The sequence below is a fragment of the Peromyscus leucopus genome, chromosome 10 (assembly GCF_004664715.2).
Source record: "Peromyscus leucopus breed LL Stock chromosome 10, UCI_PerLeu_2.1, whole genome shotgun sequence".
Classification (NCBI taxonomy): domain Eukaryota; kingdom Metazoa; phylum Chordata; class Mammalia; order Rodentia; family Cricetidae; genus Peromyscus; species Peromyscus leucopus.
Window position 1 is genome coordinate 73,685,008 of NC_051071.1, and position 72,089 is coordinate 73,757,096.

The window sequence follows — 72,089 nt, forward strand, 5'->3', positions numbered from 1 at the left end:
GCTGAATAGTACTCCATTGTGTATATGTACCACATTTTTTTCATCCATTCTTCCGTTGATGGGCATCTAGGTTGTTTCCAGGTTCTGGCTATTACAAATAGTGCTGCTATGAACATAGCTGAGCATGTATCTTTATGGTATGTATCAGCATTCTTTGGGTATATGCCCAAGAGTGGGATGGCTGGCGGTTTCTCAGAAAATTAGGAATAGAATTACCTGACTCTTAACCCTCAAAGGCTCTGTAACAACCAAGAGAACCTGTCCAGTGTGGTGACAGCATCCCACACAAACTGTATGAACAGATCATTCCTCATACTCAAGTTACAGAATGACATCCAGAAAGCTAACAGTTACCCCAACCTAATAAAAGAGCTGTGCTTCAGCTGGTATTGGAATCATACCAGTCAAGGCCACTGAGTCATCCATAAGTATCATCATTTATTATAACTGAAGGTGTTATAAATGCATTGCAATAACACTCCTGTAATTATACCCATATAGTTATCTAAACATCCTAGGATTAATCATTTAGAAGAAGCCTTGTATTATAAAATCAATCTGCTGATTACTTTTTTATCATTGTGACCAAGTGCCTAAGGAGAAACAAATTATAGGAGGAAGGAATTATATGCTGGTTCACGCTTTGAGAGCGTATGGTCCAATATGACGAGTTCACGGTGAGGAAACCTTAAGCAAGTATTTCCTCCCCATCTTGGGGGAATAGAAGTTAACCATCCCTGAAAATACCATCAAAGCTGTATCCAAATATTTATATCAATAATGCTTTAGGCATTTTTCTTAATCAAATCAAGTTAATCATTAAAATTAGCCACCAAACTATCCTATGTATAAGATTGTTATAAACAATTGACCAGGCTTACATACAAATCACAACACTGGGATATGACAAAGCATATCACCTAGTTCATTTCTCAATATCATCATTCTGGAAATAATAAGACAAATATAAAGAAAAAATTACATTTTGTTAATATACGACTTTAGTAATAGGGGATAAAAGCCCCACAAGATGTCACTTTTGATGATGCATCTATTTTTTAGTTTTATTGAAAGTAGATGTTTTTCATACAATATATTTGAATTACACACTGTCCTCCCCCAACTCCTCCCAGTTCCTCTACACCTTTCTTCACAATTTGAATGCACACACGAAAAAATTGTTTCTCATTAGGAAAAAAACCCACAGGTATCTAAGGGATAAAAAATAAAACAAGATAAAGCAAAACTGATTGGAGGACAAATGAATTTAAACAGAAGGAAAAGTACTGAAGAGAAAGCACAAGAAAAGCATATAGACTCAGAGACACACATGTTTTCACACTCAGGAGTCATATAAAAACACAAAACTGGAAGCCATAGTATATATACACAAAGGACCTGTAAGGTAAAAATGCTCTAACACAATATTATGCGACCAAGAAACCTCAATGATGCCAGTGAGTTCATTTTCTCTTGGCCATCTACTGCTGGGCGTGCAGCCCACCCTTCAGAGGCATTTATTTCCCCAGTGAGACTCCCCTGTAGAAAACTAAATTTTCATTTGCAAGTGGCTATTTATTGGCAATAGCTTCTGGGTTAGGATGGGGGCTTGTGTGCACCTCTCCTTTCAGCTCTAGGACCTCATCTGTGCACCCCAGGCAGGGAATGTGCATGCTGCCACAGTCTCTGTGAGGTCACATGCACCTCAGTCCTGCTGTGTTTAGGAAGCCTTGTTTCCTTAGCATCCTCTATCCCCACAGGCTTTTACACTCTTCCCTTTGCCTCTTCTACAAGGGTTCCTGAGTCCTGAGAAGAGGGATTGGATGGAGATATCCATTTAGAGCTGAGTGTTTCAGTGGCTTTCACTCTCTAGATAATGTCTGACTGTGGGCCTCTGTATTTGTTCCCATCTTCTGCCAGAGGAGGCTTCTCTGATGATGGTTGAATTACGCATTGATCCACGAGTATCGTAGAATATTGTTGGAAGTCATTACTATGTTCTCTTAGTAGAACACCCATTATTTGGGGATTTCGTTTAGATCACCTTCTTATATGTATATATTTTGTGAAATTTCTACTATATTAGATTTCCAAACAGTTCCTCGAATGGTCTTTAATTTTGTCCCTCCCTGTATTTCCACCTCACCCCCCTCTCTACTCCCCTCCCCATATGTCCATTTGATTCTCCTATTCCAGTCACCTGTTCCCCCTATACATCCATACTATTTGTTCTATTTATCCTTTAGAGAGATCTATTCATATCACCTAGTCTCTTTATACCTCAACTCTGTGACTACATGACTGGATGGTACTTTATTAACTTCATATTTTGTAATGCCTTTATTATATTTAGATATATTCTTTGTAGTTCTAGATTTTCTAGGACTTTTATCCTGAAGAAATATCAAGTCAATGTGTCTTTCTACATCTAATGATACGATCCCATGGTTTCTGCCCTTGTATGGTGTTGTGGTGTGGGGTTGTTTTCTTTTTAAAATTCATTTTGTAAGTGTTTTATTGAAAATTTTTGCTCCCACATTCATCAGATAGATCAGTCTATAATTTCCTTTTTTGATAGATTTTTGTCTTGTTTTGGTATCAGGATAATACTAGCCTTTAAAAATTTAGAAAAGAATTTATAGACTCAGTCCAGGCAGGTCCAGTCCCCTCCTCCCAGATTGAGCCAAGCGTCCCTGTATAAGTCCCAGGTTTCAAACAGCTATCTCATGCAGCGAGCCCAGGACCTGGTACCACTGCCTAGATGCCTTCCAAACAGATCAAGCCAATCAACTGTCTCACCTCCGGGGTGGCCTTGATCTGGAGGTGGTGGGAATGGGGGGTGGGCTGGGGGAAGGGGAGGGGGGCAGGAAGGGGGAGAACAAGGGAATCTGTTGCTGTTATGTAGAACTGAATAGTATTGTAAAATAAAAGAAAAAAGAAAAAAAAAGAAATAAAAAAATAAAAAGAAATTAAAGAAAACAAAAAAAGAAAAGAATTTATAAATATTCCTTACTTTTCTATTTCCTCCTCCTCTTCCTCTTTTTGGTTTCTTAAGACAGGGTTTCTCTCAATAGCCCTGGTTGTCCTAGAATTCACTCTGTAGCCCAGGCTGGCCTCACAGTGATCTGCCTGCTTCTGCCTACTGAGTGCTGGGATTAAAGGCATGTACCACCACCTCCATACAAGGGTATAGCTTCTAACTTGACTAGGAAACACAGTCAAAGCAAACTCCCTTTTCCTCTGGCTCCACCCATTGTTCAGCAATGTTCTGAGTCTTAGATAAGGAGTTAGTTGTTTTGTAGATATACCTATTGGAACTGGGCTCCATAACTCTGCATTTTGATTGATTGTGGTTTTTCTAATGCCCTAGGCTTTTTAAACTAAAAGTACCCTTTTGAAAATTTTACTGATAAATGATGTGTGTACATCATTTTCATCTAGCCTGCTTCCCATCCTGTTCCTCCTATAACCTTCCAACTCTTTCTAAAATTTATGACTTCTTATACCTTAAATATTGTTAAATATATATTTATTTATATATGTACAAATATGTATATATAAATACAACCTGCTGAGTTAATTTCATTTTGCTCATGTGTGCTTGTATTTATGGATGATCACTTGGCTTCACAGTAATATTGTAGTTAATTTTAATATTGTTTTCAGGTCCAGCCTTGCTAATTTTTATTTTTAAAAGTCTATTTACAATCACTGTCATTACACTACCTAAATTTTTAGGTCATTTGTGGAATTATATTAAACTCTTTAGATTTTTCATTATAATTAAGTGTATAGTAATTTAAAATGCATAATAAATTTATATTTTCTTATTATCACCAAAGTGGGGTATATGTCAAGGAGGCAAAGTTGGATAAATGTATGCAGATTAATAAATTTAGTTCATTTTAGCAACAGAATGAAGAGTAAAGACCTATGGTCATATCAAAAATAATTCATAGACATTTTCATAAACTCCATGTAAAAAATTTCAGAAAAGTAAATATAGAAGAAGTACACATTCATGTGTTTGAGACTATATATGACAAATGTACATTCTACATCATACTGAATGAATAAAGCTAAACATGTTTCCTCGAAGAGCATGAATAAGGCAAGGATCTCCCTGTTCACCACTCTTATTCCATATAAAATGGACAAAGTCATGTGCTGAACAATAAGGTACTGAAAGTAATAAAGGGCATCCAACTGGGAAGAGAGACATTTAAATTATTCTTATGTAGTAGTATATAGATTCCAGGTAATGAAACAAAGCTACAATCTTTAATTAGTAACATTATATCATTTTGACAGACTAGGTTACATAAACATTTTTAAAGTCAGATATTTTTAGCTCCATGTTTCAAACCATAATCCTCACCTCTACTTAATTTGTGCCTCTGGGGAGGCAAAACACAATGGCTTCAGAATCATGCATTTGAGACAACATACCTCATGGTATACAAAATAGAGTAGGGTGTCAATATGGAAGATATAATAAATAAATAAACCCTAAAGACCAGTATCATTTACTTACTCCTTTCCCCAGCCTAAAGTTTCCAGAATCCCTCCAAAGAGCATCACCATCTGGGAACAAGTGATTCCACATGAACCTGGTATAGACACCTCATATTTAGCTTGTAATGATTAATTAGCAATGCTATTATTTATCTATATGTCAGAAAATACAGGTATTGTCTCAATAGGAACTTGTGTTTTAACAGATTCTACTCATATCCTCAAACAATGTAGTTGGTTAGTAAATAAAGTTTGGAAATTGGCTATCAGCATATTGAAATTTAAATGTCTGTATTTCTTCAAATAAAATACTCCAAATAAAACACTCTAAAGTGATGAAAAACTAAAAGTGTGACACCCCAACCTGTGTAACTACAAGAACTTATGGGGGAAGTGTTTCAAGGCATTGATCTGGTTTCTTAGTTAGGTTTTCTATTGCTGTTTTTAAATACCACGACCGAAAAGGAAGTTGGGGAGAAAGGGATTATTTGTCTTTCACTTCCATATATATCACTGTTCATCATCGAAAGTAGTCAGGACACGAATTCAAACAGGGCAGGAACCTGGAGGTAGGAGCTGACTCAGAGGCCATGAACAGGTGCTGCTTACTGGCTTTCTTCCCATGATTTGCTCAGCGGCTGTGTTCCATTGAACCCAGGACCACCAGCACAGGGGTTGCTCCACTTACAATGGACTGGGCCCTCTCCATCAATCACTAATTAAGAAAATGACCTACAGACTTGTCTATAGGTCAATTTTAAGGAAGCATTTCCTTAATTGAGGTTCCCTCCTCTCAGATGACTCTAGCTTGTGTCAATTTTACATAAAACTAGCCAGCACACCTGGAAGGTGTATTTATGAGTATGAATCTGACAAATAGCAGAGAAAGCAAGAGTGTATAATTTAAAACTTCCTCCAAAAAAAAAAAAAAGGTTTTGTACAAGAAAAAGAACAGGAGCACAGAGGAAAGCTGCAGAATGCAAGATCTGCAGCTGAGAGCCAGAAAGCAATTGATTTGCAGTCTGTAAGCATCTGTGGTTATTTAAGTGAGCCAAGGTCATCTGGTATGACCTCAAGGAATTAAATCAGGCTGGTTGGAAGGGCCACAGCACAACCGAGACTGTGATACTTTATTGAGAGAAATCAGACTTTTTATACTTTTAATAGGAACATAGAATAGTGGTAATTGCCAGAATCAGTACAATTGTGGTTGCCAGGATACATTGAAGTTTGCAAGGCATAGAGGGTATGTAAGATTAATGTCTAAGGCCAATTGTCCTGTCAAGTCTTCATGTTTCATTTATTACTAAAGGAACATACAGAGAAACACAAAGTGGCCTGAACACTTCACAGCCTGAAGGAGTACATTGATCTCTCAGGAGCTGGAAAGCACATTGTGCCCCAGAGATCATGGAATCTTACCTGAACAACTTATGGAGCATGCCTCTCAAGGATAAAAGCAGTCATCAGTTTCACCCAGTTACAAACCCTGTGATCTATAACAGAGACCTGTCTATAAGTTAGATTGGTTCAATAGTGGCACAAATGTTATGGGACTAACCAACCACTCTTTAAATGGATATAAAGCCTACTCCATGAGATGGATCCAATACCTGGCACTAATAAAGTGACCAAGAATCTGAAATTAGATAGGTCATGGGACTAGTAGAAATCTTACTACTTTTATTCTAATAAAGGAATGTAGCAACAAAATGACTCCTAATGACTTAGAGCTATACCTGTAGATTAATGCCTCTCTCAACTTGTATCAGAAAAGCTTATTCTAGCAGTAGATGGTAAGTAACACAGAGACTCACAACTGGACACTGTGCAGAGAGTGAGAGACTTTGGAGCACTGAGTCCAAAAAGGTGATATCTTTATCAAACCCCTCCCCATAAGGTTCAGGGACCAATAAGGAAAAGGAGGAGGAAAGACTATAAGAGTCAAAGTGACTCCAAGGAGACAGTGTTTTGCATGCACAACAGGACAGTGTGAGCTCACAGAGAATGTGACAGCATGCATGAGACTTGCTCACGTTCAGACCAAAAAATTCCAAGAACCAAGTGGAAATGGAAACAATCCCACCCCTACCCAAGAAGCTATTGTGATTGATATCTGCTGGTAGAGGAAAAGTAAGTCCTTCAACCGTTTCACTGGGTATATCAACTACACTACAGGTCAGGCCCCATACACAGGAGTAGTCGGCCAATAGAAGCATCTGCATTTTGTTTTGGTTTTTCATGTGCTTTTTGAATTTTGCTTCATTGATTTTCTTTCTTTCCTTCTTCCTTTCTTCTTTCATTCATATCTTTTGATTTTAATTTTTGTTCTTTTTCCTTTTTTTATTTTTGAGAGAGAAAAAAATGAATTTGGTTGAGGTGTGAGATTTTGAGGATCTGGGAGGAATTGAGGAAGGGAAAACGTAATCAAAATATGTTGCATGAAAAAATTCTTTTAAATAAAAAAATAGATTTTCAAAAAAACATAAAAAAATTCATACTCTAACTGCTGAAGAAATAGAAAAGTTCATTTTTTATTAGAAAAGTATCTTCTCATAACACACTAAATTCCTGTGGTCATTCTTAAATAATATGATAGGCTTGTGACATTGATCCTTACATACATCAATTACATACTGCTAGTCATCACTTCATAGCTATAGAACATGTTTGGAATTAACAGTTTCCATATCTGAGGACAGTAAGCAGATGATAAGACTGCCTACAAGATAATAACAGAAAAGGGTGAACATATGCAATAAACCTAAACATTTATCATGATGTTTCATCAGAAATAGAAGAACAGGATATTAGAAAATAGTATAAAAGCAGATGAATGCATGCTCCTTGTGGCTAGAACTAATACAACTGTTACTCAGAACATCCTCAAACCTAGAAAGACCTAGTTCTTTTTTTTCCTGTTCCCTCTTTTCTTCTTTTCTGACATACAAAGTTTTCGACAAGTAAACAAGCAACATTTAGTGATGATAAATGCCAGAGTTGCAACACAGACCAGCAGGAACCCAATCACATCCATCGAGTGGTACTGAAACCAGTTGAGGTCATGCGTTGCCACACGAAGGTGCTTGGCTCCTTTGTGGCGCATGACAAACTCAATCCAGAAGACGGCTCGGTCTAGGGGCTTCATGGGCTGTTCATGGTGAATTCTTGATAGCCTCATGGCATTTTCTTTATAACTAAAAGTTAAACACACACAAACTGTTTTATTGATTGCTTATGAAACATCCTATACATTATGTAAGTTGTCAGTCATATGTAAGTTGAGGAAATGCTTAATACTTTCTTGAACTTCATTGATTTCAGAGGTTGTCAGAAGTTTAAAGAAAAAGTTGTGTAAGCAATCTGTTCTTAAGAAGATGTGGTCATATATAGACATAGAAAAAGTGTAGGATCCAGTATTAAATTTTTAGTCTTACCTTTCTGAAAGAATTGTAATGCCATAGGAACTATAGTGTCTAAGACTATTTCCAGATAAAGACAGGGGGCATCCACATGTATGTGTGGCCAATAGAATCTAGGTTGTTCATGTTATAGATACAGGGAACAGGCAGACAATAATTTTAGAATTCTGAGATCTTTCGTTCCCTCATGCACATTTAAATACCTCTGATCCAAAAGACAATGTCTCTCTGTCAGCAATGTGTGACTGGATACAAAAACCACTGTCATTTAAGAATGACATATACAAGTACAAGGATTTGGATGTTGTGTAGGAAACAAAAATAGCTTCCTAAAATCATATATCTAAGTCTATTTGGCACGAAAATATTTAAGAGTTCAGTTTTAATCATTTCTGAAACAACCCATTGCAGGGATCTATATATTTAAAAGGTTTCCCGATACTGAGTCAGAATTATTCTGTCTCATGTTGGTTCTATTTGGTTTCATTTCATTGGTAGCAATGTGGTTTGCGGATAGTTGCTTCAGGACTGCTGGACTTCACTAGAGTTGGGGAAGAGGTCATGTGATCACCAGGCTCATGGAATGCAGTGGGTGCACTGGCCACAGCAGGGGACTACTTGTATGTCTTCTTCTTTGTTCATTGTGAAAAAGAAAACAGAACAAACAAAACAAAAAAATGCCTTGTGTTTTTTATTTCACTGAACCACAAATAAAGTCAAAATATAGTTTCACAGGGTCATGCAGCTGAATTTTAGGCTAACTAGACTGGTGATAAAATACTAATATTTGCAAATTCGTTTTTTCCAACAAGATTTTCTGCTTAGAGGTTAAATTTCAAATTTACATATGTTTGGTAGAAAATATTGTGACTAAATTTTTTTTTACATCCCATTTTTATAAGCAGGGCAGGAAAATAAAGGACCTAGTTCACTAATTTAATTCACATTTTAGTCACTAAATGTTTAGGCGCAAATCTGTTAAAATATCCTGAATAATTAACATATAACTACCATTAACTACCTATAACTACCATTTATATGTAAAGTAGAGTGTACCCTCTTCTTCTCCTTTTTAAATTTTTGTGTGGGGAAGTGAACACGAGTGGGTGGCACCTGCACACGTAGAGGTCAGAGGACAATCACTAGGTGTCAGTCTTCAAATTCTACCTTGTCTAAGACAGGGACTGTGGTGTACTACTGTGCACACCAACTCAGCTGGTCTGCTGTGGGGGATTCTCCTGCCTCTCAAATGAGAAATTTGGCTCAAGAAGCCCAGGGATTACAGACAAAAGCTAGAACACTGGGGATCTGAACTCAGTCCTCCCACTTCACAGCAAGAGCTTACACAGACAGAGCTCCCTGGCCCGCTTCCTGTCGAAATTCTTAGTTGTTTTATAGAATCAGATAATGGAATAAAAACACTCTTGCCTGTGTTCCCAGGCAATCTTAGAAATACTATTTGGCTTAGTGTTAATATGAAGTTATTTTAAGTTAAATATCATTTTAGCATATATATATATATATATATATACATAAATACACACACATATATACATATATATGTATATATATGAGATTTCTAAAAGTATTTATATGCTCTCTATATATGAACATTCTAAAAGTATTTATAATTATTTTAAGTTAAATACTATTTTAATATATATGTATATACTATATATATATGATTTTTCTAAAGGTACATATTATATATACATATATGTATATATGTGATCTTTCTAAATATACACATATATATGAACTTTCTGGGAGTATTTATGATTCTTTTTTGCATCACTAGTTTTAAAATTAATACCAAAATGTAATAAATATTCTGTGTATTAGTGTTTAAAAGAATCATAAAATGTACCCACTCTGGTAGTTAATAAAAATGAATCAAATTATCACCAACTAAAAACTAAGAGTCTAATGTATCACACATCTATGTTAACATTTACACAAATTAGTAGCTTGTCCTAAGAAATATTGGTATTTTTTTTAAAGTTTTTAAAATTCATTTTATATACCAACCACAGATTCCCCTCTCATCCTGCCTCCCACCCTCCACCTCTCCCCTCACCCCTCATCCCCTTATCCAAAAGGTTAAGTTCTCCCATGGAGGGACAACTAAGCCTGGTACATTCAGTTGAGGCAGGACCAAGCCCCTCCCTGCTTTATCAGGGGTGAGCAAGGTGTCCAACCATAGGTAATGGGATCCAAAACGCCAGCTCATGTACCAGGGATAGATCTTGATCACACTGCCCTTCTTAACCCTAAGGTTATATCCTGAAATATATTTCATGAATTGCCTAAATATTATGACATACTTACTCAGAAATAATTATTACATAATTGTAATGTTCAATAACACTATATATTGTTATTTTTGAAAAACATAATATTGAGAATATTATTTGTTCTATCTTATATTTAATGATTGTGTCTAAGTGCTTTTATATTTATTTCTTAAATGAAAACTACAAGTGAATTTGTATATTCATAATATATTTTGCAAATGTATTGATTGGTACAATCTTCAAAGCAATAATTACCCCAGTCTCAGGAGCTAACTTTAGTAGATAAATGAGAAAAGCATTTTTTTCTTTTGTATATGTTTTATGTTATCCTGTTGGAAAATAAGACAATAATACGATATGAAACATAGGAAATTTTACAGAATGATGGCAGGGCTCACCAGTGGCTGGCAGGCCTCAACAAACCGTCATACTTACGAAGGCTCATTAATGACGGCTCTCAAGGCCTTGAGTAAATCTGTACTTGTCAGGGTGTTGAAATTTACTTTTAGGGCTGCTCCTTTGGCCTGCATGTGAGCGATGTTGTCCGGCTGATCAGCGAATATGGGGACTCCCACCATAGGGATGCCGTGGTAAATGGCTTCATAGAGCCCATTTGTTCCACCGTGCGTGATGAAAGCTCTGGTTTTAGGATGTCCTGTTTGAGGGACAGAGTGACAGGTTGCTATGGATTTCAAACCATCATATTGGCACAAAAGTGCATAGTGTGAGTCACTGAAGAAGGAAACACAACCTACAAAGACTGGGGACATGAGACCTTTCTTCCCTAAAAGTAACCCCTTCTTCGATGACTGAGAAGGTATCACTGGAGTCATGAGATCTGATGGAGTCCTGAAGACTAATGAGAATCTTATCTGAGGATACTCTTTTGTAACCCAAGGCAGAACAAAAACAAAAACATCCCCTAACTTCATGCTAGTTATTTAATTATGCTTGTCTCTAAAGTGAAAGTACGATGTGAAAATTTAAATTATTCAATGTTATCAACTGATTTGATGGTTTTCTGACTGCATCACCCCAAGGTCTTACCAAGTAGATCATTCTGGGGAATCCAACTAAAAAGCCGTGTATTGGATCCTAATGTGGCTGGTTTCTTGCCCGAGTATCTCCACAAAACCTGTTAAAGACAATGCTGTGACTTTGCAGGCTGAAAACACACAATGAGGATATGGTATGGCCACGATGTTATTTAGGACAAAGGTAGCCTATTTATTAGGTGATCCTTTAGAAGGGAGTATATTTCTGGCAGCTTGTAAAAATTAAGAGATGGAGTAGACCTGTTCATAACAGCTTCTATGAATAGTCTAGTATGGAACAAGAATTTAAATGAAAAACTACTTTACTAAATCAGAATATTGGGTTCAACACTACTATAAATGTGAATGCCACACACATTTATTTCACATGATCTATTGATCCTAATCTTCATGTTCAAAATGTGATGTTTGCTTTTTCCAAAAATATAACTAGGTTTAGTGTTTGTGGTAAATTTCTCTACTATAAATATTTGATGACTTTTTTTTCCTCTTCTCATCCCCTTCCTTACTTGACTCTGCCTCTCAGCTTCTCTTTTTGTTTCTCCTTCTGTCCTTTCCTCTTTGTTTCTCTCTCTCTCTCTCTCTCTCTCTCTCTCTCTCTCTCTCTCTCTCTCTCTCTCTCTCTCTCTCTGTGTGTGTGTGTATGTGTGCCACTTTCTCTGTTCCTAGACTAGATTGAGTTGTTTGGCTAAAAATTTAACATTTTGTTACATAGTTCTTCCTGCAGAGAGAATGAGAAAATTTCATGTAACTAAAAGGTAGACTGTAGACATAAACACAAGCTTTTAGAAGCGTAGTTAGCATGCTTCATACAATTTTATATACTTTGTCTAGCATATAAATATAAAGCTATATAGAGAATGCAAATGTAGGATTCTATCTATTAAGTGTATAAATTTATTAAGTACAAATTGAAAAATTAATACTCTTTTCTATTACAAATTAGAAATTAAAATTCTTTGACTGTACTTTGAAAGTACAGACTCTTCGATTTAAGAAGAATTAGTAACTTAAGGTGTCTACTTGTAGATGAAGTACACTTTGGTAAAGTCCTAATAAAACCTATAGTCTTTTTTATGCCTGGTTTCCATCTGCTCTGTGTGTAACCTTTCCCATCTTGGGGGACACTTTGCTAAATCATGAACTGGAGTTTTTGCCAGCATCCAATGCAGGCCATGGGATTTCAAATGGTCTTGGATCTTCCTCATTGAGGTTTTGTGCCTAATTTTATTGTTACTTACTATACTGTGTTCACTTGCTGTCCCTGGGAGACCTGCTCTTATTTTGAAGAGAAATGCAGGAGGAATAGATCTGGGCAAGAGCAGAGTTTTGGAGTGGAAATGGGAACATTGGAGGGAAGGGAAATTGCAGTGGAATGTAAAGTATGAGAGAGGAATAAAAGGAAAAAAGAAGGTGAAAAACTACAAAAGCATGTTTTCCCATAGTCGTGCTGTCAGTAGGCAAATGATCAAGTGTATCTGCAAATACCACTCATATGTTCGATCAATATTTACAGAAAGCTAGGGTCAGTTGTGGTCCTTGAGTGACCAGACTGAGCTTCCATCTTCAAAGAAACCTGCCAGCTGTGCTCTCCAGTCAGTCCTGACCTGCTCTGCTCCCCAGGATCAAGTGCATGCACCAACCTTCTGAGGAATCTGGGCAAGTGCCGAGGCAATGAGATTGGCCTTTTCTTCTGTCAGGTTTTTGACCATCGAACCCAGAGAAAACACCACAACACCATGTTCCCCCGAGCTCTGGACAAATTCTTCCATTTCCTGAAAGTATAACATTCTTTCCATTAAAAAACCCACCACGCCCCACCACAGGGGTTCATACCCTTCACCCCAGTACTCTAGAGGTAGAGGAAGACAGATCTCTGTGAGTTCAAGGACAGCCCAGTTTACATAGTGAGTTCCAGGTCACTCTGGACTACATAGTAAGACCTGTCTCAAAAGCAGACAGAATTATAAGGGGAAAAGGACAGAAATTAGTAAAACTGTCAGAGAAATTCTTAGACCAATTCTGTCATATAACTTGTAAGACTCATAGTCTTTTAAAGAGGAAACACCTCTGAAACATACATAAAATAAATGCAGTAAAAGCATGATCCTAAATCAAAACAGAAGGGAATAGCAGCTCTTGACAGCTTATCTCCCACTAAGTGGAATTGTTGCTTTCAAAATTTAACACTCCTAAAACCATTGAGCTGTTTGCAAAACTGGGGCATTATACCACGGAAGCAAGGCTAGGATTTTAGTATTATTATGTCTGTTACATAAAAAAAAAATTGTTAGATTGATCCACCTTCTTTCTTTACTGTTAGACAAACAATCAAGGCTACGTTTATTCATATATTGTCTTCACTACTTCATAAAACCAAGAAGAAATCTGTTTTGGTGGGATTTTTATAGTTACACCCTTAAGAAGAACATAGTGAGTAATTTACTGCTATAATCATAGTGACATTTGTGGACAATGCTTATTGTCTCCCTGATGGATTATATCCCACCTAATTCTGACAATAATTATACCAATTGGAGCCTTACAGTCAAAGTAAAAGGATACTTTACAAATAAGCTTCTCTAAACGTTCACATTTTAAAAAATTTGCTCCGCAAAGAATGAAACTGAGCTCTTCACAGGATAACATGTAAATGCTAATGTTTAGACATAAATCCTGTGTTCTTTGTGGCCAAAAAAAAAAATTTACAATGAATGGATGGAAGTAGACTGCTATTTTCAGCTCACATTAAGATTTTTAAGAATTTTCACTATATTTTTGTTAAGTAGTTTTTGTTTTAGAGACAGTCTTATTATGCATCACAGCCTGGACTAAAACTCAAGATTCCCCTTCCTGCAACTCTCAAGTGATGAGATTAATGTGGGTCTTGAGTGGTACACTAATTTCATTGTTTTAACTTATTCCCAAATGTATATTTATATTACAACACACACACACACACACACACACACACACACACACACACAAGCATGCTGTGGGATGGTCTGTATGTCAAATTGCTCTGACTGGTCAATAAATAAAACACTGATTGGCCACTGGCCAGACAGGAAGTATAGGTGGGACTAACAGAGAAGAAAATTGAGAGAACAGGAAGGCAGAGGGAGACACTGCCAGCCGCTGTCATGACAAGCAGCATGTGAAGACGCCTATAAACCACGAGCCACGTGGCAAGGTATAGATTTATAGAAATGGATGAATTTAAGATGTAAGAACTAGATAGCTAGAAGCCTGAGCCATTAGGCCAAACAGTTTAAATAATATAAGTGTCTGTGTGTTTATTTTATAAGTGGGCTGTCAGACAGCTGGATTTGGCGACCCGGAGAGAGAAATTCTCCAGCTACACAAGCACACACATAGAAATACACCATTGACAGACAGACATACACACATACTCATACATAGGCACTTACATAGAAACACACATTGACAGACAAACACACACACACACACATAAACGCATGCGCGCGCGCACCACCTGAATGACATTAAACTCTTACTTGAGTGAGCTTCATCTGCTGTGGGATGGTCTGTATGTCAAATTGCTCTGATTGGTCAATAAATAAAACACTGATTGGCCAGTGACCAGGCAGGAAGTAGGTGGGACAAGGAGAGAGAAGAATTCCAGGAAGCGGAAGGCTGAGGCAGAGAGAAACTGCTAGCTGCCACCATGACAAGCCACATGTGAAGACACCGGTAAGCAACAAGCCACGTGGCAAGGTATAGATTTATAGAAATGGATTAATTTAAGGTATAAGAACAGTTAACAAGAAGCCTGCCACGACCATACAGTTTGTAAATAATATAAGTCTCTGTGTTTACTTGTTTGGGTCTAAGCGGCGGTGGGACTGGCGGGTGACAAAGATTTGTCCTGACTGTGGGCAAGGCAGGAAAACTCTAGCTACACTCATCTTATTATTATTCTGTATTTCCAAAAAGATGAGAACCATGACTGACATTTACTTGGTCAAAGTCTATTTTGTTAGACAACCTGAACTTGGAATGAAGGAACCCCTCCCTCCTATGAAATATGTCTAAGCAGTTTTGTGGAGTTTTGTATATGCAGGAACTCTAAGAAGTTAAATCTAACAGTGTGGTATGGAGTTTACCTAGCAAGCAATTTTTTATTTTTTAACTATTGATTCATTGAATTTTATACAGCAATATTCAGTTAAGCTGACAGCTACAACATAAGAAAAGCATATTCAGAACACTAAAATGAAAGTTTACCATTAAATACACCCTGTATAGCCTAAACAGGAATACAGACCTCCTCAGGAAACACCATTTAATTTGTAGTCTTCTGAAAGTTCTGTGCTTGAGGGCTTACAAATCAAATTACTTCACGTTTGTCTCCCCCTCTCTACTGATACAGTTTTCCTAATGTGTTTACCTATGATCTTCTATTATTTCTCAGTGATTTTTGTTTCAACATTTCTGACATTCACTTTTTATTTATAAGATTTAAGATGTGATATGTAATTTTCTTTTTACTTCAAAAACTCTTGACTTCATATTCATAAAGGCCCTACATACCACTTGAATCTAACTTTTTTATTACTTTTACTTGATGCTGATTAATCTCAATTTACACAAATTGGCCATTTTTTTAGATTTTTCAAAAGCTTTCTTCAGTTGAAATAATAAATCTTTGGTTCTTTACCATATGTAATTGAAAGGCAAGCCTATCACTGTCAACTCTGGCTAATTTTTCCTACCAATGATTACTACATAACTAAATGTCAGCACACCAATTAATGCCTAAGATTAATTAATTAATTAATCAGGTCTGAGATGCCCTGGTTCTGAGATGGCCTTTAATGTATACCTTCTCTGACTCATTAAATCCTAAAATATTTGCCAAGATTTTTCATGAAGACATCTTTCTCTATTAAGCTGTTGTGCAAAAATCTGGTTCACAGCTCTGTCAGGCACATGAAGACGACCAAAGGAAGTCTCCTTAATGATCTCTGGGGCTCTTTTTTCATTACTCACTGCAGTATACACAATACAGACATACAGACAATTTTAATACATCATTCAAATTTTATTCTTAATCCTAAATTCTTTAGTAAAGTTTGAAAAATCCAGCAAGTTTCCTCAAAGAGTAACCGTGGTGAGGGAAGTCAATTACCCTGGTACGGGGAAATTACTTCATCACAGACTTACCTTAGGTAATGGCTTGGCAGGTTTACAGTGCAACCCTCCCACAAACTCAAAATTTGGTAAATATGGACGAGGGTATTCAAAATCCCAATATGTCCGGATTAGCCAAATGTCAGCTTTACCAATGGTCTCACAGAACGTGGTGGGTCTTCCTTGAAAACATACAGAAAGTTGAGTGAGTGGACTTCAGCAGTGAGGTTTGCTGAGAAAACAAAACAAAACAAAACAAAACTGCACCATAGGGAGGCAGAAGAGTTGGTGCAGAGGTCAACAGCTCTTGCTGCTTTTGCAGAGAACCTGCGTTAGGTTCCCAGCACCTAAATGGCAGCTCATAAGCATCTGTATCTTTAGTTGCAAATGATCTGATGTCATCTTATGGTTTCTACAGGCATCAGACACACAAGTGACACACAGACATGCATGCAGTCAAACACTAATACACAGAAAGAATATAGTATACAAATGTCCCACATTTCCACATAAATTATTAAGAAAAAAACTTCCAATCCTCTAGTTTGCTTATCATGACTATATGTTTAAAGGAAGGGAGGAAGGGCTGTGTGAAGAGAAGAAGTGAGGAGCTGGGAGTAACTGTAATTTCATAATAATAAATCAGTGATGATATAAATACAGCTGCAATGACTGATAAATTTCACAATCATTTGTTCTCTAAAATTTCATGACTGAAGATCGGTTACCTCCATTTTAAACCTTCTCTCACCTCTCAGTGGTAAAAAATGATTGATAAATACACACTCAGTACAATCTTCACTTTGAGATGAGACATACAGATGTAGGTATCCACAATATCACACATTTAACCTTATTGTTAAGTGATTTTTTTTTTTAAAGAAACAATAGTCTCTACGAATTTGAAAGGACATGGCTTTTTAATGAGATGGCTTTTAATTCAAAGACACCTTAGAGGTAACTTGTGTTTATGGCTAGATGGCTGACTGATTGACACAGACAAGTGGACATCTTAGTAGGTGTCAGTCACTGGTCTTTCAGATGAAAAGGATATTTACCAAGTTGATATTCATACGCAACTTTTCTAAGCTATCCAGATAATAAGTCCTGTCTGATGGTAAGTGAGAAAAATTAATGCATACAAATCTTCACCAATTTTGTACAGAAAGTAATGCTTATGTTCTCAGCTCATCTTTTAATTGCTTCAGCCTAGCTTACCTGTAATCTTGTGCCACTTTGTGGATGAGGGCAAAGAAAAAGATGCCAAACAATGACAGATTCAGTTCTTTGATAGTTGGATAACTAAGAAGCACAGCTTGCTTTTTTAATGTATTTATGGGCCTTTCCATTAGAGAGAAATAAACTCTTTGTTACTGTATGGCACTATAATTTTGCCTCCTTTAGGTTATATTGTAGAGTCAGTTGTTTCACATTGAGAATTTACAGTAACTCAAACCAGAGTAATGTCAGTGGATAATGTAAATTTGTAACCCAAATTTGACAAGTATTTTGAGGTTAAACCCACAGGAATTCTTTTTGGATTGCTTGTGTGATGAGAAAAAAAATAAGAGTCAGAGGTATGATTAATCTGGTTAAAATACAAATAACTAGAAACCAAGAGAATAGAACCATTACCAGCAAACAAATTGTAAACACAAGTTTAGCATTAGAGTCAGTGATTGGAAGACGAGAGAGTGGCAGAAAGATATGAAATGAGCATATGGCCTGCCAAGCATGCCAACTGTGGATGTTTGGAGTTGAAACTCAGGCACCGTCTGTGTGTTCATCACAGGAGTAATAGTTCCACATTGTTGCTTCTATAGAAAGATCTAGCTCTACCAAGACATCTGCCACTCTCCATCATTATCTTTACTATATTGTTATTATTTATGCTCTGGTGTTTTTCTGCATTATAATCTTATGATAACATTTTTGTTTCTATTTGCTTTCTGCTTGTTTATTCTCTCAGGGCTTTAGTTATAACCAGTGTACCCAAGGTCCAAATTAGTGTATTCATAGTTCTAGCACTTCTATTTCTTTCTTTTTTTGTTTTTCTTTTTTTCTTTTTTTTTTTTTTTTGAGGTAGAACTGAGACCAAGACTCTATTTATCTTAAATACAAATTGCCTAACATACCATTTTCTTGGTACATTGTAAGGCATTATTTGCTAGGTGTTAAAATACTATGAAAAGAGTGTAGCACAAATTTAAAATCATATATTATACTATGTATTTAAATTTATTTCATTTAATATCACAAAAGGGAGACTTATTAGAAATGTATGTTATGGAATAAACTGTTTCCTTTCAGTTCCTATATGTTGAACCTGAATGTATTTCTACAAGGCTTTTCAAGGTGAATCAGGTTAAAATAAGGAAGTCAATACACCATTACACTATGGCTGCCGTCTTTCTGAAAGAGGGCAGCACATCAGGAACGTTTCATTGTAAAGAAATGAGCTTACGACTTGTCAAGACCAGGAAATAAGCTCCTGTTGGCACTTGATATTCACTTTCTAGCTTTCAGAGCAGGAAGCATTATTTTTAGAAGATATCTGGTTAACTAGTCAAAGCAGCATAACAAACTAGTGCAATCAAAGAGATGAATTAGGCAATGTTAGAAAATCTAGCATGACATTGATTAGCAGTTCATATTTCCTCATTATATCATGTAGAGTGGACGTGGATTCAGATGAAAACTACATATAAAATTGTAATACCCAGTCAATCATGAATTTTTGAGGGCTTGTGCGAGCCAAGGCTTCCCCTGAAGTCCTGATTTAAGGAGAAGGAACACAGCTCTGCTCCTTCTCAAATCCAGGAATGTTTGCTTGGCAGAACCAGTAATGGCCTAGGGCCAGGGCTTTTGGAGAGCTGTGGCTCTATACTTAGAGAAACAAACACTTGCCACTATTATGGGGTTATAGTTAGCAGTATCTAGTCTGATGTGTGCGTGTGCTTGATCTATGATGGTCTTGATATATCCCATACTCCTCCTGTGAAACATTGTTTGGTTAGTTTCCCACTGGTTTCATCTCATTTCTCCTCTGTAAATAGTGTATAAGATGCTGTACTTTGTAATAAGTTTGCTTGGAATAAGACAGCTTATGCAAGACCACCAACCCCAGCATTCCTAGCTTTTCCTTTATCTTCTCACTTCCTAGCCACTTCCCATCTAAGGTCTTGTCAATGAAGAGTAACCTGCTGGTCCAGGTTGGTCAGTAGACAAGAAGACAAACAATGAAAAAACGGAATGAAAGCTAATATTGAGGAAATAAACCTTACTTTTTTAGCCTCTCAAAAACACATTTTTTGAGTCTAATTTAAATATCCAGATTTCTGTATTACTCTCTTCGAACTGTAGACCATACTAGGAAACCTTTTTATGATGATGACCAACTATGATAAAACTGTCCACACCTGCTATATCTAAGCTTTATTCTTAATTTCGGAGACACATAATAATGGCAGGTACCCTCGTCTGACAGGTTAATTCTAGAAAAAACTGCAATGCAGTGGAAAAAGTTCCTATACCTGGCAAAAAAGGGGGGGGGGACATATTATGAAAGTAAAATTTGATTGCATATCATTTTTCTTCTTTTTCCTGATAGAGATATGTAAATTTCTTCAGGGACAGCATAAGGAAGCTATATAGGGTCCAGAGGTGAACTAGAATGCATGTCATGTTGACAGCTGGACTTGCTAATGTGTAAGAATCATCCAGGTGGCACTAGTATTGAAGGCATGGAAGATGCCTTCTCAGATGGAGAACAACTGGGGCTTGTCACTGTGTGGCAGGACTGACATTCCCGAAGAGAGGCAAGAAGAGGCCACTGGTGAAGATATAGCCTTGGTTGCAGTAGAATGTAGCATAACAGTGATACAAGTACTTTAAGGCTGCTACAGCTGTGGAATGGAGCTGGTCTGGGCCTATGCAATAAGCTAGCCATACTACAGAGGCAGATTTGAAGAGGTGGTGTGGTGGTATTCTAATTGTACTGAAATGTGATTTTGATTGTATGTTAATAAATAAAGTTGCCTGGGGGTCAGAGCTATTAGAGCCATAGACAGAGTGTGGCAGTGGTGGCACACGCCTTTAATCCCATAGATCTCTGTGTGTTCAGGGATACAGCCAGCATTGGAGACATATGCCTTTAAGACCTAAGGGGCTGTACATTCAGACAGTGACGAGGCAGTCACATGTTTGGGTTTACAACCAATGAGAAGGCAGAATGACTAGAAAAAACGACTTACACACAGGAAATAGCTCTCTTTCGGGAAGCTGGGACAGCAGGAGGAAGGGTGAGATTTTAGCTCTGAGCTCTGACCTCTTGGCTTTCTCTTTTACATTGTTTCTGTGTTTCTTATTTAATAAGACATTTGGTTACATCTACAAGGTGGAGCTGCACAGGCCCTTTGGTTTCCAGGAGATCATGAGTAGTTCTGAAATGTCAAATATTGAGTTTTCTCAGTGTTGAATTTTATTCTGCTTTGACCTGATTTTGGCTTTGTCTTTGTTCTTTTCTTGGAGTTAGAAAGCACATAATTTATCTTTGTTTTTTACAGGATCCCATAGAAAGAGATGTTGGACTTTTAAAGAGACATTACATTTTAAAGAGGACTTTAGACTTCCAAGTGTTGAGGATTTTTTTAACGACTGTGGAACTTTTAAAGTTATATTATGTTTCATATAGTGATATTCGTGTTAACATAACATCTTGGGGACAACTTCAAAAGAAAAGGTTATAGATGAATAGTGATATGTTTTTCTATCAACTTGACAAGGGGTCAATTGTGATGGCTAGCTGTTGTCAACTTGACACACATCTAGCCATAGCTGGGAAGAGGGAATCTGTTGTGTGATATTGTGTTTGTATTCTGATAAATAAAGCTTACCTGGAGACCAGAGGGCAGAGCTAGCCACTAGTTAATCATAGAGGCCAGACAGTGGTGGCATATACCTTTAATCCCAGCACTTGGGAGGAAGAAGCAGGAAGATCAAGAGTTCAAGGCCACCCTAGGCTACACAAGATTGAACCAGTCTAAAAGAAAAACAGAGCCAGGCAGTGATGGTGCACACCTTTGATCCCAGCACTAGGGAGGTAGAGATAGGAATATAAGGTGGGTGGAGACAGGATCTCCCCCCATTCAGTCTGAAGATTTGTAGAGACAGGATCCCCCATTCCCACATTCAATCTTAGGACTCCTAAAGGTAAGAAGTCTCTGGTGGCTTAATGCTCTGCTTCTCTGATCTTTCAGTTTTCACCCTTGATATCTGACTCAGGGTTTTTATTTAATAGGAATAACTTGGATCACACTTCAAGAATCTCTGTTTATCTACTACCTGTATCAAATTGGCCTGTAGGAAAACTTTAGTACATATTCTCGATTGATAATTAGTGTGGGAGGGCCCAGCAAATTGTGAAGGCAGTGTCACTACTGGAAAGGAAATTTTGGATGGTATAAAGGAGTGGGCTGAGCAACCTATTGGAGTAAGACATTAAGCAGTACTCCACTATGGCTTCTACTGTCAGTCAAAGGGAAATTCAGAGTAAGGGGCTGAGTAGAAGTCACAAACGTGAGTGCACATAACTATCGCCATTCCTATTTGACAAAGATGCCAAAAAGACACAGAATCTTCAACAAAGGGCAGTGGGAAAACCAGGTGATACACGGAGAAGAATGAAATTAACCTGTCTATCAACTTGCACAAGAGCAGCTCCAAGTGCAGCAAAGATTTCAAAGAGAGAAAACTAGAAAACCTGAAACTGTTTGAAAAAAATAGAAAAATTCTACAAAAATAAATGCAGAAAATTAAGCACTATGGTTCCACAAATAGGACCTCATAAACTGAAGAGATGAGAAAGAATTTGAGTGAAGAGCAAGAAAAAAAAACTTATTTTTTTTAACCTCTCTAAAACACATTTTTGAGTCAGATTTAAATATCCAGGTTTCTGTATTATACTCCCTGAATTGTAGATGATTCTAGGAAACTTTTTCATGATGATGAGCAACTATGATAAAACTGTCCACACCTAATTCACAATATTCTACAGTTAAGCATCAGATACAGTGTTAATAACTAGAACATACAAAGAACTCAAATATAACTATGAAGGAAAAAGCAAAGCAATTGAAAGTTGGTGCTGGCTGGAGAGATGGTTCAGAGATTAAGGGCACTGGCTGCTCTTTCAGAGGTCCTAAGTTCAACTCCCAACAACCACATGGTGGCTCACAACCATTTATAATGCGATCTGGTGCCCTCTTCTGGCAAGCAGGCATATATGGATGCAGAATACTGTATACATAACAAAGAAATTAAAAAAAAAAAAAAGAGCGGTAAAACTGGGTGCTGGATCTGGAAAGAGACTTCTCAAGAGAAATACAAAACTGAGGAAGGGGAATCTCTAAAAGTGCTTAATATCCTAAGCAATTAGATAAATGAAAATTAAAACTATTCTGATATTTCATTCTACTCCACTTACAATGGCTACCCAGAGAACAATTGACAACAAATGGCTGTAGGAATAGAAAAACATTATTTCATAAACTTACTTAAAAATACTTAAAAATGTGTTTGTGCACACACACACACACACACACACACACACACACACACACACACATATAATTATTCCACAAAGTTTGGGGCATACATGGGCTGCAAAGAGGGTGCCAAGAGAAAGTTAGACAAATAGAGCTTAAGCTTTAAGCTGTTTACACAGAGAGTGGACACAAATGCTACCAGAGGAAGTTAGTTTAAGCTGTTTGTGCAGAGAATAGATACAAAGGATGACTAAGAGGAAGTTAGCTTGGGTTGTTTGTATGGAGATTAGAGATGAATAGTGAGAAAGAAAGTTAGCTCAAGTTATTTATGCTACGATAAGATACTAAAAAACAGGAGATGATATCAGGACATAAACAACTTGTAAATAGGGTGACTTAAAAATGATTGGTTGGTTCCTTCACCGTCTCCTAGAGTTCTGAGTTTTTCTGGTATAAAGGAGGCTTACTGCCTAACTGCCTATCAATAAACGAGTTCTTGCTTGACTTGATTCCCCGATGTCTCTGATTGTCCCTGGGTAAGTGGGAAGCTGGGGAACTGGGGGGGGGCACCTCTTCACAGGTGACCTAAGTTCCTGGTGGGGAAGGTCCCCACAACACAGCACACAGAGAAATATCTCCAAGCCCCACAAGAATCATAGACCAGCTAACAAAAATCCCAATTCCAGGCATGGGAAAAACCTCCTTCAAGTTGTTGTTGGTCTGGAGGAGCCCAAGAGATACCTAACACAACATAACTTTTAGCTATTAGTAACTCACAAAATCTGAAAGATCCTATTGATCAAGAGACTACCCAGTTATGAAGTAGTATGTAGAGGAATCCAGGCAAAAACTGACCTGGCTGGACACATCGCTCTTGAAGGCTAGCTCTCCCAGTATTGAAGTGCTATGTAAGCTGCCACAGGAGAAAACCAATCAATTGTCCTACCAGTTTAAAGCTTAAATAAAAAGAAGTTTCACTTACAATTTTTAATTACAGAGAAAATAGTGGCAAACTTTACTGTCGTACATCAAGATGCCTGCCTCCCTCCATTTGCCCCCTGCTGAGTAGAAGATGGTTAGGCTTTACTCATAATTCCTACAGCAATGTGCACAGTAATTTATCTTGCTCCTCTGTATTCCAATTATCTCTGAGCCAAAGCTGAGTTCATGATACTGGTCATATTTAACTTAAGACATGGATTGAAAGCTGGGACAGTAATTCAATATGGCTTCCATATCTCTAAAAAAAAGAACTAGGAACACATTTGCAGAGAGGTTAAGTAATACAAGGGAAAGAAGCTGTCTGCAAGAGCAGGGAATAGGTCTAAGACAAACTAGCCTGGACCTGTTGAGATGGACCAAAGGTAAAAGTTTCTGCTTTGTCATCATTGTCCACTCAACAGATTCAAAATTGTCCTCTGACCCCTACATGGGCAGCCTGGGGCATGGACATGACACAAACACACAAAAATAATATATGAAATTAAAATGTGACAGTAGGCACCAGGCCAGGCAGTGACTGATATGGAACTTTGATTATGCAGAGTTTTGAGAAATGTAACCCTTTCAAAAAGGATGAGGCCTTTGCATAGTCACTGGAGACTGCTTCATAATATATTGTCAGGGTAACAAAATTGCTCGAATGGTCTATACTTCAGGCAGTGCAACACAGAAACCGGGAAACAATATCAAACTCTTAAAGACTTGATTTCTCCAGAGGTTAAAGCAAAGTAAAAGTTTTCACCTCCTCATCAAGAGCTTATACTGTATTTTTAATGTCATTGTCTTTTCTTCTCTTTCTTTCTCTGTAGCACAGGCTGGCCTTGTCATTCTCTTTTCTAATAACTGATTTTTGTCTTACAACATGATGTTCATTCTGAGACTGAGATTATCAGTTTCCATTCAGTTTTCTTTCTTAAGGAGAATCTGAATGGTTTAATAACTACGAAACAGTAACACATGGAGGTATAAAAATATGTGAGAGTTTAATTTTTGATTGTGCTAGATTGCCAGGGCTGTTCTAATCACAGTTTTCCATGAGTAATCCTTTAATGGCAGCATGTATCAAAATATCAGGCACCTCAATTGACAGGAGAATGGAATATATTTGAGAGCAATAATTTGCAGTTGCAAATATTTTTGGAATGAAATTCAAAGGTAATGAATACATACTGAATTATTCTCATCTTAAAATTAGTTTATATTTCATCTTATTACTGCCACAAAGATTTCTTCTTTTTGGAACAGTGTATTGCCAATAAGAGATCTTCCTTGAAAGGATATAATGAGTTATAATTAATTGTCTTCTTGTATCTGACAAATAAAATCATGTTCTATTCTATTAACATGATCTTTGAATCCCTTTTCTTAGATTTGATGATGATCTATTAAATTTCAAAGTACTACTAAACCATTTAACAATTATAAACAGAGGGTAATAATATCATAATGACTTCATCATACTTCCCTGTTTAGTTATCAATAACCAATTTATTACTTTAACTTGTAGAGTTTTACATGAACTCAGTCTATAAAATGCATTATTTTCATTGTTTTGAAATATTTATTAAACTTTAAAATACTATCTAACAACCAACTTAGCATAAAATGTAGTCTCTTACCTAGTGTTTCACTGTAAAACTGATCCCAGAATGCAAAGTCATATTGCTGGATCCCAAATTCAAAAAACAGTAGCAGCATCATATTTTTTACCCTTTCAGTGAAGGTCATATTGTCTGATAGTTCACTCATGACAACTGGTACATAGGAGAGTGGAATTGGAAGCTGGCCACAGTATTTCTCTATGGTGTAGCCCATGCTGAACCTCAAGGTGTTCACAAAAGGGACCTGAAGCACCTCTGCCACCAGCTCTCCACAGGGAATGACAGGGTCTATAACCATTACGTCGTATTTTGCATCCTGGAGCTTGTTCATGAATGTCTGGTTGTACAATGCACTTCTACAGAGATCTTCAAAAACTCCAGTCATTTGAATAAAGGAATCTCGCAATGTTTTTGCTGCTTGCCAAAGTGGCAATTTTGGAATGACGTTCACAGCCACGTTTAAAAAATCATTTAGATAATTCTCAGCAGTCTCATTCCCATGTGACACAGGGATATTCTCAAAGTTCAGTGCAGAATCTTTACTCTGATCCATGATGATACTGAGAAACTTCAGGACTGTCACCTCATGTCCTCTCTCGACAAGCTCCTCAAGAATAGTCTTTAAGTTCAGCCAGTGACTCATATCACAGGGCCACACAAGGACCTTGCCACAAAAGCTACAACTGGTACAGCAAAGCTGCAGCAGAAGAACTGCCATAGCCCACTTCTCAAAAGCCATGATGTGCCTCTCCAAGCTGCTCTGCTGATATAGTGTTTATTCAGTTGAGCGTCAGTTTAAATATGAAACAAATCAAATATTAACTTCCAAAGTTATGAAAACACACAGGTCAAGAATTTTCTGTCTGATACAGTGCCCATGGAACATTTTTCTGGAGATCACAATCGTTTAAGTACTTATTAAGAGCAGGATCCAGTTGTTTTACATACTTTTTACTTAGTATTTATTGATACAATAAGGAGTAACAAATCTACCTCATTGTATACATTCCATTCAATTATTGTCATTTTTTGCTCAGATTTGCAATTTTTCTCCTTTTCATGTTGGTTTGATCCTTATTTGACTTGACCCTATTTTGAATAGTATAGAGTAATATAGGATAGGGTAAAATAGAATATAATAGGATGGAGTTATATGTAATGAATATAATGGAAAAGAATCAATATCTGACTTGATTTAACACCCATTCTACCAGATAGAATCCATTCCTGACACGATTTGGGTGATGAAGAACCACACTAGGTAGGCCATAGACCCAGAGTAAACCAAATACTACTGGTCTAGAAAATAACAATAGACCCAGAGTAAACCAAATATTACTGGTCTAAAAAATAACAATAAATGATTCCTATTGATATTCTGCTATACTTATAGTTTGGTTCCTTATTCAGCTATCATCAGAGAGGCTTCCTGAGAGCAGATGGAAACAAGTAAAGTGATGTCCATTCAGACATTACACACACACACACACACACACACACACACACACACACACACATACACACACACATGCACAGAAAGAGAGAGAGAATGAGACAAGAGAGAAAGAGACAGAGAGAGAGACAGACAGAGAGATCTTGGAACACACAGCTTTAAATGTACTGTCTCCATCTCTCATTCAGAGCTCAGGGAAACTCACAGAAAAGGAGATGGTAAGAGTATAAGAGTCATATAAAATGGAAAACACCAAGAGAAAAAGACCCTCTGAGTCAAATGAGCAAGGCTCACATGAACTCACAAAGCCTACATGAGCCTGCACCAGGTTCTGTGCTTATATTCGATAGATTTCAGTTTATTAATTTTACGGGACTCCTGTGTGTGAAAGAGTGGGTCTCTGATTCTTGTGCCTGCTCGTGGCCTCTTTTCCTCTGTTGGGTTTCCTTGTCCAGCAGCCTCAATGTGACATTGGTTTTTGTTTTGTTTTTGTTTTATCTTATTACATTTATTTTGTATTCTTTTGTTGATATCTCCTATGAGATATGTCCGTTCCTAATGAGACACAGAAAAACAGTGCATCAGAGTGGAGAGGTGGTAGGAAGGATCTGGAAGGAGTCAAGGAAAGGGCCAGTGTAATCAAGATACATATTATGAGAAAAGAATATATTTAATAAATAAAAAAATTCATCAAGACGCAGGTAGGCCCGCGGAGGCAGCCCACAGAGGTAGACGGGCCGGCGGCGGCAGCCGACAGGGACATTCAGGCCCAGCGGTGGCTAACAGAGGTAGACAGGCCTAGCGGCAGAGACAAGCAGACGCAGGTAGGCCTGTGGCAGCAGCCCGCAGAGGTAGACGGGCCCAGTGGCAGTGACAAGCAGAGGTAGGTAGGCCAGTGGTGGCAGCCAGCAGAGACATACAGGCCCAGTGGTGGACCGCAGAGGTAGACAGGCCCAGGGACGGAGACAAGCAGACGCAGCGTGGAACAGGGACGCCTCTAACCTCAACACCTGGGGAAGAAGCTATCTCCGTGGGACAGAACCAGAACAAATCTGAACACTCCGTCTGAGGACAACCCAGGGCCCAGCTGCTGATCCTGTGAAACCCAACAACTTGGAGGTGTTGGTGAGACTACCCTGCTCAGCTGAAACCCATCTGGGAGAGGATTCAGATGCCTACAGTTTGAAGTCTGAAGAAACAAGATCAGCCGAGGAGTTGACAAATGAACAAAACATGACCTGGGAACACAGAAGAAGGCGCTACCCAGCCACCAAACCAGATCACCAGAATCATAAGTATATACTTCACCGACTGAAATCAGCTGCCCCTGAAGAAATAGCCCAATAGCACCAATTTAACCAAGAACCCCTACTAAACCAAGACTAAAAATTAGAATAAGAGAGGCACTCTCAGACACAGACACTACCTTCACCGCACAGAGGAAGAGATGAGTAGACGCCAGTGCAAAAATACAGGCAACAACATAAAGACCTATATGGCAACATCAGAACTTAGTGATTCTACACCTGCAAGACCTGAACATACCAAGACAGAAGAAACAGAAGAAATCAACCCTAAAAATGACTTTAAGAAGATGATAGAGGCCCTTAAAGAAGAAATAAAACATTCCCTCAAAGAGGAAATAAAAACTTTCCTTAAAGAGGAAATGAAAAACTCCATTAAAGAGGAAATAAAAAACTCCCTTAAAGAAATGGAAGAAAAAAACGAACAAAAAATGGGAAGAAATCAAAGAAAGCCAAGAAAAAGCAATTAAACAGATGAAAGAAACATTCCAAGATCTGAAAAATGAATTTGAGACAATAAAGAAAACACATGCTGAGGGAATGCTGGAAATAGAAATCCTGACTAAACAAACAGGAACTACAGAAACAAGCATAACCAACCGATTGCAAGAGATGGAACAGAGAATCTCTGACAATGAAGACACGATAGAGAAAATAGATGCATCAGTCAAAGAAAACACTAAAGACAAAAAAGTCATAACACAAAACATCCAGGAAATTTGGGACACCATGAGAAGACCAAACCTAAGAATAATAGGGATAGAAGAAGGAGAAGAATACCAACTCAAAGGCACAGAAAATATATTCAACAATATCATAGAAGAAAACTTTCCTAACCTAAAGAAAGAAATACCTATGAAGATACAAGAAGTTTACAGAACACCAAATAGGCTGGATCCAAAAAAAAAGTCCCCTCGCCACATAATAATCAAAACACTAAATACACAGAACAAAGAAAAAATATTAAGAGCTGCAAAGGAAAAAGACCAAGTAACATATAAAGGCAAACCCATCAGAATAACACCAGACTACTCAATAGAGACAATGAAAGCTAGAAGATCATGGACAAATCTCATACAGACACAAAGAGACCACGGATGCCAACCCAGACTATTATACCCAGCAAAACTCTCAATCACAATAGGCGGAGTAAACAAAATATTACAGGATAAAATCAGATTTAATCAATACCTGTCCACAAACCCAACCCTACAGAAAGCACTAGAAGGGAAAACCCAACCCAAAGAAGCTAAACACACCCATGAAAAATCAAGCAATAGATAATCCCACACCAACATACACCACAGGACAACACAACACAACCACAAAAAATAACAGGAATAAACAATCACTGATCATTAATATCCATCAATATCAATGATCTCAACTCACCTATAAAAAGACACAGGCTAACAGAATGGATAAGAAAACAGGACCCATCCATCTGCTGCATACAAGAAACACACCTTAACTTCAAAGACAGACACTACCTCTGAGTAAAGGGCTGGGAAAAGGCTTTCCAAGCAAATGGACCTAAGAAACAAGCTGGTGTAGCTATCCTAATATCTAATAAAATAGACTTCAAACTAAAATCTATCAAAAGAGATCAGGATGGACATTACATATTTATCATGGGAAAAATCCACCAAGATGAAGTCTCGATTCTAAACATTTATGCTCCAAATACAAAAGCACCTGCATTCATAAAGGAAACACTACTAAAGTTTAAAACGCACATCAAACCCCACACATTAGTAGTGGGAGATTTTAACACACCACTCTCACCAAAAGACAGATCTACCAGACTGAAACTTAACAAAGAAATAAAGGACCTAACAGATGTTATGACTCAAATGGACCTAATAGATATCTACAGAATATTCCATCCTAACACAAAAGAATATACCTTCTTCTCAGCACCCCATGGAACCTTCTCAAAAATTGACCACATGCTTGGACACAAAACAAATCTCAACAGATACAAAAAAATTGGAATAACCTCCTGTATCTTATCAGACCACCATGCCTTAAAGTTAGACCTCAACAACAACAAAAATTATAGAAAACCCACAAACTCATGGAAACTGAATAATGCCCACCTGAAACATCAATGGGTCAAGGAAGAAATAAATAAAGAAATTAAAGATTTCCTAGAATACAGTGAAAATGAAAGTACAACATACCCAAACTTATGGGACACTATGAAAGCAGTGCTAAGAGGAAAATTCATAGCTCTAAATGCACACATAAAGAAGATGGAGCAATCCCATACCAATGAATTAACAGCACAACTGAAAGCTCTAGAACAAAAAGAAACAAATTCACCCAGGAGAAATAGACGCCAGGAAATAATCAAATTGAGGGCTGAAATCAACGAAATAGAAAACAAGAGAACAATACAAAAAAATCAATGAAACAAAGAGTTGATTCTTTGAAAAAATCAACAAGATAGACAAACCCCTAGCCAAATTAACCAAAAGGCAAAGAGAGAGCACCCAAATTCACAAAATCAGAAATGAAAATGGAGACATAACAACAGACAACAAGGAAATCCAGAGAATCATCAGATCATACTTCAAAAACCTGTACTCCACAAAAATGGAAAACCAGGAAGAAATGGACAATTTTCTGGATAAATACCACATACCAAAATTAAATGAAGACCAGATAAACCATTTAAATAGACCAATAACCCCTAAAGAAATAGAAACAGTCATCAAAAGTCTCCCAACCAAAAAAAGCCCAGGACAAGATGGTTTCAGTGCAGAATTCTACCAGACTTTCAAAGAAGAACTAATACCAATCCTCTTCAAAGTGTTCCACACAATAGAAACAGAAGGAACACTACCAAGCTCTTTTTATGAGGCTACAATCACCCTGATACCCAAACCACACAAAGATGCAACAAAGAAAGAGAACTACAGACCAATCTCCCTCATGAACATTGATGCAAAAATACTCAACAAAATATTGGCAAACCGAATCCAAGAATACATCAAAACAATCATCCATCATGACCAAGTAGGATTCATCCCAGGGATGCAAGGATGGTTCAACATACGAAAATCAGTCAATGTAATACACCATATAAACAAACTGAAAGAAAGAAACCACATGATCATCTCCTTAGATGCTGAAAAAGCCTTTGACAAAATCCAACACCCCTTTATGATAAAGGTCTTAGAAAGATCAGGAATACAAGGAACATTTCTAAACATAATAAAAGCAATTTATAGCAAGCCAACAGCAAACATCAAATTAAATGGAGAGAAACTCAAAGTGATACCACTAAATTCAGGAACAAGACAAGGCTGTCCACTCCCCCCATATTTATTCAATATAGTACTAGAAGTTCTAGCTAGAGCAATAAGACAACAAAAGGAGATCAAAGGGATACAAATTGGCAAGGAAGAAGTCAAACTTTCACTATTTGCAGATGATATGATAGTATACATAAGTGACCCCAAAAACTCTACCAGGGAACTCCTACAGCTGATAAACTCCTTCAGTAAAGTGGCAGGATACAAGATCAACTCAAAAAAATCAGTAGCCCTCCTATACACAAATGATAAAAGGGCTGAGAAAGAAGTCAGAGAAACATCACCCTTTACAATAGCCACAAATAATATAAAATACCGTGGGATAACACTAACTAAACAAGTGAAGGACCTTTTTGATAAGAACTTTAAATCTCTAAAGAAAGAAATTGAAGAAGATATCAGAAAATGGAAGGATTTCCCATGCTCATGGATAGGTAGGATTAACAAAGTAAAAATGGCAATCTTACCAAAAGCAATCTACATATTCAATGCAATCCCCATCAAAATCCCAACACAATTCTTCACAGACTTGGAAAGAAAAATACTCAACTTTATATGGAAAAACAAAAGACCCAGATAGCTAAAATAATCCTATACGATAAAGCAACCCTTGGATGCATCACAATCCCTGACCTCAAACTCTACTATACAGCTATAGTAATAAAAACAGCTTGGTACTGGTATAAAAACCGATATACGGACCAATGGAATTGAATTGAAGACCCTGACATTAATCCATGCACATATGAACACCTGGTTTTTGACAAAGGAGCCAAAACTATACAATGGAACAAAGAAAGTATCTTCAACAAATGGTGCTGGCATAACTGGATGTCAATATGTAAAAAATTACAAATAGATCCATATCTGTCACCATGCACAAAACTCAAGTCCAAGTGGATCAAAGACCTAAACATAAATCCAGTTACACTAAACTTAATAGAAAAGAAAATAGGAAGCACTCTTGAACGCATTGGCACCGGAGACCATTTCCTAAATAAAACACCAACAGCACAGACCTTGAGCACAACAATTAATAAATGGGACCTCTCGAAACTGAGAAGCTTTTGCAGGGCAAAAGACACAGTCAATAAGACAAAAAGACAGCCAACAGAATGGGAAAAGATCTTCACCAACCCCACATCTGACAGAGGATTGATCTCCACAATACATAAAGAACTCAAGAAACTAGACATCAAAGTACTGAACAGTCCAATTAAAAAATGGGCTAAAGAACTAAACAGAGAATTCACAAAACAAGAACTACAAATGGCTGAAAGACATTTAAAGAAATGCTCAACATCTTTAATCATCAGAGAAATGCAAATCAAAAGGACTCTGAGATACCACCTTACACCTGTTAGAATGGGTACGATCAAAAACACCAATGACAACCAATGTTGGAGAGGATGTGGAGCAAAGGGAACACTCCTCCACTGTTGGTGGGAATGTAAACTTGTACAACCACTGTGGAAATCAGTATGGTGGTTTCTCAGAAAATTAGGAATCGAACTACCTCAAGACCCAGCCATCCCACTCTTGGGCATATACCCAAGGAATGCTGATTCATACCATAAAGATACATGCTCAGCTATGTTCATAGCAGCACTATTTGTAATAGCCAGAACCTGGAAACAACCTAGATGCCCTTCAACTGAAGAATGGATAAATAAAATGTGGTACATATACACAATGGAGTACTACTCAGCAGAGAAAAACAATGAAAGCATGAAATTTGCAGGCAAATGGATGGAACTAGAAAAAAATCATCCTGAGTGAGGTAACCCAAACCCAGAAAGACAGTCATGGTATGTACTCACTCATAGGTAGATTCTAGATATAAAATAAAGAACAATCAGACCACAACACATAGAACCATAGAGGCTATATATATAGCATGGAGGTCCCTAGGATGACTGTGGCTTATAATAAATTTCAGTTTTACTCAATTATTGAAAAAAATAGCCAAATGAATGGAAACACATGAACTATGAACCAAAGGCTGAGGGGCCCCCAGCTGGATCAGGCCCTCTGAATAGGTGAGACAGTTGATTGACTTGATCAGTTTGGGAGGCAACTAGGCAGTGGGACCAAGTCCTGTGCTCATTGCATGAGTTGGCTGTTTGAAACCTGGAGCTTATGCAGGGACACTTGGCTCAGTCTAGGAGGAAGGGACTGGACCTGCTTGGACTGAGTCTACCAGGTTGATTGCAGTCCTCGGGGGAGGACTTGTCCTGGAGGAGGTAGGCTGGGGGTAAGGGGAGGGTGTGGGAGGGGGGAGAATAGGGGAACCCATGGCTGATATGTAGAACTGAATGGCATTGTAAATATATATATATATATACGTGAAAGCAGGCTGAGCAAGCCATGAGGAGCAAGCCAGTAAGCAGTACTCTAGCATGGTCCCTGCATCTGCTCCTGCTTTCAGGTTCCTGCCCTGTGTAAGTTCCTATCCTCACTGCTTTTGATGGACTGTTAGATGGAACTGTGAGGGAGTAAACTCCTTCCTCCCCCCCAAAAAAAAAAATTCATCAACAACAACAGAAAGGTTTTATAGAACATTTCTAATACAATACCAACTCAGGCTCAAATCCAGGAACACAGAGAAGCAAAAAGGCTCTTTTAAAATTAAATATTTATGATGAATCTTCTGATAGCATCCTAATCCCTGGCCCAGTACCTCTCTTTGAGTGTGCCATGAGGACTGTGAATTTGAGTTCTTTTCAATTCTATTTATTCTGAGTGCTTTTCCAAGGACTTGGCATGTTTCTATTTATCGGCTCATTTATATTTTAGTGAAATCTTGAAAAGAACTTATTTAGAATTACTATTACCCAAGTCAAAAATATAGAAGTACATGGTTATGTCATCTGTGAAACAGAATAGGAAGAGCAAAGCACTCTTAGATTTAAAGACATGTTGAGTCTGACATTAAAAAAATAATGATTTAGTTACTAGACTCATTTTGAATGAGTGTATTTTATAGTTATTGGTGTTTACAGCATCAAAATAAGAGGCAAAGTCTAAAATATTTAAAGCTTCGACTATTTTCAAAGTACCCAAAAAATGTAATAATAAAAATATATGATAAATGTGAAAATAGAAAAAAAAAAAAAGCTTGAAATTTCCCCTTTTAAAATGTGTGTTGTTATGGAAGACTATTTCATGAACAAGCTTAGCATTCTTAGATGTGTAGAATCGGGCACTACTTAGCTCCATAAAGATAGAACTACCTTAGTATAATGGAAACAAAATCACAACAAAAGGCAAATCAGTGAATGATTTGTTTCCATTACAAATTCTGATCTGATAGTCCAGACATACTTTTTTAAAAAATTTTAATTTACTTAATTTTTTTCCATTTTACATACAAACCACAGATCCCTGCCCATCCTTCCTCCTGCTCCCTTTCTTGCCTGTACCCCCTGCCCCACCCCCACCCATCCACTTCTCCAAAAGTTAAGGCCTCCCATGGGGAGTCAACAAGCCTGGTACATTCGGCTGAGGCAAGACCAAGCACGTCCCCGCCCTCCCCACCCTGCCCAGGCATCAAAGCTCAGCAAGGCATCCCATGATAGGGAATGGCCTCCAAAAATCCACCTCATGCATCAGGGATAGATCCTAATATCACCGCTAGGGGGCCCTCAAGCAGACCAAGCTACACAACTGTCTCCCACATGCAGAGGACCTAGTTTGGTCCCTTGCAGGCTCCACAGCTGCCAGAAATGTTTACTAGTTTGCTTTAAAATGATTGACTTCAGGCTTTAGTGTAGTTTAGCATCATTAATTGTGAACTAAAAATCCCCTTGAATACATCAGATTACTTAGCAACAAACCTGTTTATAGAAAAAAATCACATTAGCATACTCTTGTCAAATTAATCAAGAGATAAAAGACATGTATTTAGAAATCAGAAGAATTCTTTTCAAAAGTGTGGATAAAGAGGGGTCTCTACCAGGCAGGGAAATGAGAAGATTGACCACTGGGAATGTTTTAACAAGAAAATAAAGGTCCATTCACAATGGTATACTTTCAAGGAAAATAGTGGCAAACTTTGCAATCAGAAACCAAGGTATACCTCTCTCAGTGTGCCCTTGCTGAGTAGAAGTTGGTTAGACTTCAATCATAATTAGTGCAACCAAGGTCCACAGTGATATATCCTTGGTTCTCTGCCTTCAACTTATCTCTAAGTCAAAGCTGAGGTCATGGCACTGGTCATATTTATCTTAAGACACGGATTGAAAGCTAGGGTAGTAAGCCAACATGACTGCCATCTCTACGCAAGGAGAACTATGGACACATTTGTAGAGGTGGTTAAGTAATCTAAGGGAAAGGAGGAGCTGTCTGTAAGACCTGGCAGTCGGTCTGAGACAAACCAGCCTGGACCTGTTAAGATGAACAGAAGGTAAAGATTTTTATTTTGTCATCATTGTCCACTCAACTGACTCAAAATTGTCCTCTGACACCCAATTTATAGCCTGGAACACACACATCACACAAACATGACAAAATAATAAATACAACTAAAATTGAAGAAATAAAAAGGGGGACCAGCCCTGGAAGCACTACATGCTGGAACTTCTGAGAAACAGAGTTTGAAGAAATCAACTCCTTAAAAAAGAATTTGAGCCGGGCGGTGGTGGCGCATGCCTTTAATCCCAGCACTTGGGAGGCGGAGCCAGGTGGATCTCTGTGAGTTCGAGACCAGCCTGGGCTACCAAGTGAGTTCCAGCAAAGGTGCAAAGCTACACAGAGAAACCCTGTCTCGAAAAACCAAAAAAAAAGAAGAAGAATTTGATGTAGTCACTGGGGACCAAGTCACAACACATTGCCATGGTGAAAAGTTTTCTACAGTGGATTATGCTTTGTATCATGGAATACAGAAACCTAGAAAAATATCTAGAAGACTATTTCTTCAGAGTTTAGAGCACAGTAAAAGTTTTCACTTCACCAAGGATATTTATGTTATTTTTTTATTTCTTTTATTTTCTAATGAATGACCAATTTTGCCTTGCAACCTGATGTTCACTCCGAGACTGAGTCTATCAGGTTCCACCTCCTTGGATATTTTAAAAATGAGAATTGGAATAAAATATTAAATACCAAATAGAAGGACATACTAGTTATGAAAAATATTAATTAATTTAATTTATTGATTGTGCTGGATTGCCGGGGATGCTTTAACCATATCTTCAATTGCAAGACACATGACATATCAGACCCCTCATTGAGAGAAGAATGGTATAAAGTTGAGAGCAATAATTTGCACTTACAAATACTTGTGGAATATAATTCAGAGGCAATGCTTCATACCTGATTTAGTCTCATCCTAAAATTATTTTATAATCATGCTACTAATGCACAAAAGAAGGAGATTTATTTTTGTAACAATGGATAACCATTAAGAGACCTACCTTCCTTGAAAAGATACAATGAGCTATAATTAATTGTCTTCTTGTATTTGACAAATAAAATGTTCTATTTTATTGACATTATTTGTGAATCACTATCCTTAGATTTAATGATGACCTCTTAAATTTCAAAATACTATTAAACAGTTTAGCAATTATAAACAAAGGGTAATAATTTATTGCTTTAACTTGTAGAGTTTTACATGAAAATCAGTCTATAAAATGCATTATTTTCATTGTTTTAAAACATTTATTAAACTGTAAAATATTATCTAATAACTAGCTTAGCATGAAATATAGTCTCTTACCTAGTGTTTCACTGTAAAACTGATCCCAGAATGCGAAGTCGAATTGCTGAAGTCCAAATTCAAAAAGCAGTGACAGCATCATATTTTTTACCCTTTCTGTGAAGGTCATATTGTCAGATAGTTCACTCATGACAACTGGTACATAGGAGAGTGGAATTGGAAGCTGGCCACAGTATTTCTCTATGGTGTAGCCCATGCTGAACCTCAAGGTGTTCACAAAAGGAACCTGAAGCACCTCTGCCACTAGCTCTCCACAGGGAATGACCGGATCTATAACCATTACATCGTATTTTGCATCCCGGAGCTTGTTCATGAATGTCTGGTTGTACAATGCACTCCTACAAAGATGTTCAAAGTTAGCAGTCAATTGAATAAAGAAATCTCGCAATGTTTTTGCTGCTTGCCAAAGTGGCAATTTTGGAATGACGTTCACAGCCACGTTTAAAAAATCTTTTAGATGATTCTCAGCAGTCTCATTCCCATATGACACAGGGATATTCTCAAAGTTCAGTGCAGAATCTTTACTCTGATCCATGATGATATCAGAAAGTTTCAGGACTGTCACCTCATGTCCTCTCTCGACAAGCTCCTCAAGAATAGTCTTTAAGTTTAGCCAGTGACTCATATCACAGGGCCACACAAGGACCTTGCCACAAAAGCCACAACTGGTACAGCAAAGCTGCAGCAGAAGAACTGCCATAGCCCACTTCTCAAAAGCCATGATGTGCCTCTCCAAGCTGCTCTGCTGATAGAGTGTTTATTCAGTTGAGCGCCAGTTTAGATATGAAGCAAATCAAATATTAACTTCCAAAGTTGCGAAAACACACAGGTCAAGAGATGTCTGTCAGATACAGTGCCCATGGAACATTATTCTGTAGATTACAATCATTTAAATACTTATGAAGAGCAAGATCCAGTTGTTTTACAATTCTATTTTGAGATATTTTTTAAAAAATGGGACTGCGTGTAACATTTTAAAATTAATGATGCAATGGTAGGAAGCATATCAGCTGATTTCAGGAGGAAGCTAGATGAAGATTATTAAACTATGTGCATGGAGGAACACATGCTAAGTACATTTGATGTTATAATTACGATCACTGGAGTGGGAAGCTTTCAGTTCATTGTGTGGATCACAGAGTGTGCAAGAAGAAGCCAAGTTCAAATAGGAGGCTTTGGGGTTCATTTTAAATCTTGAGGAAATGTGTCAGGGAGAAGAAGATCTTGGCCTGTGGATGGAACCATAGGGTTAGAGTTTGTGTGATAAATGAAAAGTAAGAGTTGTTGAATAATTTAAAAACAAAGTTCCTTCTCACTTTTTTTTTTAATTTTACATATCAGCCATGGATTCCCCTGTCCTCCCCACTCCCCGCCACACACACACCTTCGCCCCAGCCAACCTCCTATTCCCATCTCCTCCAGGGCAAAGATTCCCCTGGGGATTCAGCTCAACCTGGTAGATTCAGTCCAGGCAGGTTCAGTCCTCTCCTCCCAGGCTGAGCCAAGTGTCCCTGTATAAGCCCCAGGTTCCAAACAGCGAGCTCATGCACTAAGGACAGGTCCTGGTCCCACTGCCTGCATGCCTCCCAAACAGTTCAAGCTAATCAACTGTCTCACTTATCCAGAGGACCTGATCCAGTTGGGGGGGGGGGTCCTCAGCTATTGGTTCATAGTTCATGTGTTTCCATTAGTTTGGTTATTTGCTTTTTCAATCTTGGTCTCAACAATTCTCGCTCATATAATCCCTCCTCTTTCTTTCCAATTGGACTCCTGGAGCTCCACCTGGGGCCTGGCCATGGATCTTTGTATACACTTTCATCAGTCATTGGATGAGATTTCTAGCATGACAATTAGGGTGTTTGGCCATTGTATCACCAGAGTAGGTCAGTTCGGGCTGTCTCTCAACCATTGCCAGTAGTCTATTGTGGAGGTGCCTTTGTGGATTTCTGGGGACCTCTCTAGCACTTTGCTTCTTCCTATTCTCATGTGGTCTTCATTTATCATGGTCTCTTATTCCTTGTTCTCCCTCTCTGTTCTTGATCCAACTGGGATCTCCCGCTCCCCTAAGCTCTCTTTCCCTCGAAACTTGCCCTTCATTACACCCACTCATATCCAGGTTGTTCATGTAGATCTCATCCGTTTCTCTGTCATTGGGCGATCCCTGTGTTTTTCTTAGGGTCCTGTTTTCTAGGTAGCCTCCCTGGAGTTCCTTCTCACTTCTTAATCTATGGAATCAGAGTGAGGTAATGTCTGTTGCAAAGACATGATAGGAAAGTAGGAATAGCAATGAAGTGGCCAGGGAAAGGGAAATATTCACTAATACTTCAGCTAAATCCTTCTGGATGGATACTTTTTTTTTTTTTTTTTTTTTTGGTTTTTTGAGACAGGGTTTCTCTGTGTAGCTTTGCGCCTTTCCTGGAACTCACTTGGTAGCCCAGGCTGGCCTCGAACTCACAGAGATCCGCCTGCCTCTGCCTCCCGAGTGCTGGGATTAAAGGCGTGTGCCACCACCGCCCGGCCCTGGATGGATACTTTAGGAAGTATAGTAGTCTATTTTTAACTTAATAGAATAATTATGCAGGTGCTATTATATATGTGATACATTAAGAGTAATGATCACTCTCAACATTTGAAGAGAAATGGATTATTTCAAATAACTGTAACTCAAGAGAGGACTCAAAGGTAAAGAGAGCATGCAGATTTTGCAGAGGATCCAAGTTCATTTCCCAGCACCACTGTCTGGAGACTGATAGGTGTCTGCAACATTAACTGGGGAAGAACTGATGCCTCTAGGCTCTGCAGGCATCTGCACTCATTGGTAGATACCCCCCCAACACACACAATTTAAAATAAATCCCTTATTTTTACATATTTCTTTGGAAGTTTTTTGTTAGCACAAAGTCCTAGAACACATTCATTTAAGATATTATCAAATTAGTAGTTAAATCAAACTATTCTATGAAATTACGCAGGTACAGTTTCCAGAATGGTTAGTGGCTTCACATAGAAAACACTCCCCAAAAGGTCAGAAACAGCAATTCCCGATGTATGAGAGGGTTACCCAGTGCTCTAAGAAAATATTAACAATATTATCTTAGTGAGCAAAGTCCCTTGAAATAAATTTAATACCACAGAAGCAATAAAATCATTTCATACAGTGTGACAAGTTTAATGATATGATGTGTCCATTTGAAGCAAAGTGGAAGGGGTGGTGCTTTATAATATCACTGGTAAATTTTTGAAACTGACATTATTAAATAAATAGGCATTATTACAAAACCCCCAGTAGTTTGATTTTGTGAAAACAGTGTCTAGCTGTGTCTATGTAGTAGGATTCATTTAAGTAAATTTAAAAGTATAGGTTTTTGTGGTGCATTGAATGAGAACAGTCTCTATTGGCTTGTGTATTTGAATGTTTAGTACCCAGTTGGTGGGATGAAGAGGGATGCTTGGTACCCAGTTTGGGAAGGATGAAGAGGGATGGCTTTGTTGGGGGAGGCAAGTTACTAGGGATTGACTCTGAGGTTTCAAATTCCACACCTTGAAATTCTCAGTTAGTTCTCTCAGTCTGCCTCATGTCTTGTTGTCTCAAGACATAAGCTCTCAGTTACATCTCCAGCACCATGCCTGCCTGCCTGCTGCCATGTTACCTGCCATGGTGGTCATGGACTTGCCCTCTGAAACTGTAAGCTCCCAAGGAACTCTTCTATAAGTTGCCTTTGTCATAGTTGTCTCTTCACAACAGTAAAAATAGAACTAAAACAGGTGTATTTTCTCTTCTAGAAAATATAATTTAAAAATATGGGTTAAATATAGTTATTTTTGAAATTAATTTTCATTTTGGAAAACAAATAAAAATCACCTGCCTTCTTTGCAGTCCTCCTCCAAAATGTGAAATGAGGAATCCTGGTGTATAAAATTTCACCAAATCTTGAGAAGTTTCTTCGACAGCTACCGTGGAATAGGGAAGAATGAAAGTCTATGATGTGGCACTCACAAGGTTCTCTCACTTTCACAAATGAATTTCAATACAGATATTTATAGCAAGCAGGACTTCCTGAATTGGGTTAGCATTGTCAGAAAAAAAATTCAACCCTGAGTGTTAGCAACCAGCAAACCTCATGATCATTTTTATATCTAATTAAAGCTGGAGTGGAATTTTGATAAAACTTTAAATTTTGACAAAACAAAAATCTAAATGATTCTCACATTTGCTCTGAAATGATGCTTCATAGAAGAATTAACAACACAAACAGGATAAAATATTAAGTTTATGAGACTATCAGCAAGGGGTCTTATGGCAGCTTTTGCCCATTTCATGACCTTCAGCAAATCAAAGTGATGTGAACATTTCTGTTGTCTAAGTGAACAGGACTATGGCATTATTGAAGCACACTTTAGGGTATGTCTGTGAAGACTTTCCCTGAGGGCTAACTGAGAAGAAAAGAAACACTCTGAATACTGCTGGCACAATCCCATTAATGGGACTCTTGATTGAATAAAAGGGGGAATAGAAAAAAAAAGGCAGCTGAGATCCAGTATCCCCTTCTGTCTACTGTTGATCTGCTAAGATGTAAGCAAACAACCTCAAGTTCCCATGGGCACAACTACCCGCTACTGTAATGATGGAGAATATCACAAACCCCAAGTCTAAATAAATGCTGTTTTCCTGCTGTTGCCTTATCAGATACTTGGCCACTGTAACAAGAAGAGTTCCTAATATGGTGCAGGCCTCACTTTAGTCATGAGAGCATACAACATCATTTAGCAACATCCTAGTGGAAGTAATTGACCACAACTTTTTATTTTGTATTTATTTACTTTTTTAGTGTTTATTGATACAGAAAGGAGTAACAAATTTATCTCATTGTATATATTCCTTTCAATTATCTTTTTTCTCGAATTTGCAATTTTTTTCTCCTTTTCACATTGGCTTGACCCTTATTTGACTCATCTAATTCTATTGTGATTAGAATGGAATAGGATAGAAGAGAATGGAATCATGTGTAATAAACAGAATGGAATAGAATAGCACATCACTATAAAACTTTCATAGCAAACTGTTCAAAAAATTATGTTACCTAGCAAGTTTGTTTTTCCCTCATAACTGTTGTGACTGCTACTATTATTGACATGGGAACATGTGGATGTCTTTGAGAAGCCATTGTGTCTTTCTTTGCTCTGTACTTTCTTTGAAACTTGAAGTGCCTGTAACTCAATGACTACCAAAGTCACCCTCAGCTAGAAGCTTTTAGGCTCTTGTTTTACCAATTTCCCTTTCCATGGCAAAAATTAAATTAAAAAAATATGTGAATATATTCTTAGCTTATCCAAGCATTATATGAATAGAAAGGATGATACAGCCTTGAAACAGATTTGGATGAGCATGCAGAAAGGAAAAATTGTGCCCTCTAGTAACTGCAAGTAGAAATCTCTACTTACCATCTTATATCTGTGCAAAATTTGGTATGCATATGATTAAATAAGATGCCTTATGGAAAATAGGATGCAATTGAGAAATGATTGTATAACCTAATACACTAGTCAAAATAATGAACCACCTGAACTATTCCCATTAGTAATTAGCCATTTGTGCCTTGAGACCAGTGGTACTCAACTTGTGGATCATGACTGTTTTGCAGGTTGCATATAGATATCCTATCTATTAGATATTACTGTATGATTCATTTCAGTAGGAAAACTACAGTCATGAAGTAGCAACAAAACAAGTTTATGGCTGAAGGTCACCACAACATGAGGAACTGCATTAAATGGTCACAGGAAAATGAAGGTTGAGAACCACTGCTTTACACCCTATAAAATGAAGATCTGAACAATAACCATGTCTCTGAAGTAACTTGTAGATATAACAGTCTTATTAAATAAGAAACACAGAGCCAAATGCAGAGTTAAAAGCCTAAGAGGTCAGAGCAGTAGCAGAGCTGATACGAAAAACCCTTTCTTACCCTTCACTGCCGCTGCTGTCCTTCCCCTCAGAAAGAGACCTACTTCCTGTGTATCTGTCATTTTATTGACTTTCTGTTCTGCCAACCACATGACCTCCTCGTCACTGCCTGTCTATACAGACCTCCAGATCTTCTATGGTTGGTATTGAGATTAAAGGCGTGTGTCTCCATGCTGGCTGTATCCTTGAACACACAGAGATCTGTCTGTCATGTGATCGGGATTAAAGGTGTGTGCCACCACCGCCCAGCTTCTGCTATGGCTTGCTATTAGCTCTGACCCCCAGGCAACTTTATTTATTAACACACAAATAAAATCATATTTCAGTACAAATGAAATATCACCATAGCAACTTCACTCATGTAGTCTATTGTCAATCATGAATGTGTATCTCTTTTTAATATATAATACCATTTTGCACCAAACAAACTTTCTTGCTGCTTTTGCAAATCTGGTGAGCACTTCCTCATTTTCAGTTGTTTGGAAAAGAGGCCAAGAACCTGGGACACCTGTCTTACACCACAACCACCAGCAACATTGGACAAAACATCCAGGGAATAAGAGAGGAATTTCTCCATAATTAAAATTTCCCTCACTACTCTCTGGGTCCTCTCTTTCATTCTGAAGGTTTGGTCTGGAAGAGACACCAGGCTGAGGCTTCCCCACCATACAACATGGGGATGGCGGCAGCTTGACCTTTCTCACCAGTTCCCTCCTTTGCTTGAGATAGCCAATGGCAGTGGGAGGTGGTAAAATCTGCGACAAGATAAACCTACCTCCCCTTCTCTTAACATTGTGTCGGCTCTCTGACCCAATTTCAAACTCTTGCAGCTACCTGAGAGTTTAAAAAGGTGTTTTCCTCTTTTCAGCCTCATGTAAATATGAAATAATTCTCATAAATTTATTCTTTTGGAGCTGCAAACCTGAAGTATGTGACTTATTGCTTGTACTGTGGTTTCTGTTGAGTAACTCATACACCAGTCTGCAGAAGAAAACAGGTGATTAAAAGAAAATGAAAAAAGCTCAGCAATGCACTGGCTGTAGGTTCTTCTCCAAATATCCACAACATTGCTAATCATGGGTAGTTGACAAGGCAACTCAATATCAGATAGAATTTCCTGTTTGATGAGTGAGTCTTATGTCTAATTAGAGAGGGCTTGGTTACTGTCAAGGTATAGATTCCACTACAGCATCCTTGGGATTTTTATGACATGCTGATCATTGATGTGATTCATAGATTTCATAGCTGCCTAGGACGATTCGTTACTTCCCTTCTTAGGAAGCTTGCATGGTGATTTGGGTACTATGAAAACCCATCTACAGGGAGGAGGCACTGAGGTCAGTTCTAGCTCAGGGCCCTCTGTGCCTTTTTTCTAAATTGCATGGTGTCTTCAACAATAAGGAATTTTTACCTCTGCCTGGTATCAAAGGAAATAACAATAGTTTGTAATAATTTAGGAGACTCTAAGACATCTTTGACTTAAAATTCACAAGAGAGCTTCTTATGACTGGTGATGGCATTTCTCTTAGATGGGCTTTAACTGTTCAGGGGCACATAATCAGTCCAAAGAGAAAATTTCATTTAACTGTATGTGTATATTTATATACAGAGTTACATGTACTGGAGGATTTTTATGTAGATTATTAATAATATGATTCTTCATAACTTTATAAGGTATCCTTGCTGTTATTTGGCCCTTCATCTGCATTCATCTTTCTCCCCTTTTGTAACTGGAGTCTTCCACCCTTTCCTACTTCCCTGACAATTTTGCTGAACAGTATAATTCCTAGCTACATTGTAAATATTTGTTCTTTTACCTACAATTAAGTGTAGTCCTCCCCCTTCATCAAGGAAACTTTTGTTCACAAGAGATAGAGTTCATGACAAAACCCCACAATTAATAAAAATGCAGAGTTGTGGAGCCCTGTCCCAAGAGGTACATCTACCAAACAACTCTGTCACCCAAGACTCAGGGTAAAAGAAGGGTCAGAAATTTTGTAACAGCCAGAGGATCAGGGATATTTCTGTGAGACTGTGTCTCCTAGTAATGTCAGAAGCTACACCCATTTGGATCCACAGGCAGCAGGAAGAGAGTGAGCCACCAGGCATGCCTTAAGCTTCTGAAACTTCAAAATGCAACCCCCAGTGACACACTTTCTCCAACAGGGCCACACATACTCCAACAAAGCCACATCTCTAATAATGCCAGTACATACGAGTCTGTGGGAGCCATCTTCATTCATACCACCACAAAATGCACGTTTCATTCTTGAATTCAAACAAAATATAACACCTTTGTACCCTCCTGGCCTTTTTTCATAAATCTAATGTGGAGCTAAACTATTAAGTTCCATTTTTGCCTATTCCCAATAAGAAAGATTTATGTCTCTGAATGGCAACCTTGTAAAACAGTGGCTCCACAACCACCTTCCTTGTAGGAAGCTCTAAATTAGTTAATCATTCAGAATAGAGTATAACTGAAGATTCGCAAAGGCATTTTCTGTCAGACTTTCTCCTTTGCTTGCTTCCTGGTCCTGCTACTCCTTTCCACTTATCTTGTAGTCCACCTAACTCAGACTTCTGTAGGGGAAGGCTTTGCATCTGAACCAATTCAGACTCAATTTTTACTAACATCTACTGAGCCCTCAACAATAATTGTGGTCCTTAAGCATCTTCAATCATGCTGCTTACCGTCAGTCTTGCTTCTCTTGCAAATATATGTGAGCCCCTATTTTCAGTTATTTGGATAGGAGGCTGAAAATCTAGAAACATTATTTGATAAGAGGTGGAGAATCTAAAAATATCCAGTCCATTAGTACCAGAAGTTCTGGTAAATATAATTCTAAAACACCCATGTAGAAGACACACTGAAGTAAAAATTCACTAACTGATCCACTAAGAAACTACTTGAAAGGAGCACAAAATTCTACTAAATAGATTTAACAGTATAACACTTGTGTACTAAAAATGTGCTTCATACCAATCACAATAGCCACCAAAAAAGGAGATAAATATATGGAGATGTTTCCACTTTAAGACTAAGAAGTAAAATTCATTCAGATGACTAAGACAGAAAGTAATTTTAAAATTTAGAGGTAACTAAATTCTAGCTCAAAAATATCATTATCAGGTTTGGACTACCAAGCTCTACCCAAGTTGATTGAGTTATTTGTTTTTCCTCCTCCTTCTTATCTTTCTTTCCTTCTTCCCTCTCCCCATCCCCTTCTTCCTTCTTCCTCCTCTATCATATCTCTTTCTTCCTCTCCTCTTCTTATTTTTATGATACAAGGTGTCATGGATCCTAGTCTAATTAACTTCAATTTTCATTGTAAATCTCAATAGCAAGCATGGGACCCTTTCTGAGCAGTTGGCCAGGAAAACTCCAGTGGCTTCTTAAACAACATAGACAATTTCATTGCTCTTCATTGCCCACAAGAAATAAATGGTAAAGCCATTTTGCTGAAGACACCAATTAAATTGGATATTGGACACAAATTTTGAAGCTTGTCCCTGTCTTGAAGCTTAATCCCTGTTGGCTAGTGTTTATAATTTCAGAATGTGCTTTTCTGAATGCTAAGGTAGAAAAAGTTATCTGTCTTACATGTTATGATCCCTATGAACTACAGAACTGATGTGTGGTGTCATTCTGTAGTCTATGAATATATGTTGCTCTGACTGGTTGATAAATAAAGCTCTGATTGGCCAGTAGCCAGGCAGGAAGTATTGGCAGGGCAAGCAGATGAGAAGAATTCTGGAAAGAGAAAGGGCTGAGTAAGGTTTCACCAGCCAGACACAGAGGAATCAAATAACAAGGCAGAACTGAGAAAAGGTACCAAGCCACCTTATGGTACTTGATAAGAATTAAATATAGATAAGTATAATAGATTAATTTAAATGTAAGAGTCAGTCAGTAATAAACCTGAGCTAATGGCCATACAGTTCATAAGTAATATAAGCCTCTGTTTGTTTACTTGGGTCTGAAGGGCTGAAGGACTGGGCAGGACACAGGAAAACTTCAGCTACATTTGGCACCCAATGTGTGTCATTGATCCACATAGCCCTAAGAAAGCTTAAAGACTCTGAATACACAGAAACAGAGCCACACTAGGCTTCCTAGTCTCACAATCTCATGCCAGAAGCAGTGTAGAGACTCATCTCCCAACAGGTGCCTGTGAAATGCAGCTGGCCACCAGCCACCATTAGCTAAGCTGTATGGCAGATTTCCGCCACAGTACACAGTGGCACTGAAGTTGGTACATAATTACTGTGTTAATCACAGCTACATTCCAGGTGCTTCCTAATATGGCACTCATTGCCAAAGTAAGCTAGTCAAATATTTGATAATGCATTTGTTGGTTTGCAAGTAAGCAGTTTTTTCCAGCTATCTTCATAAAGTATTCACCAATGTCACAGTGTTGGTGGTAATATTGAACATGGTTAGGTGATATATTGATAACAAGGGAATTGTAACATTGTTCAGTGTTGCACTATTAAAGATGCATTATTTACTGATTGGTGTTCAAGGTTTTGGTTAGGATACCACACCTTAGAACCTCAAGGTACTATCTTAAAGGATGTAGCTTTTCTTTACATTCAAAGGCAAATATATGATGGCTTTTTATTTTACTTTGTATATCCAGGTCCAAATTCCAAAGGGTTGAGTGAGAATTGGTCCTCTAAAATATATGCTTCATTATTTATCTCAAAATTTTTGTTTTTATTACTAGTCTATAATAACGTAATTTAGAGGTTATATTTTAAATAGGGCAATGAAACTGCTATGATTTATTTCAATTGGAAACTATTAGGGTCTGTCAGTAAGGAAAGGCCATATACTCTTGTACTAATGCAAGCAACTCAGTTTTAAAAACAGGTTGAGCTGGGAAAGTGGTGGCACATATCTTTAATCACAGCATTTTGGAGTCAGAAGTGGGCAGATCTCTCAGTGTGAGGCCAGCCTGGTCTACAGAGTGAGTTCTAGGACAGCCAAGGCTACACAGAGAAACCAGTCTTGGAAAACAAAACAAACAAACAGACAAAACCAGGTTGAGAACAGGCACAATTTATCACCCAACTGATTGAGTACATTCCCTACCATTCATCATCAGGTCAGGATAAATCATGAAACCATATTGTGTTAACATGTTGATTTGGAGTTGGTAGATTTTAGAACATTAACAGCTAATGAACCCAGTGCTCTGAAGAGACTAAGGGAACATGGACCACTTATGAACAGTGTACGCTGTAGCTCCTTCCTACTCTTGTGCTCATCTAAATAGTATGTGATGATTAGAGTATGTAGCAATAAATCTACGGATATGGCCTGGCTTCTGTTTTATCAAGATGAGTTTCCGAATATGAATAATTGCATGAATGTGTGTTACAAAAGTCAGTTCTCAGCTGTTTGTTTTGTAATTTACAGGTAAAGAAAGTTACACTGATAAATGCAGTTTACATCACCCAGGAGTTTCTGGAGCATCACTCGACTCCTGATAACATACAGGCAAGGTAAGAGGAGAAGAAAAAGGGAGAAAACTTGAGTGAGCAGAATGTTGAGTGGCCCAACTGTCAGAGAACAAAAGAGGCCTTAATGCTCAGTGGTGTTCAAACCCTGCTTCTCACACTGCTAGGATGGCCAGTTCCCTACCTCTCAATATATATTTACCAGAGTTTGAACTCAAATGAAAAAAAAGAAAGGGAGGCAATCATGCAGTCAATATAAAAAGCTCTTTCAAAAAATAAAAAAAGAATAAAAATCAAAACACACCAATGTGAGTCATTTTTGATATAATTGTTAACATTTACCATGTGCTTTCAGTGTTCATAATATTGTAGCAATGTATATGCATTTTCAGTTATGTACATATACAAGAATAAAGGCATGTTTTCATCATATAGTTACTTTTTGGGTGGAGTCATCTTTAGATGTCATACTGAAAGAGATAAGCCACTTAAAGTCCTGTTGTTTGGGTGATATATGCCTATAGTACCAGCTATAATGGTGGGATTTAAATGTTAATTTGTCACAACTCAGAATTTCTTGAGCAGGATAGCTTGAGGAATCCTCTACAACAGGTTGTCCTGTGGGCACATCTCAGGAAGTGGGAAGTCTTGATTGTCTTAATTGTTGTAGGAAGGCCCATCCCAACTTTAGGCAGTACCATTCTGGTAGCAGCCAAGATGAACAAGGACACAGAGAAAGGAAGATTATTAATGTTTTTGCTCCCGTGGCCTTCTGTCTCATTGCTGAGCTCATGTATCATGTTGGTGATGATGGTTTTGCTGATATTACAATCACCTTTCAGGATTACCAATGTGGACTGAGAACCAATGATTTCCATGAACCCTCCAGGCCTTCAGTGCAAGATTGAGTCTGCTGAGTGAGACACCAGTCCTCTGTGTACTGAGAAGCTAATTGGTTCTCAGCCATTCAAGTATGAGGTAATTTCTGTCAGTCTATTTCAGCTCCATTGAGTAAGCCAATGTAATAAATCCTGTCTACTTCAGCAAATCCTACCGGCGTGCGCCACCACAGGACCTCTGTTGGTCTTTTCTGTATCGGACACACAGATTGCAAGCCCAGTGCCACTTTGAGATCTTTGGCAGCAATTAACCATGCAGCTCACACATGATTGAGCTGTTATGATAATGAGTATTCAGAGACAGGTAGTGCCTGGGGGGTGTAGCTAGAATTGTCCTGCCTGGCCCACAGTCAGGACAAATCTCTGTCACCTGCCAGTCCCACAGCCGCTCAGACCCAACCAAGTAAACACAGAGATTTATATTGCTTCAAACTGTATGGCCATGGCAGGCTTCTTGCTAACTGTTCCCATAGCTTAAATTAATCCATTTCCACAAATCTATACCTTGCCACGTGGCTCGTGGCTTACCGGCATTTTCACATGCTGCTTGTCCTGGCAGGCAACTCGCTGTCTCCTTCTGCCTTCCTGTTCTTTTATTTCTACTCTCTGTTAGTCCCGCCTATACTTCCTGCCTAGCCACGGCCAATCAGGTTTTATTTATTGACCAATCAGAGCAACATATTTGCCATACAGACCATCCCCCAGCACAGCCAAGTGCAGACCATCTCAGACACCTGCACTCAGGCCCGTGGTCCTAATCATCCTCTATGCGGATCTGCTGGGTAAAGCCACGAGGAACCCAAGAATGGGTTCTCACAGGACATACAGAACATCCCACAGCAGGGGGGCATTCACCAACCTAAGACAGAGCACCTGTGTGGCCTGGGCAGGCATCTCCATGACAGATAAGGTGACCTGCTGACGTCCCATGCAACCCAAGTCAGAAGCTCATTTTTTAATAAAAGGGGGACCTGCAGGGCACTGGCCCCCATTTTGAGTAACTGTTGCCTTGCTTGTGGACCTTGACCTTGATATCCTCCCAATGCTAATTCCCTGTCAGATTCCACCCTCCTGAATGCTTAAGGGAAGTTCCTTGTCTGTGTATCCTAAATAATGGGCATTAACAGCTTAGATGCAAGGTTGTAAAACATCAGTAGCGTACTTCTGCTCTCCGGGGTCCTCCCATTGTGCTGTAAGCCTGTATTTAACCTCCTACCCCCTTCAGAAATGACATTCGACATTTAAAATTTTTATATATATATATATATATATATATATATATATATATATATAATTGAATGAATACTGGAAATGTAATCTATGAATACCACAAATGTGATTAATATCATGAGTATAAGTAATGAATATCATGAGTGATGAGTGTAATTTAAAAAATAAATAAAATAAACTAATAAACAAATAAATAAATAAATCCTGTCTACATAGCAAGTCATAGATCTGCCTAGCCTATAAAGTGAGATGATGTGACATAAGAAAAATAAAAAATATAAAGAATTTCAAAATCTTTCACTGAGACAGTGGATGTCATCTCCTTATTTGTACATCAAATACTAAAGTGAAAATTTAAAGGATGTCATTAGTTTTATTGTTTAAGAAAATACAATCCTTACTATATTTAAAATTAACATTTCACAAATAATATTTCTATCAGTCAAAATTTACATTGTTGCCGATCAAAGCTAGGGCTTCGACATGCTAGATTGCTCTAGAATTAATATTGATGTGCACCTCCAGTGATAAATCACTCTGCACACCTAGAGATTAATAAGGGGAGAAAGGTCTTTAATAATGGTATACATTCAGCTCAGACTACTGTTCAAAGAGGAGCCAGATATGAATAGAAGATTTTACTAACTTTTATACAGCTTATGCAATCCATAAACACCTTCGTTCTTAAATTCCTTTCAGGTCCCAACCCTGGGTTTTAAATGTATTAAGTCATATTTTAAATGGTTTAAACAGAGACAAGAGAGTTTAAGTCTAAAGATACCATGTGAATTATTTCTTAAGTACGTCATTGTTGTTCTTTCTGATAGCTGTTACCCAAGTTCATCCTGCCCAGCTGGCAGAACTGTGATAAGAACAGGGGACTAGATGTCAGACCTGGATTGTGGTGGTTGTGACCCTGTCCTGCCAGCTTGAGCTGCTCCTTTGAGGCATGTTTTGGATAAGAGAATAGGCCTAATTGTTGGTTATAAGTCTAGGCTGTCTCTATTGTTATGGGAATAGAGCTTAATTAGAGGTCAATCATGATGAACAAACATCAGCCTCCTAGCATCCTAAATATTGCTGGTCTCTAACAGGCCTGGTTAGCACATTACTTGCCTTTGGGGTGTTTTAGAGGCAATGCGCCCTTAGCTAAATTCTACTTTGTGTTATTTAATGCTTCCTCAGCAAATCTGTTAGTAAATACATTCTAGCATTGATTCTATCACTTCAGGCCTCTTCTACATCAACAAAAGTACCATGTTTCTTAATTTAGATGCCTGTCACATTCTCAGAAAATCTGATAAACTAATATATACTTATAGTTACAGCTAAATTATCAGTTTAAATTTAAAGAAAATGGAGACTAGGAAATAACATAGTGATCTCAATATAAGTATTTATTTTTGCATAAAATGAAACATTTCATTATAAATAGTGATTATAGATTATGAACAATACAATTTTTTTTGCATAATGGATTAACAGAGAGCTATCAAAAGCACTATAAGTTAAAGTTTAAGAAATTATGACAATTTTTCAATATTAATTTTTTTTTTTTACTTTTTCCAGAAGTAACCTTTCAGATATTGTTGGTAAGGGTTATCAGGGGTGGGGGGGAAATGATGGCTCAGTTCATCCCTTCATTTCTTGGAGACAGTGTCTAGAACCTTTCACTGGAGAACATACAGATATATATTTTAAGGAAAATAAACCATCATAATTTAAAGGCACTAACAATTTTTATATACTTTTCATATGATAATGTGATGTCACAGTTCTGAATTCAATCTCTAGTACCTGTGACATCAGAGAATCACAAAAGCTGGCTTTTATTTAAAAAGAAATTGATGAATCTCCTCACAATACACTAATCCCTGTGGTCAGTGCTCCATTTGTGTGGTCCGTGAGGACCTGTGTTATGTGACCCTTAAAGAATATTCAATATGCCCTGTGTACCTTCTCAAGGATTCAGAATGCTATCAGTTATCTTGTTTATATTTTAAATGACGTTCCGTCTGCATGTATGCCAGATCTCATTACTGACAGTTGTGAGTCACCCTGGGGGTGCTGGGAATTGATCTCAGGACCTCTGGAAGAACAGCTAATGGTCTTAATCACGGAGCCATCTCTCCAGCCCCCAAGAAAATATTTAAATCAACAGTGCCCCTGAGCCAGGAAGACAAGAAATTGCTAGAACTGTCATTGAAATAGCAGAGGAATGATGAGGCACTTTCAGGAGAATGTGATTTTGTTGCACCCTAGAATTTATCTGCAGATTAGGATAGACATGTGATGTTTGAAAGTACTAGGACTACTCCATTTGGTTCTTCACCAAACCCAGAGATCTTTGTTGCCTTTTCCTTGATCTAGTCTCTTTTTTTCTTCTTTCCTGTCATAGCAAACTTTTGAAATACAAACAAACAAGATTTTGCAAGCAAGAATAAAGCAGATGCCACACAGGCCAGCAGGAACCCAATCACATCCAGCGAGTGGTACTGGAACCAGCTGAGGTCATGCGCTGCCACACGAAGGTGCTTGGCTCCTTTGTGGCGCATGACAAACTCAATCCAGAAGACGGCTCTGTCCAGGGGCTTCACTGGCTGATCGTGGTGGATTCTTGATAGTCTCATGGCATTCTCTTTATAACTTGAAAAAAAAATGCACAAATGGACATTTATTTTGTTTTTGTGGCTTTTTTAAAAAAGTAATTATGTGACACATGTTTACCTAATAGATTTTTTTTTTAATCACAAGAGCCTTTGCTAACAATTTTAACCTTTTCTCAAAAAGTTTCCAGGGCCAGGCAGGCCAGTGAGGAATATAAGGTCTGACACTATCTCAAAACAACACACAAAACGAACAAAAACAAACATCAAGTGGAGAGCTAAGTACCTGGAAAGCATGTTTTCTCTTGTAGTTTCTCAATAACTAGTGGAGAAGTAATAAATTTCACTTAGGTTTGATCACAGGTTAAAGTTCCAGACTATGTTCATGGAGATGAGGAAAGTAATGTGGTTTGGGAAGAGGTATCCTGCTGCTTCAAAGACATCCTTAGTACTAGGTAAAAGTGAGTGGAGTTGGGAGCTCAAAAGCCACTGTGCGGGCTTATTCATATATGTTCCTCTTTGTGCACAATAATGGAGGAGCTCGGGGCAGGTGCTGGCTGATAGGGAAGGGAGAGTCAGTTTTCTTTAAAAGTTTGGCTCCTTGTGATTTAACAATGCTCCAGTGGATAAACCCAAACCCATGGGTATGCGCACAGCACAACCTGACTCAGTGGCTTATTTAAAAAATTAGACAAGAAGAGTGAAGGAGCAGACCTGGGAGTGGGAGGAGTAGGAGATGGATATGATCAATATACATATATATAATTCTCAAAGAATAAAAATACTGTATTAAAAACATCGACTTGTGTTTAATTGTATACTAGTTTACATGTTCATTTCAGTGAATTTTAGGTAAATGATTTTTTTATTTATAAATCAATTTTTTTTGGTTAAGATTTTCAGCAGAGACTTTAAGATTAAACATTGCATATGTTTGATTGAAAACATTTTATGATTACCAAAAAACTGCAATTTTATTATAAATGAGGCAGGATAGTTAATGGCCATATTCACATACCAGTTCACATTGTATGTAGCAACAATGTTAAACTGTTAAATATTCTAAATAATTAAAATCACTCTCATTTACATGAGGGTTTTGTTTTGTGAAATTAGAGACTGGAATGCAAATAGCACATCCTTGGGATCTCAGGTAATAGCAGTAGTAAGGCTTGGAGTTCGTGTGATGTTGTTTCAAATGACATGTATTTTAGTATTTAGGTGGAGTTTTCTGACAGTAGTTGTGATTCTATTTTCTTGTATAATTAATTGGTTTTAAGGTCTAGCATAAAATCTAGTGAACATTTTGTGCAGTTGAGATGAAAAGAATCATAGAATTTCCTACTCTAACATTTGATAAAATGAGTAAAGCTATCAGCAATTAAAATCTTGGTAATTGTGTAGTTGAATAGACTGTAAGGTCAACACTTATGAAAGATGAAAGCTCATACTAACCCATAATTCAGTTCCTGAATCAAGAGTTTATAAATGTTATAAACATTATAAATGTTTAGGCAATTACAAAATACTCATAAGTGTTAATGTTAATGCTTGGAAACACCATGTTAATAGTTATTTATGCATGACTACTGTTGAACACATTATCACTTCCATTTTGTCTGTACTGAATGGTTTATAATGCTCAACTTCTTACTTATAAGTCCATAATATAAAAACTACATAGGAATGCATGCTAATAATATTATATTTAAAAGATATACTGACTGGATATTTAATGCAGATTTATTTTTTATTTTATTTTATTTTATTTATTTATTTTTGGTTTTTCGAGACAGGGTTTCTCTGTGTAGCTTATTTTTAATTTTTAGGATATAACCTCAGTAGTTGAAAATGAAACAAGCAGTGTTTTCCTTTGTCTCTGGTTACTTGAGACTAAACCAAATTCAAAAGTATGAAATTGTGGAACTATTCCAAAATGACGGACAGCCTAACCATGTTGGTCAGGGCTTTACCCGGTTCAACACTTACGATGGGTCATTGATGACTGTTCTCACGGCGCTGAGCAAATCTTCGCTTGTCATTGTGTTCATGTTTACCTCCACAGCTGCTCCCTTCGCCTTCATGTGAGCGATGTTGTCCGGCTGATCAGCGAACATGGGGACTCCCACCATAGGGATCCCATGGTAAATGGCCTCATAGATTCCATTTGTTCCACCGTGAGTGATGAAAGCTCTGGTTTTGGGATGTCCTATTTGGAGGACAAAGGAAGGAGCAAATATAGATTTCAGGCTAATTAGTTGGCAGAAATTCAGAAATTGAAGGAACAAAGGGTTACAGTATAAGGCAACATTTTCTAAAAATGTTGAGCATCTGAGGCATTGCTACTCCAGGAAAAGTTGCTCCTGGAGAAAGGGGAAATTAACTCTTTTTCATTGTCTGGGAAGGTATTACTGAGGTGGTGATGGAAACATTTGATGGAAACATCAAGACTGATGAGATTCTTAAGATGTTCTTTTTGTTCATGGGGACACCATGGATCTGTAGAGTTTATATCTATGTTAGACCTGGAGGTGAAAGCCTGCACTCTGTGTGTGTGTGTGTGTGTGTGTATTTGCTTTGCATACTTTGTATTTTCTTTGCATGCATGCTGTCCTAGAGTCGATACCCAGTACTACCACCACAGAAAAAACTTGGAGTAATATATAAAGATGTAAAATTATCTGATGTTTTCAACTGACTTGATGCTAAGCAATTGCTTAACTTGTTTCTCGACTACAGATATTTTTCTGGCCTCAGAGTCTTACCAAGAAGATCATTCTGGGGAATCCAATCAAACAGCCGAGTATTGGATCCTAGTGTGGCTGGTATCTTTCCTTTGTATCTCCACAAAACCTGTGGAAGACAGCACTGTGATTTCACAGGTAAAAACACACGGTGAGCCTGTGCTAAGGCAGTGAGTTATTGGGAACCAATGGTGTACATACTTTATTATGTGGTGTTTGAGAAGGGGGCTATGAAATGAACATCTACAGACACTGAGTTAGAGTAGGACAGTGAACAACTAATGGCTTCTACTACTGGCCAGTTAAACATAGGTTAGCACTTTGATATTTATTACTGAAAATACCATTAGGAATAAACTAGAGCACAAATAGGGATGTCTTAGTAAATCAGAATATGGGTGCAAATTATTAAAGCAAACACAAATGCACAGTATATTTACTCATTCCATGTGATCTGATGACACAAGTTGTCATCTCTTGGTAGCTTCTGGTTTTGAGACCAGTGTTTGTTTATTTGTTTTTTGTTTGTTTGTTTGTTTTGTTTTTTTAAACCATCAACTCTCCTTCCTTTTCCCTTCATACTTTCTACCTTCTCCTTTTTTATCTTCCTCTATCTCTTCTTCTCTTTTATCTTTCTTATAATTTTATGTCTATCACAAAGCCTATATCATTCTTCCACTTTTTTATCTTATTCTTTTGAGGGAGAAACTTACTTTTGGAATATTGAGACAAGTTTTTATTTTCTAAATGAGAAAGACTGAAAGAGACAAGTGTGGACATGAAAGCCACAATTTTAAGATGCCTATCAGCATATTACCTTTATACAATCATGTGAACACTAACCAGTACATGACTGATTCTAGATTACTCCATGGAATAGAAATGAATAGAGACTTGAGTTGAAGAATTATAATGATAAATGCTAAGGTTAACTGAGTGCCACAAATTATGAAAAAAATATATTTTTAAAATGATATTTGAATTTTGTTTTTAAAATTGTAGAATATTTGAATTAGAAAGAATAATTGACTATTTTTTACTTGTAAAGTACCTATATTTTCATATCATCTTAATGAGATTCAGAAAGTTGGAGTGCAGTTTTTAACATGATTTCTTTCTAAAGGGTATATACTCTATTTTTTTTCAAAAGCATACTAGTAAACAAAAATACAAAATTCAGTGGCAGTCAATACAGGCTTAATAATTTTAGAAGTGACCTAATGTTTCTTCTCTATCCTATATGTAGAAAATGACTATAGAAGTCTTTATTTTTCACAGTAACTGGTTAATATGGCAAATGAACAAATATGTCTAAAATATCATTTATATATTCTATCACTAACTGTTGAAAGCTGGCATTGGTTGTGTTTATTGGATGATAGGTTTCGGCTTATATCTGCAAATACCACTACTGGTTGCACTTTATGGTCAGTCTGAAGCAGCGCTGATCTCCAGGATCAGGGATTCTACTGACCTTCTGAGGAATCTGGGCAAGGGCCAAGGCAATGAGACTGGCCTTTTCTTCTGTCAGGTTTTTGACCATTGACCCCAGAGAAAACACCACAACACCATGTTCCCCCGAGCTCTGGACAAATTCTTCCATTTCCTGCAAGCATAACATTCTATTGAAAATGTATAGAATTATTAGGTGAAATTTTGTTCACTTACACTTCTAGGTATTAAACATGGAACTAAGGGTCAAAGAAATTTTTATGTCTTCCCACGATGTAAAACCAAATAGTAACTGTATGAGGAAATACGTTTCTGAAAAATGCATAAAGTATATACAAGAACAAATATGACATCAAGTCACCACAGAAGGGAGCAGGAATGGGGACAACACTTCTCTTTTTAAATGACATGCAATTCACAAAGTTTAACTGAAATAAAATGAAATGTTTGTTGACTTGGATGAACATAATTGAAGCCAGAGAGCCAGGTTTTTAGAATTATTATCATGCCTGATAAACACAAATAACCCTGATATAATAATCATACAACTATTATAGTATTTGAATTTGTCTACCCATTTTATTATTTTTATTTGATGTAGATGAGTCTCATTCTGCATCAAATGCTCTTTGTTGATCAAACCGAATGCTCTCTAAAAATTGTCTAAAATATCCCTTTATCTCCTTAATGAGATTATACTGAAACCTAAAGCCATCATCATCAATCATCAACATCATCACCATCAATCATCATCATCATCATCATCATCATCATCAGTTCCTGGCAGTTTCATACCTGTCATTACTATGACAGTACAGGTCACCACCGTGTCTGTTAACCCACCACACTAAAGTCTGAGAGCCTTGCCTGATTCTATGGTCCCTCCACATGTGCCTCCTCTTACTCATCACATCCTAAAGAATTCAACAGGACTTCTCATGAGGGCATCTTTCTCTATTAAACAGTTGGGGAAGGTGTCCCCATTCACAGCTCTATCTGGCACATGAGGAAGACTTCAGAAGTCCCCTGGTAAGCCATCCATAGTTAGACTTTTCCATGCCCATTGCAGTATCCACACTATAGAAACACAGACATTTTAAATACACATCTTATTCTCTTTTTCTGTTTAGTTTCTTTTTAAAAATTGTATTGAAAGCAGATTCTTCTCTCATACAATTCATTCCTACCACAGTTTCCCCTCTTCACTCCTCTCAGCTCACCCCCTCACCTCTCTCCTAGACCCATTCTTAAGTTTAAATTCTCAAATCCAAATCATCTATTGTAGTTCAAGAACAGCGACTGTGACAAGAGCAGTTCATTTTTCTATCAGAGTAGAGTTACTCAGCAATACACCTCTGTTATTAAAGCTGTTAACCTTGAAGGAAAAATCAACTATTGTATCATGCAACACCTAAGATCTTATCCTTCATAGACCTACCTTAGGTAGAGGCTTGGCAGGTTTGCAGTGCAGTCCTCCCACAAACTCAAAATTTGGTAAATATGGACGAGGAAATTCAAAATCCCAATATGTTCGCATCAGCCAAATCTCAGCTTTTCCCATAGTCTCACATAATGTGGTGGGTCTTCCTGGAAAGTACACATAATATTGCATGGAGGAAATTAGTACTCAAGTTTGCCAAGGAAAAAAGTAACATACATTTTCTTATAAACTGTTGGGAAGAAAACTTAGGTTGCCTAGGATGCTTATCATGACTATATTTTTAAAAAGAGGAGAGTCTAAAAAAGAGAGGGATAGTGAAAGAAAGATAATAGGCAAGTACCATCTCCTAACAATAACGCAATAAAAATTTAAGTGCAGCTGCAACTACTGATGAATTCCACAATGATTTCTTTTCTATAATAAGTGGAAGAAGATAGATTATTTATATCCTGTAAACTACTTACCACCTTTCAATCGTTCTCCAGTCTCTAGCTAGGAACAAATTTCTATTATGCACAGTGTTGTATTCTGGGTTTCAGCATTATGTTAGAAGATTCCATTCTACAAATGATTTGTCATTATTTTCTCAGTCAGAAAGCCCTGATTAATTCTCTCTCATTGCAATATGCTTTGAGATGGGAGATACAAATATAGGGATGACCAATATCTTTTTTCTTTATTAAGATTTTTTTTATTCATTTTACATACCAACCACAGATCTCCCTCTCATCCCTCCTCCTGCTCCGACCCCCAGCTTCCCCTCCAACCCACCCCCCATCCCTACAATATCTCTCTTTACACTTACAATTAAGGGAAAAAAATGGAACTAGGAAAATATTAAATACTACTTTCAAGAGCTATTTAGAGATGGTGACTGTGTTAAAACACCAATACTAACCAATTCTACATGAAGAAAACATGAGCTGCAAATGAGAAAAGAGACATTCAATGAAAATCTTTTTACATAAACCCATTGATCTGTGGAGGAAGGGTAGATATCATTTTTAATGGTCATGATTTAGTGTTGTTTCAAGACATATATGAATTCACATAGCCTAATGACATAGTTAGGTAGCAAAGAATCAGTAATCAAGAACCCCAAGCTTTGAGTTTCCAGGCAGTGCGTTAAAACCATCTCACATCATCCCCACCCAAGTGTTTATATTCCTTGCTCGTTTTATGTAATGTGTTTTCTTCTGGCCTTTGCAAAAAGTTGAGTAGGTGAATTTTATATACATAGATTTAACAAACAATTACAATAGTTAGTGAATCCTCTGTTAAAGCAGCCATACATGGATCTTGAAGATGACAGGGTTGGTAACATATTTGTCCTGTAGAAAGAATCCCTGAGCTTGAATTCTTAGCATTCTATTAAAAAGCTGTTAGAAGTCCATGCCTGTAATCTCAATTCTGGGGATGTAGAGAGAAATGAGTACCTGGAACTCATTTGATAGCCAGACTAGCCAAATTGGGATTGAAGCTCAGCGAGACTTTATCATAATAATTAAGGTAGAGGAATAAGAGAAGCCAGCAGATGCTCTCTAGACTCCACACACACCAACACATAACGTCACACACAAGCACACATATACCTACACATACCCAAAGCTGTGGTTCAGAGTTATAAATATGAAGCTCCTGGAAAGCAAAGAAAATTTGAACAAATATTTACACTTGTTGACAAATAATTTCTTAACTTATGCTTTTAATGTACTAAGGCAGAAAGATTGTAAGAATCAAGGCATTGGGGAGTTTGCTGTGAAATTGCAATTCCTAATAATGTCAGCCGCTGTACCATACATCTCACCGACAAGAGTGCTCAGACGTGAGCTGGGCAAGGACAACAAAAGACATGCCAAAGGGGAAAGACCTGGAAGCCTCAACCCTACACAAGGGACTATTGGTAATCCTGAAAGTAGGAGAAATGGTCTTTCCCAGGGCGTGGTGCATCAGTGGGTTATTCTCTACCCCGCGGTCATCCCTGAACACACATTCAAGTATACAGGCTGCACAGGCTGTATTTACATATTTAGGAATATAATAGGCACAAACATATACATATATGTATGTTATAATTAATGAAAAATAAACCATAATTTTGAAAGGATTAGAAGGGCACATATGGAAGGATTTAAGGGAAAGGGAAGTGTGGAAATGATATAATAATAAATTAATCACAAAAAATAAGAAAAATAAATTTCTAACAGTTATAACTATGGTAAGTTGAACATATCCAGATATATAAAAAATAATTTACTGCTGTGGGTTATGCTCATTGTTAATAACAAAGCTGACTGACCAACAGTTGGGCAGGAAGAGATTGAGTATAAAAACCAGACTGGAAGAATTCTGGGAAGAGGAAGTGCAGAGTCAGGGAGATGCCAGTCAGGTACCCAGGAAGCAGAACATATAGAAAATGAGGTAACAAGCCACAAACCATGTGGCAAAGCATAGATAAGAAATATGGGTTAATTTAAATGTAAGAGCTAGCTAGTAACAAGCCTGAGGCATTGGCCAAACATTTATAATTAATATAAGCCTCTGAATGATTATTTGGAAGCAATTGCAGGACAGAGAAAAGCCTCCATTTACAGTTCACCATGTAAAAACCAATACTCACAATATACCAAGTTGACAAAATAATTAAAATATTGTGATAAAAAAGCATTTTGTATTAAACTGATGTTCTTTTGTGGCTTTTATATATTTTGATAACATCTATTACATTTCTCGGTATCACAAAGCAGTCTGGTGAGAACTTCATACTTCCCAGTTTCTGGAAGAGTGATAACGTTGCCTTTGCCCTCCTGCTTGCCAATGTGGCAATGCTGGCATTGCATTCACAGCTAGTTCTATAAGTTTATGTAGCAAATTCTCTGTGGTCTCGCTCTCACAGGGCACAGGGGTTCTTTCGCAGAAACATCTGATATGTTGTGATCTGGGAAGATATTCTGATAAGTCAGAACTGTCACCATTACCTTCTCTCCATGAGCTCCTTGAGTAGAAGCTTTAAGGTTGAGCCAATGGCTCATATCCTAGGTGTGCTCCAGGACCTTGTCACAGAAACCGTGATCAGCATGGCAGAGCCACAGCCAAGAAATTGTCGGGGTCCATTTCTGAGAAATCACCATTGTGTCTCCTCACCCTGCTCTGCAGAGGGTTGAGTGTCTATTCAGTTGAAGTGGTAATTTAAATATGAAGCAAGTCAAACAGTAACTTCCAGAATTATAAAAGCACGTAAAAGGAGAGAAATCTGTCAGTTGTTGTCTCTGTATAGCATCTATTTACCCTTTGCTCATGAAATTAGACCGTTTAAATATATATGCCTACTGGTTAATATTAAATATGAATTGGCTAATATTAAATGCTAGTAATACAGTTTCACATCAAATAAATAAGGATAAATTTAATTTTTGTTATTGTTATTATATTTATTAATTGGAATATAATTTTATTTTTTCAATTATTAGTGCCTATTTCTATTAATTTATCTCATTTTACATTCTATTCAATTATTACCATTAAGTTGATAATCAAATTTTTCTTTTTTTCACACTGGTTTCTCCTTTATTTGATATTGTTCCCCTCATTGCTAAATTCCAGAAGATGTTTTAGACTTACCTTCTACTTTCAGAGCTTAAGCCTTAAAATGAATATTTCTTCGTACACCAGGGTTTCACTTTATTAGGGGATAGACTCTAAAAGTCAAGTATTCATAGTGGGCATTTTCGTTTCTAATGGTGTTCAGGCAATCTTTGCAGGACAAGGCAATGGTTGAGTGCACACATAAATGTGTCTATCCTCTCCTCATGTCTAAATATTTTCTTCAGTAGTGAGGAACTTCTGTCACTACATATTTACTCCTTCAATCCTAGTGAACAAATAGACTTGTAAAATACACATTTGCTGACTAGAGTGCATTTATTATAAAATTTATGAGCATTGAAGCAATGATCAAAATCTTTCACAAAGAAAGTACTACACAAATGTGCTTTCTTGTATACATTTTTTTCTGACAGTTATAAATAATGAATCTTATTGTTTTTTTACCTGGCTGAAAAGAAAGAAACATCTCTAACAGGTATAGAACTTTAGCTACAAAAGGAGAGGTAAGCCTAAAATACTTACTATTCTACATACTCAAAGCCTATAATCACTTATGGATACAATCATCTACCCAAATTGAATAAATAAAACCAGCAATGTTGAAAATATGAAATACCTCTATCTCACTGAAATCAACTTGAGATTAGAAGGAGGGCTTCATATAAAATATAACTTCATAAAGAATGCTACTAGGCATAAAGAAAGTATATCAAGCACTACTATTATATCTCATAATGGTTAAAATACATTTGATAAAACTTACTTTAACTTTAACACTTATTTATTGTGAAAATGTGCAAAAGGATTCCTATGCATATTCAGTTTGATGGGTTTGAAGCCATGCAATCATCATAGTAATCTAAGTCAGAATATATTCACTACTTCTGAAAGTTTCCTCTTGCCTTTATTACTGTTTTGTGAATATTATCATATTACCATCGTCTATATGAAAGGAAGCCTTAAGATATGTATGCTTAGCAAAATGTTATGGTGTATAATACATTACAATTGACTACTACACTATGCTATGAGTGAGGACTCACTCACTTTCATAATTGGACGTTTGTACTTTTACCCAATAACTTGCAATTCCTGTCTGTGTCTAGCTCCCAGAAATCATTACTTCTCATTATTCCTCTGTAATCTCAACTACTTTGTATTTAACCATACATGGTATTTTATAATATTGTCCTGTGTGAAGCCTGTTACACAAACTATAACAAGCTCCAATTTCACTGGATGAATTACAGTAACAGAATTTCCCTTTTAAGTATGATTGATATTTTACCTGAGACATAAACCATAATTTTCTTTGCCTATGATCTACCAATGGATGTTTAAATTGCTTTTGAGTTCTAGCTAGCTCCATTGATCCAACTGTTTCTTCTCTAGAGCTCTGGCATTAGAAGCGTGTGCTACGGTGTCCTATATTTTCATGTGGATTCTGAGGATTAGTATCAATCATGCTTGTAAAGCTAGCCCATCATGGGCTAAGCAATCTCATCAACCCCACTGTGCTTATTTTCATTTGTAGAAGTATTTTTAAGGTAATAAACATGTCTAATGGTTAGTTAACAGTGTTTACCTGAATAAACTAACTACCAGTCCCATAAAATGCAAAGACAATGCACAAAGAATTTAAAGGTGTGACTGAAGGACAAGATAAATATTTTAATAATAAGATTTAAGGGATGACTTGATTTCTTACCAAAAATTAAAAACCTTTATTTATTAAACTTATTCTTTGCTTTGTAATCTGTTGCCATGACAAAATTCATTTGGCCAAGTAATGTATGAAGTGAATCAGTTTAGTTAGCTCACTTTGGGAGGCTTAAATCTGACTTTGGGAAAACACAGGTTTTGGGATAAGGAGCTTCTGGCTACATCAAAACACAGTAGCATCATGACTGAAATACATGTAAAGGTGAGAGAGCAATCATTCTGGAAGGTAAGGAGCAAAGGTAAGGAAATGAAGAACAATTGCTACATGCACTCCTGGAAATGAATGATAATGATTGTCATATTCCTGATACTCCCGTTCCACTGGCTGTTAGATGTATAACAGTGATTAGCCACTTCACTCACAAGATCTACAGTCCTGCTGATAAGGAATATAGGCTTTTGGATGAGTTCACTTGGATGAGTGCTTGTGCTCATCTCTGTCCCCTTAAAACAGGTGTGTTGTCTCTAACCACAGTCCAGCTTTTCTACTCTACTTTCCCCCTAAAGAATAGAAGGGTAATGTTATAATGGAAATTCTGTAGGAAATGAACACTTTATGAAATCTCTTATGTTCAGAAGAATAATATAAAATAATGAACTTATCTTCTTTCAGTATCAGTTTATCCACACTGGGTATCTCTAACACTGTAAAAACTACATAATTGCTAAGAGAAGTCATTGCAATTACCAGTTTTGGACATTGTACTATTTAAAACATTGCATGTTCAAAGATGTTTAGTGAGATGGTTCAGTGGGTAAAGGCACTCGCCACCAAGCTTACAGACGTGAATTCAATCCCCAGGACTCACTGAGCAGAGGGAGAAAACTAATCCCCGACCCAAACAGTTGTTTGACAACCTCCACCTGCACACCATGGCACAAGTACACACAAAAAAATTGAAAAAAGGAGTTTGGTAACATGAGGAAAACAATGGACTGAAGTATTTAGCAAACAATTTCTCAAATGGTAGGATTTGTAAGTCAATATCCTGTAATTAAGAAGTTGGGAAATTTTTATTCACAAAGGCTTTCATGGGCATTATACTATGGCTTACTTTCAGAGGAAGGACTTAGGACATACCAGAGGCCACATTGCAGTTTTTGTCTTTTTAAACATAAGTCTTACTACACAGGGCAATAGAGTTTTTAGAAACTTATAAGAGTTTAAATTATTGTCAACTAACCCCATAATATTTGTCAATAAAACATCTAGTTATACAAGGAAGACCAGAACTTACCAGTTTACTACATCCAAAGGTATAAACACTCTCAGTTAACCTTCTTGGGCTCCACTGTGAACCTCCTCACACCCTGTGTGTTTGTTCTTTGAGAATTTTGTACAACTTGGCTGTATCATTTTCACCCTTTACCCAACTCTTTGCAGACTGACCCTCTTCCTTACTCACCTGAATTTTTCTTCTATTTTGTTCTAAATCCTTCAAGATAAATCTGTGCTGTCTTAATATTTGTAAATGAATATTCTTCCATTTGAGCTTATAGAATTACTACACTGTCAGAGAAAACTCTCTCCCTTTCCTACCAGACAACAATTGCCAACAACTGCAGACTTATGGTTGGGATCTCATGACCAGCACCTGTCACCAACTCAGATTTGGTACAGCTTTGGCTTGCATAGGTTTTGTCCATATTGATGCAATTGGAGTGAGCTTGTGTGTGTAGGTGCTCTGTCACATCCAAAAGCTGCTTTTCCTTGCAGTCATCCTTTGTCTCGCACACATCTCTGTGTATTTACATATGAGGTCACCATTGCTTCTGCGTGCACCTCTGTATGTACATATGAGATCATATACTGCCTCTGCCTGTGTCTGTCTGTGTCTGTACACATGACGTCAACCTCGGGTGTCATTTCTCAGCTGCTATTTACTTTTTGTTGTTGTTGTTGAGGTGGGATCACTGAGTACCTTGCCCAATGAAGTATGCTAGGTGACCAGCAACCCTCCAGGGAGCTGATATTACAAGTATGTACAACCATGTCTTGCTGGTTTTGTTTCTTTGTCATCATTGTTGTTTGTTTTGTTTTAAATATATGTTCTGGATATTGAACTCAAGTTTTCATGCTGGCAAGGCAAATATTTTACCTACTGAGCTATGGTGTTACACCTTGTTTTGCAGATATTTATTTATTAATTTTGGGGTATAGATCCTCATGAGGAGTTTGAGAGATGGCCTGGCATTTAATAATGTCTAAAGTTCTTTCAGAGCACCCAAGTTCAGTTCCCAGTATCTATGCCAGGTAGCTCACAGTCACATGTAACTCCAAACCCAGGAGTACATTACCCTGCTAGCCTACACGGGAACACACACACACACACACACACACACACACACACACACACACGCTCATGCACACACACATTTCCATAGACCCATACACACACACACACACACACACACACACACACATACCTGTAACTTAAAAATGAAAAAAAAATCTAATGAAGTGATTTTGAGGCATAAACTAAAATACCTCCAAAAGAATTCTAACTTACATTGCACAGAATATAAAAATGAACCATTTTAACTTACCAGTTTCTAGTTACCAGACCTTCAAAGTTCATGGGAAAAGTTTAATTAGTTTTTATATTTTACCTTAAATGCATGACATGTAGAATATGTTTCCTCTATGAGATTTTATGAAGAAGGTAAAAAGATTACTGTGGAAATTTGGTTAAAGAACATCCAACACAAAAGGCAAAACATAAATGATGTTACCTGTCACAGGAAAAGTTAAAGTCAAGTAGAATTTCATTATTTCAGGACTTGTAGCATCCTGTGGCCAATAATGACTTTTAAGCCTGAAATACTTATGACACAGGCAAAGCATTCAGCATCCTTGGATGTCACTCCTACTTTTGATACCCACCATGGTCCCTCTATATAAGAACAATTTCAATTTCAGTTTCACTCGAAAGCATTGCTTTTTTATTCTACTACATAGCACATATCACAGGTTAATATATCTTAAACCTATATAAACATATGTTATAGTTACATATGATATTATATATAATATATTCTTAACTCAGAATGTAAATTTTAAACTTATCATATTTCTTATAAGTAGGGAATCATTGAGCACCTGTTTTATGTTCAGCAAATATTTCCTTACATAAAGAAAACAAGAAGTAAAGGGGGGAAAGAAAAGAATAGAGGGGGTAGAAAAGAGTGAAAATCGTGTAAGAGGAGAATGTTTTGCACCTAACTTCTGAAAGCAAATGCCATTGGCAGCATTCAGTGTTAATCTGTGAACTAATTAATCCTCCTGAGTACTAACATATCTGGAGGGAAGCCATTCAGGAAAGAAAAAAATATATATATGGGAGGAAGTCTCATGAGGATCAGAAAGAGCAGTAATATAAACAACCATCCAGAAGTGAGATTCTCAGTTGACATTATTTTATTTTATTGATTGTCATAAGGAAACCTTAAAGCCAAAAGGCTTTAGACATACAAGAGATACAGAAGCATCATGATGAGAGGTGGGTAGCACTCCTGAGATGTCTAGGACGAATAGGGGACAGCAGGCTAGTCTATAAATGTGGGTTTTCCAAGGATACTCTTTTATGTTTCCTAATGAATTTTTTTGAAGATAAAGAAAAGTTGAAGAACAGAGGATTACATATTATCACAATATTTTCCATTTTGTTTGTATGGTTATGTCATAATTTACCTTAGTAAGGGGATATTATTGATATTTGAAGCTTTTCTTTAAACATTGTAAAGCTACCTGCTAAATAACATTTTCTTTCAAGTGAATGATAACTGCAAACAAATTAATGCCACCACAACATTTTTTTTGAAGAAATTTCTTAAACAAAAACAGTAATTAAGGTCTTGTAGAGATAGACCAAGTACATTCACTCCTTTTTGACTCATCCATCGGAGTGGGTAACTTCAGCTCAATGAGTAAGAATGAGGGCACCCGGGGTCATCAACAGGAGGATGTCGAGACTCACCTAGAACTCTGCTATAGTATGAATTCCATCTTCCCCAGTAGGACTGAAATATATAGTCTTGCAGAGAATAAGATATGGTGTTCTTAACCCTTTCACCGAAGGACATCTGGTCAGTGAGCTCTGACAAGGCTGCAGGGACGTAAGAGGTCGGTGCGGGGATTTTCCCACAGTGTCTCTCCACTGTAAAGGCTGGAGAGAAGCGCAATGTATACACAAACGGAATTCCCAGTTTCAGAGCCACCAGGTCGCCACAGATTGTTACTGGGTCAGCTATTAACACATTGAAGTCTTGGTCCTGAAGTTTTGCCATTAGTGTGGGATTGTTTAATACACCATCACAGATCTCAATGTTAATTTGATAGAAAGTCTCAAGGAGCTTTCCTAGCTCTTTGTAGAAAGTCCACATGGTGAGAGGTGTCGGCCTGTGGTCTAGCCACAGGGCTATCGTATGTTCAATTATTTCATCTATTTTGCTTTTCTTGTAGGAAACAGGAACCTCTTCAAAATGCACAAAGGCATCAGGACTGGAGTTGATAAATAGAGTTTCTGATGAAGCCAGTACAGTCACACTGTGATTTCTTTGAATCAACTCTTCCAGAAGGATTTTAATATTTAACCAATGGCTGAAATCTGTAGGCCAAATTAGCACATTCCCGCTGAGGACAATTTCTGTCAGAGCCAAATGAAAAACAAGCAACTGGGAAAACTTCTTAATCATGGTGGCATCCACTGTGGAAAACTGTCTACTGTGATTCTTTTAAGATAAAAAGAAAAATTCAATGTATTTAGGTAGAATTCGTGTAAAATAATATTGAATATGATAGTCTAGTTACACCCATTCATAGGCCAATTGTTATATGTTAAGAAGGAACTTACATAATAGAACTTAATATGCATCAACATGATTATATTGTGGGTAGAAAAGAAATCTAGTCAAAGTGTAATGAAAAGAAGCTATGAAATATGTGTCTGTGTGTTCTGTAATGATAGATCCACTTATTAGTCATTTCTGTGTATGTTGTCTTATTAGACCCTCCAACATTGTATGTCCTTCAATTCACTGAGAACTATAATTGAGTCCTAAAACTAATATGACAAATTTACCCAACTTGGAGTTTATTCATAAATTTATTTGACTCACTGCTGAAACAGCATTATTATTCACACTTAGGAAGGAAGCTGAAAAACTTCCATTTACTGGATATTTCCTCCAACAACTACTTTTAGAAGTTTTAGATCAATTATGTGGTGGAGTACATTAGTAAACATTGTGTAGAGGATGCCCCTTTTCTCTGATAATTTATCATTGCTTCCCACCTCCTTGTTACAGGTAATTCTCTTTTTCCTGCACAAGGCATCATTTAAAACAATTCAAAACACAGTTTCTTGAAGGCTGTTGAAATCGGGTCTGTTTTACATGATCTATATAGGAGACAAAACAAGAGGAAGCCAGGAGTACAGTAAGCCCCAACCAAAAACATTCTATCCTTTGAGGGTTTGAGATGCTGGAGAATTGTCTGGATCCTCTCAGCCTCACCTTTCTTGGGTGTAAATGAAAGACAACTGATGAACTAATTTGTTAGATTGCTTTGTAAGTTAGCAATCTCTGCAGAGCTACCACGAAGACTGCTTCCCTCAGAGCATTGATATAATATTTTAATAGTTCTATAAATTTTCCCAAAGTTAGCAGATTAAAGAGTCTGATGATTGAACTAGTGATCTAGCTTCTGACATGGATGAACAAGGGTTTAGAGGTACCACTTGAAATTCTGAGTGAATCCGAGCCAAGCAAAGGCAATTACATAATGTGGGAATATTAGAATCACCATGATGCCATTAAACAGAGCCATGAGAACAAATAAGATGATCAGGAGGATAAAAAGCAAAGTTAAAGAAAGGACATTAAGCAGCAAACTTTACTTCACAATCAGTTACTCTTGAGCCCCGAAGTTCTAAGTCCTTCAGTAGCTAAAGGAGCAAAAAGAGAGAGAAAGAGAAACTTGAGAAAGGTATGCTGTCAGAATTGTCATTTTTTTAATTTCTGAGGAGACAGCTTCAATTTGGAGATTGATGTAGTACTTTGCAGCCAATTAAGTTATGAAACACAGAAGCCAGAGGATAGTATGAAATATCTCATGTTGATGGCCATAAAGAATGTCAGTGGCAGCACCACTAAATTACTTGGGAGTTTACAATAAGAAATTTTCAGTCAGTTGTTTACTTTTAAAGGATCCTTTCTGGACAGTAAAATAACTTTATTACTCTATGATAAAGAAATGATGCATTTAGTTAACAGCAGATGCATGTATTTCTGTTTAAAAATCATAATTGGTGGTAAAGACTTTATTGTCATGAGTATTGCTTTAAGCATCTGATGTATTTTGTTCCCTAGTTTCATATGCTACCAAAATATTTCATAATTGCAAATTCAGAATACACAAGTGCATTTTATTTGCAGATGTTTTAGGTATTATCTTATGGAGTTAAATTTCCATAAATGGAAAAAAAGAACTCATATAAAAATCTGTCTGATTTAATAATGAAAGTGACACTTGGCTAGATAAAATTACTTATTAATTTCCAATACTTTATTTTACATTAATCATTTAGTCTCCATGAATAATGAGTACCTGGTTCAAATATACATCTGAATACAGCATTTAATTAAAATAGTTTGTTCCTATTTCAATTTTCTCAGTTAATTTTCATATGTAATACTATATTATATAATTATGTAATATATTATAGTATCCTAGATATATAAAAGATGCTCCTTCAAATTCCTACTTGTTTTGTAGTGGTCAGAGCATAAAACTTATAACAATACATATTAGATTTTATATATTCCACTGTTATGCAATATTTATATAATTTTCTCTTTAAAATATTTTTAAAAATTGATGATGTTTTAGAAAAATATTATAAAAATAAATATAAAATTTACCTGTTTTAAGTTTAAATAATCACATTTGAAATGTGCAGACCCTTTTTCTTATTTTCAGCTAGAGACTGTTTACAGACTTCTCTTAGAGCTAGAAAAAATATCCCAGACAACAGATCTCAGACATCAGAGAGCCACAGAGAGCTATTCCACAAGGACATGCTAACAACTCCGGTAATTAAAGTTCATACAGCAAATTAAGCATAGTCAAAAGACAGAATTTCAGTTTTTAAAAAAATGAAAGGAAAATATCTACAAATGTTCAAATAAAGCTATGTTAAATAACTGATTAATTTTTATCTTAAATTTAAATGGGAAGAAAAAGTTCTGGAGTCTGGTATGGTAATTCCTCAGTGTGGTTCTTTTGCTTAGGATTATTTTAGCCATTCAGGGTCTTTTGTGATTTCATAGGAATTTTAGTTTCCTTTAGTTTAGTTTAGATTTTTTTTTCTATTTCTGAGAAGAATATCATGGGGATTTTGATTAGGATTGCATTGAATCTGTAAATTGCTCTTGGTAGCATGGTCTTTTTCACAATATTAATCTACTGATCCATGAGCATGGAGAATCTTTTCATCTTCTTGTGTCTTTCTCAATATCTTCCTTCAGATACTCATATCTTTCATTTCTGAGTTCTTTCAGCTCCTAAGTCAAGTTTC

The 72,089-nt window shown here is 37.2% G+C and overlaps 2 protein-coding genes across 4 annotated transcripts in view; both read right to left on the bottom strand.

Moving 5' to 3' along the window:
- Nucleotides 1–7,025: 7,025 nt before the first annotated feature.
- Nucleotides 7,026–38,124, bottom strand: LOC114707468 (UDP-glucuronosyltransferase 2A3-like). 2 transcript variants are annotated; one of them, XM_037209135.1, is made up of 6 exons: nucleotides 37,385–38,124; nucleotides 16,474–16,622; nucleotides 12,930–13,061; nucleotides 11,279–11,366; nucleotides 10,667–10,886; nucleotides 7,026–7,712 (listed from the first exon to the last, which is right to left on the bottom strand). In XM_037209135.1, exons 1-6 carry the CDS (start codon nucleotides 38,103–38,105, stop codon nucleotides 7,418–7,420), a joined length of 1,605 nt encoding a protein of 534 aa, XP_037065030.1. In that variant the 5' UTR covers nucleotides 38,106–38,124; the 3' UTR covers nucleotides 7,026–7,417. The 2 variants fall into 2 exon arrangements, with proteins under 2 accessions (XP_037065030.1, XP_028746066.1); XM_028890233.2 differs by lacking the exon at nucleotides 37,385–38,124 and adding an exon at nucleotides 25,607–26,344.
- A 14,912-nt stretch (nucleotides 38,125–53,036) lies between these two features.
- The window catches only part of LOC114689652 (UDP-glucuronosyltransferase 2A1), a 25,025-nt gene continuing 5,972 nt past the window's right edge, over nucleotides 53,037–72,089 (bottom strand). The window contains exons 2-7 of one of the 2 annotated variants that reach the window (XM_037209136.1): nucleotides 68,490–69,119; nucleotides 59,182–59,330; nucleotides 57,766–57,897; nucleotides 56,313–56,400; nucleotides 55,537–55,756; nucleotides 53,037–53,587 (exon numbers count right to left, since the gene is read on the bottom strand). In XM_037209136.1, coding sequence (XP_037065031.1) covers nucleotides 53,308–53,587; nucleotides 55,537–55,756; nucleotides 56,313–56,400; nucleotides 57,766–57,897; nucleotides 59,182–59,330; nucleotides 68,490–69,119 — 1,499 coding nt within the window. In that variant the 3' untranslated portion in view covers nucleotides 53,037–53,307. The remainder of the gene's footprint in view (nucleotides 53,588–55,536; nucleotides 55,757–56,312; nucleotides 56,401–57,765; nucleotides 57,898–59,181; nucleotides 59,331–68,489; nucleotides 69,120–72,089) is intronic. The other variant, XM_028864065.2, reaches the window with a different exon arrangement.

Excerpts from the sequence above, each read along its gene's own strand:
- LOC114707468 (XM_037209135.1), bottom strand. The coding sequence starts at position 38,105 with ATGGCTTTTGAGAAGTGGGCTATGGCAGTTCTTCTGCTGCAGCTTTGC. Across the intron at positions 16,623-37,384 it reads GTTTTACAGTGAAACACTAG|GAAGACCCACCACGTTCTGT; the intron begins GTAAGAGACTAT and ends TATGTTTTCAAG. Across the intron at positions 10,887-11,278 it reads TCCCCAGAATGATCTACTTG|GACATCCTAAAACCAGAGCT; the intron begins GTAAGACCTTGG and ends TCCCTCAAACAG.